The following is a 72,089-nucleotide window of genomic DNA, read 5'->3' as shown; positions in this document are numbered from 1 at the left end:
GAACGGAACACGGCAAAACTCCCGAAAAAATTTCAATAATCTGATTAAATTATATTGAAAAAACATACTTTACGATGATATTGTCACATGTATCAAATAAAATCAAAGCCGGAGATATTAGTCGTCCATAACGACAGCTTATCAGAAGGCAAATCCAGGTCCCTTGACGCGCTCTCCAGAAAACAGGAAACTGGTGACACGTCATACAAAGAGCATTTATTCGAGGCCAGATCAAGTTACACACTCCATTTCTTCTCTCACTGCTTGTTGACATCTAGTGGAAGACGTATGAAGTGCACCTAAACGAATAAATATCAAGGACTTTAATAGGCAGGCCCTAGAAGAGAGCATCGATTTCAGATTTTCCACTTCCTGTCAGGAAGTTTGCTGCAAAAGGAGTTCTGTTTTACTCAGAGATATAATTCAAATGGTTTTAGAAACTAGAGAGTGTTTTCTATCCAATAGTAATAATAATATGCATATTGTACGAGCAAGAATTGAGTACGAGGCAGTTTAATTTGGGAACGAAATTATTACAAAGTGCAAATAGCACCCCCTATTGACAAAAGGTTAACAAGTCCAATACAGCAAATGAAAGGTACACATCTTGTGAATCCAGCCAACATGTCCGATTTTTAAAATGTTTTACAGGGAAAACAGCACGTATATTTATGTTAGCTCACCACCAAATACAAAAAAGGACAGACATTTTTCACAGCACAGGTAGCATGCACAAAGCCAACCTAACTAACCAAGAACCAACCAAACTAACCAACAAACAACTTCATCAGATGACATTCTTATAACATGTTATTCAATAAATCTATGTTTTGTTCGAAAAATGTGCATATTTCAGGTATAAATCATAGTTTACATTGCAGCTACAATCAGAAATTGCACCGAAAGCAGTCAGAATAATTACAGACACCAACGTCAAATACCTAAATACTCATCATAAAACATTTCTGAAAAATACATAGTGTACAGCAAATGAAAGACAGGCATCTTGTGATTCCAGCCAATATTTCCGATTTCTTAAGTGTTTTACAGCGAAAACACAATATAGCGTTATATTAGCTTACCACAATAGCCAGAAACACAAGCCATTCCCCAGCAGTAAAAGTTAGCGATCGTAACAAACCAGCAAAAGATATATATTTTTGACTAACCTTGATAAGCTTCATCAGATGACAGTCCTATAACATCAGGTTATACATACACTTATGTTTTGTTCGAAAATGTGCATATTTAGAGCTGAAATCAGTGGTTATACATTGTGCTAACGTAGCATCTTTTCCCACAACGTCCGGATATTTTTCTGACACTTTTTCTGACACACATATTCTGACCAAATAGCTATTCATAAACATAACTAAAAAATACATGTTGTATAGGAAATGATAGATACACTAGTTCTTAATGCAATCGGCGTGTTAGAATTCTAAAAATAACTTCATTACGACATCCAGCTTAGGTATAGCGAGAGAGTACCCAAAAGCTGGGCGCAAACGACTAGCACAACATGTTCGACAGATATATGAAATAGCATCATAAAATGGGTCCTACTTTTGCTGATCTTTCATCAGAATGTTGTACAAGGGGTCCTTTGTCGGGAACAATCGTTGTTTGGTTTTAGAACGGCCTTTTTCCCTCTCGATTTAGCAAGCACACTTGCCAAGTGGCGCGAATCTCTCCATGTCAACAAACGGAAGAGAACGGAACACGGCAAAACTCCCGAAAAATGTTCAATAATCTGATTAACCTGTTTGGGCTGCAAGGGGCAGTATTGAGTAGCCAGATAAAAGGTGCCCATTTCAAACGGCCTCGTACTCAATTCTTGCTCGTACAATATGCATAGTATTATTACTATTGGATAGAAAACACTCTCTAGTTTCTAAAACCGTTTGAATTTTTTCTCTGAGTGAAACAGAAGTCATTCTGCAGCACACTTCCTGACCAGGAAGTGGAAAGTCTGAAACCGAGGCTCTCTTCTACTTCCTGCCTATAAATGGTCATGAGATCTATTAGTATACATGCACGTCATACACCTTCCCCTGGGTGTCAAGAGGCTGTGAGAGAAGAAATGAGGTGATTATCTTGGTCTGAGATGGAACACATCATCTTGGAATGACGTGTCCACCATTTTCGGTACTCTGAAGAGCGCGAGGTGGACAGTGGGATTGCCTTTTGTTTAGCTGCCGTTATAGGCGACTATTATCTCCGGCTTTGATTTTATTTGATACATGTCACCATATCATCGTAAAGTATGTTTTTTCAATATAGTTTCATCAGATTATTGAAAATTTTTCGGGAGTTTTGCCGTGTTCCGTTCTCTTCCGTTTGTTGACATAGAGAGCGTCGTGCCACTCGGCTAGTGTGCATGCTAAATGAAGAGGGAAAGTTGCCGTTCTAAATCCAAACAACGACTGTTCTGGACAAAGGACACCTTGTCCAACATTCTGATGGAAGATCATGCAAAAGTAAGAAACATTTTATGATGCTATTTCATATATCTGTCGTAGATGTGAACTGGTCGTCGGCGCCCAAGTGTTTCTGGCTATTGTGCTAAGCTAATATAACGCTACATTTTGTTTTCGCTGTAAAACACTTAATAAATCGGAAATATTGGCTGGAATCACAAGATGCCTGTCTTTCATTTGCTGTACACTATGTATTTTTCAGAAATGTTTTATGATGAGTAATTAGGTATTTGACGTTGGTGTCTGTAAGTTTTATGGCTGCTTTCGGTGCAATTTCTGATTGTAGCTGCAATGTAAACTATGATTTATACCTGAAATATGCACATTTTTCTAACAAAACATATGCTATACAATAAATATGTTATCAGACTGTCATCTGATGAAGTTGTTTCTTGGTTAGTGGCTATTTATATCTTTATTTGGTCGAATTTGTGATAGCTACTGATGGAGTAAAAAACTGGTGGAGTAAAAAAAGTGGTGTCTTTTGCTAACGTGGTTAGCTAATAGATTTACATATTGTGTCTTCCCTGTAAAACATTTAAAAAATCGGACATGTTGGCTGGATTCACAAGATGTGTACCTTTCATATGCTGTATTGGACTTGTTAATGTGTGAAAGTTAAATATTTTAAAAAATATATATTTTGAATTTCGCGCCCTGCACTTGAGCTGGCTGTTGTCATAAGTGTACCGGCGTCAGGCTGCAGCCATAAGAAGTTAAACTATATTGAAAAAACATACTTTGCGATGATATTGTCACATGTATCAAATAAAATCAAAGCCGGAGATATTAGTCGTCCATAACGACAGCTTATCAGAAGGCAAATCCAGAACCCTTGACGCGCTCTCCAGAAAACAGGAAACTGGTGACACGTCATACAAAGAGCTATTATACGAGCCCAGATCAAGTTACACACTCCATTTCTTCTCTCACTCCTTGTCGACATCTAGTGGAAGACGTATGAAGTGCATCTAAACGAATAAATATCAAGGACTTTAATAGGCAGCCCCTAGAAGAGAGCATCGATTTCAGATTTTCCACTTCCTGTCAGGAAGTTTGCTGCAAAAGGAGTTCTGTTTTACTCACAGATATAATTCAAATGGTTTTAGAAACTAGAGAGTGTTTTCTATCCAATAGTAATAATAATATGCATATTGTACGAGCAAGAATTGAGTACGAGGCCGTTTGAAATGGGCACCTTTTATCCGGCTACTCAATACTGCCCCTGCAGCCCAAACAGGTTAAATAACTTCTTAGATTTGATCGAGACATTATACATCTTCGGACCTTATCAATTTATGATTTGTATCAATGTGGAAGAGAGACAGGGGAGCAGGAACAGAGTATTTTTGCAGAGCAATTCAACAAAGCTGGATCATCCTGGCAATGATACCTGCACCATCTACACGCTGCAAAGACTCCCTAACTCTTCACCATTGTACACGATGGCCCATTGCTTGGTGACTTCCTTTGACCATTCTAAAGCCCGCATGGGGCATCCTTGCCTTAATGGCCCTGACTTTCTGGTCTAACTCTTCATCTGACCCCAGTCCTAGACAGGTTAATGCTGAGTTTGGGGGACTTGGGGTGCTCAGGAAACTGGGGTGGTTTCAAAAAGGCGCTGTCTCACATGTTCTCGGAAGCTGTTGTCGATCCTGAATGCCAACGTTAATCAGGGACTCTAGGTCCTCTCCCAGTTCCCGAAAGGCAAGTTCATCCTTGATGGAGTTAGAAAAACCTTGGTGGAAAGCGGTGACCAGCTTTTCCGTTTTCCACCCACTCTCGGCGGCAAGGGTGCAGAACTCAATGGCGAAGTCAGTCACTGGTTAGGCCCCTTGGCGGATATTGAACAGCCGGCTGGCCACTTCTCGTCCGCCGACTGGGTGGTCGAAGACTCATTACATCTCGGCAGTGAAGGCCAATATGGAGCAGCAGGATGGTGGCTGCTGTTCCCACACTGCCTTTGCCCACGCCAGGGCCTTGTCCGAGATGATGTAGGCGATCATGGCCCAATCGGTGTGGAACGAGGAGGGTTGTAGATCGAACACCAGAGAACACTGAGTGAGGAACCCCTTGCATCCTCCCCGGTGGCCGTCATACTGCTCTGGTGTGGGGACCTTGGGTTCCCGGTGCAGGTTCCCTGGAGGAACTACGGCGACGCCTGTAGCACTGGGCAAAGAGACTTGGCCATTGGCTCCTCCTGGGTTGGAGACGTGCCATGGTTGGAGGGAATTGGTAAGTGCCCAGAGGGTCTCTAGGATTTGGGAAACTTGTCCTTGCTGCCATTCCAACAGTGCTTATTGGTGGGTTATCACATTCCTTGATCAGGGTAATCTCTGCTGGGTCCATGTTTAGTCAGAAGCCAACATGGCAACCGAAATTATGCTTCTGCGAAGAGAACAGAAAACACACCACTTTTAAAAGGGGAAATCATAATGAAGAAATAGGGCCGTCTCTGCCACCCTCTGGTGACAGGAGGAACCATGACAGCCTCAGCTTTTACATCCAATGAAGTCTTTATCATAATGACATCTCTCACATCAAACGTTTTTTTCTCAGAGGAGTGAAGTTAAACGTGATGCTTGCTCAGACAAGAGGAGGGTAAACAGCTTTCTCAGAGTAAGAACGACATCTAGAAATATGTCTTTGTGGTTGTTGAGCAAACATGGGCAACAAGCAACCATCTGAGAGGCCAGACAAAACAGTACGCCCATGAAACGATCACTTTCTATTGTCGTCTTGTTACAACATCGACGTGACATGAGACATCCACTCTCTAGTTTTGTAATGATATAGATGTGACACATCAAAGGTGTTAATAGTTGTATGTTTGGTCTGTTTGTGTTGTGTTAAGTATCAAATATAATTTTATTTGTCACATGCGCCGAATACAACAGGTGTAGGTAGACCTTATAGTGAAATGCTTACTTCAAATTTTAAAAAAATTGTCACATACACATACACAGCAGATGTTATTGTGGGTGTAGTGAAAGGCTTGTGTTTCTAGCTCCAACAGTGCAGTAATATCTAACAATTCACAACAATGCATACAATACACACAACCTAAAAATAAAATAATGGAATTAAGGAATATATAAATATTAAGATGAGCAATGTCGGAGTGGCATAGACTAAAATATAGTAGAATAGAATACAGTATAAACATATGAGATGAGTAAAGAAAAATATGTAAACATTATTAAAGTGGCCAATGATTTCAAGTCTATTTATATGGGACAGCAACCTCTAAGGTGCAGGGCTACGTAACCGGGTGGAAGCTGCCTAGTGATGGCTATTTAACAGTCTGATGGCTTTGAGAAAGAAGCTGTTTATCAGTCTCTCGGTCCCAGCTTTGATGCACCTGTACTGACCTCACCTTCTGGATGATAGCGGGGTGAACAGTCAGTGGCTCAGGTATTTGTTGTCCTTGATGATCTTTTTGGCCTTCCTGTGATATCGGGTGCTGTAGGTGTCCTGGAGGGCAGGTATTCTTCCCCCGGTGATGCGTGGGGCAGTTGCCATACCAGGGGGTGATACAGCCCCGACAGGATGCTCTCAATTGTGCATCTGTAAAAGTTGGGAGGGTTTACAGGGAGTACAGGAGGGGGCTGAGCACGCACCCTTGTGGTGACAGTGTGTTGAGGATCAGTGAAGTGGAGGCGTTGTTTCCTACCTTCACCACCTGGGGGGCAGCCCGTCAGGAAGTCCAGGACCCAGTTGCACAGGACGGGGTTCAGACCCAGGGCCCTGAGCTTAATGATGAGCTTGGAGGGTACTATGGTCTTGAATGCTGAGCTATAGTCAATGAACAGCATTCTTACATAGGTATTCCTCTTGTCCAGATAGGAAAGGGCAGTGTGCAGTGCAATGGCGATTGCATCTTCTGTGGATCTATTGGGTCGGTGAGCAAATTGAAGTGGCTCTAGGGTGTCAGGTAAGGTAGAGGTGATATGATCCTTAACTAGCATCTCAAGCATTTCATGATGACAGAAGTGAGTGCTAAGGAGCTATAGTCATTAATTTAGTTACCTTTGCTTTCCCGCTAACGGGATCGATATGACAACAGCCAGTGGAAGTGCAGGGCGCCAAATTCAAACAACAGAAATCTCAAAATTAAAATTCTTCAAACATACAAGTATTTTACACCATTTTAAAGATACACTTGTTGTTAATCCCACCACAGTGTCCGATTTCAAAAAGGCTTTACAGCGGAAGCACACCAAACGATTATGTTAGGTCAGCTACAAGTCACAGAAAAACACAGCCAAAGAGAGGAGTCACAAAAAGCAGATATAGAGATCAAATTAATCACTAACCATTGATGATCTTCACCAGATGACACTCATAGGACTTCATGTTACACAATACATGTATGTTTTGTTCGATAAAGTTCATATTTATATCCAAAAATCGCAGTTCACATTGGCGCGTTATGTTCAGTAATGTTTTGTTTCCAAAACATCCGGTGCTTTTGCAGAGAGCCACATCAATTTACAGAAATACTCATTATAAATGTTGATGAAAATGTAAGTGTTATACATGGAATTATATATCCATTACCGCTGTGTCAGATTTCAAACAAACTTTACGGAAAAAGCAAACCATGCAATAATCTGAGTACGGCGCTCAGACACAAACCAAGCCATACAGGTACCCGCCATGTTGTGGAGTCAACACAAGTCAGAAATAGCATTATAAATATTCACATACCTTTGATGATCTTCATCAGAATACACTCCCAGGAATCCCAGTTCCACAATAAATGTTTGTTTTGTTCGATAAAGTCCATAATTTATGTCCAAATACCTCCTTCTTGTTCGCGCGTTTAGTTCACAAATCCAAATTCATGAGGCTAGGTACAGACGAAAAGTCAAAAATGTCTATTACAGTTCGTAGAAACATGTCAAATGATGTATAGAATCAATCTTTCGGATGTTTTTAACATAAATATTCAATAATGTTTCATAAGGAGAATTCCTTTGTCTTTAGAAATGCAATGGAACGCAGCTAACTCTCACGGGCGGCGTGAGACTGAGCTCATGGCACTCTGCCAGACCTCTGGTTGAAACAGCTCTCATTCTCTCCTCCTTCACAGTAGAAGCCTCAAACGGTTCTAAAGACTGTTGACATCTAGTGGAAGTCTTAGGAAGTGCAATCGGACCAAATTTACACCATATCTTGGATAGGCAAAGAGTTGAAAAACTACAAACCTCAGATTTTAGAAACTTCAGGGTGTTTTCTATCCAAAGCTACTAATAATATGCATATCTTAGCTTCTGGGCCTGAGTAGCAGGCAGTTTACTCTGGGCACCTTATTCATCCAAGCTATTAAATACTGCCCCCCAGCCATAAGACGTTAATTGTCTTACGGACTAACTACAGTTTGTATTTGTCCATGTTCCCAGTCACCTTGGGAATATGGCCAAGTCCACTCCGAATACTTCTTCTCTGTCGGCGGTGTTTTGGACCAGCTTCTGGAATCGTTTCAATTGTCCTAATAACTACTTTATTTAGGAATGTTTTACTTGTATTGACTGTGATATGTGGCTGTTTTATGTACCTTAGTTGAATGCACTGACTGTAAGTAGCTCTCGATAAGGGTGTCTGCTAAATTACTAAAATGTAAATATAGCTGTACCAAAAGTGTACATTATATTTTACAGAGCATTCAGTGCTCATGGTTAGTCTTTGAAACCTTTCAAATTGTCTTAAACAACGCTCCATTTAACAACTGAAAAATGCTCATCTGTCTACTTTTCTGTTCTTTTGAGAATATCGAGGTACATTATAGCATTTTGTAGTCAATTGCCCTTTAAAGTAGCCCTTTACTTGTGTATTTGTGTAGTATGTGCATCCACGGTTTGTGTGCGTGTGTGTGTGTGGGTGGGTTGGTTCTGCCTCGACAAAAGTGCAAATCTCTACAGTGCTTGCATCATAATTTACTTACCACAGCCATTCATTATTTACAATAAAGGACCTAAAAATGGATCTCCAGGAAAAAAGTTATTCTGGTTCATTCCAAGACCAAGGCAGAGTGTCTGAACACAGAGAAATGTGTCACGGAAGGCCAGAAAACAATCTCTGCCACAATGCCTCTGCCTCATCATGCACAATGGAGACAGATGCCAAGAGTACAAAAGCACAACAAAATGGTGGAAAGGAATTACATACATTCATTGTTAATCATAAAGCAGGCAAGCGAGACAACACATCGCGTTAGGTCATCCCTGCAGACCGTAAAATAATGTAGCGAGTGAGAAAGAAATGTATTTTCTTCTTAAGATATAAGCTATGAGATCAATATGTGAGGCAATACCTGGCATTAAAATGAATGGACCTCCGTCAAAATAACCTCCAATTGACCATATAATACATGTCAGTTCTGAATAAATGATGGGCATCAGATGCCATGTAATGCCAATGTTGACCTTTCAAATGGGTCCCTCAAGTGTCACCAAGTCCTATAACAATATTGTGTCTTAGCTCTTGTACAGCTCATGTGTATGTGTTTAAATGACTGCATATCCACGACATACCCTGCACATTGAGAGAAACTGTCAGACACACTAGGCTGACCAAACACAAGTTTGACAGCTATACATTGAAAAGATCTTGGATCGATACTCTTTGCACTTTCGGAAGTTTAGTCATTTCATTTTCGTCTGTTTCTCAAACTAGACACTCTAATGTACTGGTTAGAGCCAGTTTGCGCTGTTCTGTGAAGGGAGTAGTACACAGCGTTGTACGAGATCTTTAGTTTCTTGGCAATTTCTCGCATGGAATAGCCTTCATTTCTCAGAACAAGAACAGACTGATGAGTTTCAGAAGAATGTGCTTTGTTTCTGGCCATTTTGAGCCTGTAACCCACAAATGCTGATGCTCCAGATAGTCTAAAGAAGGACAGTTTTATTGCTTAAAGGCTTCTTAGAGTTATGACTCATGAGACTTAAGTACGGTTTAGTATATAATTGTAACTTAGAATTACATTCTCTAATGCACCTGGCTTAAGCTACCTGAAGCTTTCTTAATCATAGTTATATAGGCAGACATAGGAAATAGCTACGGATAGTGGGAAGCAAACCCCCGTCTTGAGTCAATACTGCCATCTATTGGTAAACATAAATATACCAGGTTACTACACAAACATAATTGCAAAAGGGTTTTCTAATGATCAATTAGCCTTTTAAAATTATAAACTTGGATTAGCTAACACAACGTGCCATCGGAACACAGGAGTGATGGTTGCTGATAATGGGTCTCTGTACGCCTATGTAGATATTCCAGCTACAATAGTCATTTACAACATTAACGATGTCTACACTGTATTTCTGATCAATTTAATGTTATTTTAATGGACAAAATAATTAGCTTTTCTTTCAAAAACAAGGACATTTCTAAGTGACCCCAAACATTTGAATGATAGTGTACATTTATTGTTTAAAGCAAAACTACCAAAACTATTGCTGATGGTGAACCTGAACAATCAAAATCAAATTTATTGTAAGCTCAGCTCAGTAGGTATAGCCAGATGAGAGTTGTGTCTCCGGTAGCTTACTTTTATTCCTGTAAAATAACATTTTCAACAGCGCATAGATAAAAAATAACCTAGCAAATTAAATAGGTTGACACTCAACTAATAAAGTGTAAAGTTCTGACAAACAGAGTGAAAAAATAACGGACAACCAGTAAAAACTCAAGTTTATTTCCCCACTGGATCAAACAGCTGCAAAGACAAAGACATGTTTACACAATTACATATATTTATACCCTCCTACTTGGCAGCGTCAACTCCTTGCACATCTAGACAGCCAATACATCTCTGTTAATTGGTTCCTCTCACTGGTGTAGTGGGTGTGGAAACATATGTGTGAAATATATGTGTGACAGGACAGACTGTTCCTCCTCACTTCATCTGACCTGACCTCGGTCCAAATTCCTTACTCCTTCCTACTCCACGGCTGTCCATCCTTATCAGTGACTGAAAACAGACTGTTGCCGTTTGGCCCCCACCTTAGGAGTCATGAGATTTAACAATACCCAGTTTAAAATAACAGAATGTAAGATTTCTGCACTCCTCTTTCCTCACTCAGTAACTCTCCATACACCTAGTTCTTATCCACCCTCCATTGACACCAACATACAGTTGGAAGATTTCATACACCTTAGCCAAATACATTTCAACTCAGTCTTTCACACCTCCTGACATTTAATTCTAGTAATAATTCCCTGTCTTAGGTCAGTTAGGATCACCACTTTATTTTAAGAATGTGAAATGTCAGAATAATAGTGGAGAGCATGATTTACTTCAGCTTTTATTTGTTTCATCACATTCCCAGTGGGTTAGACGTTTACATACAATCAATTAGTATTTGGTAGCATTGACTTGAAATTGTTTAACTTGGGTCAAACGTTTCGGGTGGCCTTTCACAAGCTTCCTACAATAAGTTGGATGAATTTTGTCCCATTCCTCCTGACAGAGCTGGTGTAACTGAGTCAGGTTTGTAGGCCTCCTTGCTCGCACACGCTTTTTCAGTTCTGCCCACAAATGTTCTATGGGATTGAGATCAGGACTTTGTGATGGCCACTCCAATACCTTGACTTTGTTGTCCTTAAGCCATTTTGCCACAACTTTGGAAGTATGCTTGGGGTCATTGTTCATTTGGAAGACCCATTTGCGACCAAGCTTTAACTTCGTGACTGATGTATTGAGATGTTGCTTCAATATATCCACATCATTTTCCTACCTCATGATGCCATATATTTTGTGAAGTGCCTCAGTCCCTCCGGCAGCAAAGCATCCCCACAACATGATGCTGCCACCCCCATGCTTCATGGTTGGGATGGTGTTCTTCGGCTTGCAAGCCTCCCCCTTTTTCCTCCAAACATAACGATAGTCATTTTGGCCAAACAGTTCTATTTTTGTTTCATCAGACGAGAGGACATTTCTCCAAAAAGTACGATCTTTGTCCCCATGTGCAGTTGCAAACCGTAGTCTGGATTTTTCATGGCGGTTTTGGAGCAGTGGCTTCTTCCTTGCTGAGCGGCCTTTCAGGTTACGTCAATATAGGACTCGTTTTACTGTGGATATAGATACTTTTATACCTGTTTCCTCCAGCATCTTCACAAGGTCCTTTGTTGTTGTTCTGGGATTGATTTGCACTTTTCGCACCAAAGTACGTTCATCTCTAGGAGACAGAAAGCGTCTCCTTCCTGAGCGGTATGACGGCTGCGTGGTTCCATGGTGTTTATACTTGCGTACTATTGTTTGTACAGATGAACGTGGTACCTTCAGGCATTTGGAAATTGCTCCTAAGGATGAACCAGACTTGTGGAGGTCTACACATTTTTTTCTCATGTCTTAGCTGATTTATTTAGATTTTCTCATGATGTCAAGCAAAGAGGCACTGAGTTTGAATGTAGGCCTTGAAATACATCCACAGGTACACCTCCAATTGACTCAAATTACATAATTTTCTGGAATTTTCCAAGCTGTTGAAAGGCACAGTCAACTTAGTGCATGTAAACTTCTGACCCACTGGAATTGTGATACAGTGAATTATCTGTGTGTAAACAATTGTTTGAAAAATTACTTGTGTCATGCACAAAGTAGCAGTCCTAACCGACTTGCCAAACTATAGTTTGTTAACAAGAAATTTGTGGAGTGGTTGAAAAACAAGTTTTAATGACTCCAACCTAAGTGTATGTAATCTTCCAACTTCAACTGTATGTAGCAACATTTTAAATGGTGTATTTTACATTGGATAAAAGTAGAGACTCAGAACTAGAATATTATATATCATAACCTACAGTTGAAGAAAAATGGAAAGTAATTTTGCTTTGAAAGTTGATAAACTTGTAACACCTCACTCTGACCATTTCACTCATCCTAGCAGAGCTGGTTAGGCTGTTTTCATGTTATCCAGGGCGTTGGTGACTGTAACTGTGCTGCTGGCAACAATTTAATTACGCTTTTTTGCTGAAGTTTACTGTCACCGACCAAATTCAACAGGTGTTGAGCATTCGTAATTTCATAAGTTATTCTGTGCTCTGGCACACTCAAACGAGAGTGCTCTGAAATTGGAGAACATAGCCAGAGTGAATTTACGAACGCAGGTGGACACTCCTTCAAATTAGTAGATTCTGCTATTTTAGCCACATCTGTTGCTGACAGGTGTATAAAATAGAGCACACAGTCATAAAATCTCCATAGACAAACATTGGCAGTAGAATGGCCCATACTGAAAAGCTCAGTGACCTTCAACGTGGCACCGTCATAGGATGCCACCTTTCCAACAAGTTAGTTTATGAAATGTCTACCCTACTAGAGCTGCCCCAGTCAACTGTTAGTGCGGTTATTGTGAAGTGGAAACATCTAGGTAGTCCACACAAGCTCACAGAACGGGACCTCCAAGTGCTGAAGTGCGTAGCGTGTAAATTGTGTCCGTCCTCGGCTGCAACACTCACTACAGAGTTCCGAATTGCCTCTGGAAGCAACGTCAGCACATAAACTGTTCATCGGGAGCTTCATAAAATGGGTTTCCATGGCCGAGCAGCCGCACACAAGACTAAGATCACCATGCACAATGCCAAGCGTCAGCTGGAGTGGAGTAAAGCTTTCCTCCATTGGACTCTGGAGCAGTGGAAACGCGTTCTCTGGAGTCATGAATCACGCTTCACCATCTGGCAGTCCAACAGACAAATATGGGTTTGGCGGATACCAAGAGAACGCTACCTACCCGAATGCATAGTGCCAACTGTGAAGTTTGGTGGAGGAGGAATAATGGTCTTGGGCTGGTCGCGCTAGGCCCCTTAGTAATAGTGAAGGGAAATCTTAACGATCAGCATGCCAATGACATTCTAGATGATTCTGTACTTCCTACTTTGTGGCAACAGTTTGGGGAATTCCCTTTCTTGTTTCAGCCTGACAACGCCCACGTGCACAAAGCGATGTCCATACAGAAATGGTTTGTAGAGATCGCTGTAGAAGAACTTGACTGGCCTGCACAGAGTCCTGACCTCAACCCCATCAAACACCTTTGGGATGAATTGGAATGCCGACAGCGAGCCCGGCTTGATCGCCCAACATCAGTACACAACCTCACTAATGCTCGTGGATAAATTGAAGCAAGTCCTCGCAGCAATGTTTCAAAATCTCATGGAAAGCCTTCCCAGAAGAGTGGAGGCTGTTATAGAAGCACAGGGGGATCATGGACATTAATATGGACTTGATCCCCGCTGTGCTTCTATAACAGCCTCCACTCTTTTTGATATGATGTTTGACGAGCAGATGTCCAAATACTTTTGGTCATGTAGTGTATCTTAAACATTTGAATCCAAGACCGATGCATATCGGTGAATGTTATATCCCTACATCTCAAAATAGTAAACTAACTAGTATTTGCTCTTAACTCTAACCCCTGACACTTTAGAAACTCTACGTATACATTCACTTCTTATATGGGTCATAGCCATGCTCTGTTTGATGACTAGATAACTAAAGATATCATGGTATGTCTATTCCATAATGTATGCCGTATGCATGGTAAATTATTGCAGTTAAATTCATTTAATTATGGCAGGTATGGTTTTGGGCCTTAGCAACAGCCCAACCATGTGTTATTCAGAAAAGTGGTAGTTAACAGGCAAATGTAATAAAACCAGGTCTCTTTGTGGTCATCATAGATCCTCTCAGTAATGAACATGGTCTTTGTGGCCTTGAAACAGCAAAAAACATAAGTCTCAAACCCTCCATTTCTGAAGCTTAAAGAAATCCAATGAAGTTAGCCCGGGAGCCTTCGTACATCCCATGGATTTGGATTAGATTATTCCGTTCTCTCTCCTCCTCCTCCTTTCACACTCTGAATCAGCAAGTCCCTTCGGTAAACAAGGCAGAGTGATTTTGGATTTGCATATATCCAAAAGCTGATATTGCATTTGCGCGATAAGTGATGCTGATGCCAGTCGTTTTATCCCCATTCATGCATGCTGCCATGCATTTACCCTGATCGGGAGAGACTGGAGCGAGAGTGAATTCATGTTTTCGGGGGAAGAAAAATGCATGCCGGGCCCCTAGTGGGCCCTCGGCTGCCGACTGCGCGGATGGTTAAATTCAGAGCTGATAATGATGAACACTCATGCCCGCCACCAAGGACAAAGAATGTCAGCCGAAAGAAAGAGATCGAGATAGAAAGGGGAGGAAAAAGAGAGATAGAAATGAGAGAGAGAATTAGGGGTAGTAGAGAATAAGAGAGAAGGGGCAGATAGGAAAAAGAGGGGAGGAAGGATGGTAGAGAGAGAAAGGTAGCAAGAGAAGAGGGGAAGACAGTTAGAGAGGATCATAGGTACTGGAGAGGAGAGCTGCCACATGTCCTTCACGGTACAGTATATTTTACATTGCAGTCATTTAGTAGACGCTCTTATCCCGAGTAACTAACAGGAGCAATTAGGGTTAAGTGCCTTGCTCAAGGACACAGACTGTTCACCTAGTCGGCTTAGGGATTTGAACCAGCAACATTTCGATTACTCCTCTCTTAAACGCTAGGCTCCCTGCTGCCCAGTAGCCAGGCTGACCAAAGCCCAGAGGAGGGAGATCCAGTGGTTGAGGTTACATAGGGTGGAGGGCTGGGGAATGCATAACCAGCTGTAAACATTCAAGATTCATCTACAGAGCTGCTCCTTAAAAATGTTGAAATGTGCATGTGAAATTAAGTTACCAGAAAAAAAAGCCTTTCTGTTATGGCCACATATGTAATCCTTTCTGCCCAGTTAAGCTGAGGGCTGCTTTTTTCCTTCTTACCTCCCTTTCGCCTAGTTCCTGAGGAAATTCGGGCTGGTGGTATTTTGAATGTGAAGAGGAAAACCGATGGAGGGCACAGGCATGAATATTCCAAGTGACTATTGTTGCACATGCTTATTTTTGACGAATCTTTGTTCAGTTGGGAAACCACTTCTAATGCAGGGGAACCATCTGTTATCTGTTGCTGGTGTTTCAGAGCACAGGCGTGTGGTGTGCTCTCATTTGCGCACACACACACACGCATGCACGCACGCACGCACGCACGCACATACACACACACACACACACACACACACACACACACACACACACACACACACACACACACACACACACACACACACAGTTCCAACTGGAGCAGGCACAGCAGACAGATACAAAATTCCTATACAAAATTCAAGCTACTTTTAATTCAGTGTGGTTGTCAGATGTGCTGTAAATCTGGGGAGAGGCTGACAGGGAATATAAAAATTGTTATGTTGCCTATAAATATAGCTGGATTCTCACAGGGGAGGGATGGGCTGGAGAGAAATACATGCTGAGAGGAAGAAGAACTCCACACACACACACACACCAGCTCACCTTGAAAACAAAACATGGCCAGCCTTCATTTTCAGGAGCTATGGGAAATAATGCATTCTTGGTTGTGATTTAGTTATTGCTCAGACGCTACTATAGGCATTGTAGTAAACAATAATTTAACAATAACAATCACTTTCATACAAAATGCTGATAGTAGTAACTCCAATGTTGTGGATCTTACGGAAAGAGACTACATCAGTGGTTACTGACAAGCATCTCTCATCTCTCATTCACGTCACTTCCTCTTGAATTTGCAGACGTGTTGCTGTGCGTTTTGTTGCTGTGCGTTTTGTTGCCAACTTTACTTTGCTAGCTGACAACTTTACGTTTTTTTTTTTTTTTTTCTTCTTTTTAATTACCGTTTATATTTTTAGTTTTTCCATCGCAACTTTTTTCCCTCATTCAACTTTTTCACTCCGGACGCTTTATCTGGACATGGTTCGTCAGCACCTTCAACAGCCGAAGCTAAGTAGTAACATTAACATGATGTCTTCTAATTGCAGTCGCTGTACTCATAATATACAGGAGAACGATCGCCTTACGGCGAGGATAGCTGTGCTGCAAGCCCAGCTTCAGACGCAATCGTTAGGCAAGGGTAATTTCAGTGTAGGAAAGGAAGAAACAGCGTCTGTGCCACCAGTAAGTACAGATAGTAACGTTAGTATAAACCCCCCCGCACAGTCCCCGCAGCCAGACAACTTTCTCATGGCTTCTGGAGGGAAATGCTGTTGGAATGCTCAACTGGTGTCGCTCATTCAGCCGACAGAAACTTTCAACCGGTTCTCCCCATTATGTAGCGAGTCGGAGTCTGAGGCTGAGTCTTCTCTTGTCTCTACTCCTCCCGCTACGGGGTCTGAGACGCCGAAGGCTCCAACCATTAGCTCTGACAAATTGAAAACCCTAGTCATTGGAGACTCCATTACCCGCAGTATTAGACTTAAAACGAATCACCCAGCGATCATACACTGTTTACCAGGGGGCAGGGCTACCGACGTTAAGGCTAATCTAAAGATGGTGCTGGCTAAAGCTAAATCTGGCGAGTGTAGAGAGTATAGAGATATTGTTATCCACGTCGGCACCAACGATGTTAGGATGAAACAGTCAGAGGTCACCAAGCGCAACATAGCTTCAGCGTGTAAATCAGCTAGAAAGATGTGTCGGCATCGAGTAATTGTCTCTGGCCCCCTCCCAGTTAGGGGGAGTGACGAGCTCTACAGCAGAGTCTCACAACTCAATCGCTGGTTGAAAACTGTTTTCTGCCCCTCCCAAAAGATAGAATTTGTAGATAATTGGCCCTCTTTCTGGGACTCACCCACAAACAGGACCAAGCCTGACCTGCTGAGGAGTGACGGACTCCATCCTAGCTGGAGGGGTGCTCTCATCTTATCTACCAACATAGACAGGGCTCTAACTCCTCTAGCTCCACAATGAAATAGGGTGCAGGCCAGGCAGCAGGCTGTTAGCCAACCTGCCAGCTTAGTGGAGTCTGCCAATAGCACAGTCAGTGTAGTCAGCTCAGCCATACCCATTGAGACTGTGTCTCTGCCTCGACCTAGGTTGGGCAAAACTAAACATGGCGGTGTTCGCCTTAGCAATCTTATTAGGATAAAGACCTCCTCCATTCCTGCCATTATTGAAAGAGATCGTGATACCTCACATCTCAAAATAGGGTTACTTAATGTTAGATCCCTCACTTCAAAGGCAGTCATAGTCAATTAACTAATCACTGATCATAATCTTGATGTGATTGGCCTGACTGAAACATGGCTTAAGCCTGATGAATTTACTGTGTTAAATGAGGCCTCACCTCCTGGTTACACTAGTGACCATATCCCCCGTGCATCCCGCAAAGGCGGAGGTGTTGCTAACATTTACGATAGCAAATTTCAATTTACAAAAAAAAAAATGACGTTTTCGTCTTTTGAGCTTCTAGTCATGAAATCTATGCAGCCTACTCAATCACTTTTTATAGCTACTGTTTACAGGCCTCCTGGGCCATATACAGCGTTCCTCTCTGAGTTCCCTGAATTCCTATCAGACCTTGTAGTCATAGCAGATCATATTCTAATTTTTGGTGATTTTAATATTCATATGGAGAAGTCCACAGACCCACTCCAAAAGTCTTTCGGAGCCATCATCGACTCAGTGGGTTTTGTCCAACATGTCTCTGGACCTACTCACTGCCACAGTCATACTCTGGACCTAGTTTTGTCCCATGGAATAAATGTTGTAGATCTTAATGTTTTTCCACATAATCCTGGACTATCGGACCACCATTTTATTACGTTTGCAATCGCAACAAATAATCTGCTCAGACCCCAACCAAGGAGCATCAAAAGTCGTGCTATAAATTCTCAGACAACACAAAAATTCCTTGATGCCCTTCCAGACTCCTTCTGCCTACCCAAGGACGTCAGAGGACAAAAATCAGTTAACCACTTAACTGAGGAACTGAATTTAACCTTGCGCAATACCCTAGATGCAGTTGCACCCCTAAAAACGAAAAACATTTGTCATAAGAAACTAGCTCCCTGGTATACAGAAAATACCCGAGCTTTGAAGCAAGCTTCCAGAAAATTGGAACGGAAATGGCGCCACACCAAACTGGAAGTCTTCCGACTAGCTTGGAAAGACAGTACCGTGCAGTACCGAAGAGCCCTCACTGCTGCTCGATCATCCTACTTTTCCAACTTAATCGAGGAAAATAAGAACAATCCAACATTTCTTTTTGATACTGTTGCAAAGCTAACTAAAAAGCAGCATTCCCCAAGAGAGGATGGCTTTCACTTCAGCAGTAATAAATTCATGAACTTCTTTGAGGAAAAGATCATGACCATTAGAAAGCAAATTACGGACTCCTCTTTGAATCTGCGTATTCCTCCAGGGCTTAGCTGTCCTGGATCTGCACAGCTCTGCCAGGGCCTGGGATCGGGAGAGACACTTAAGTGTTTTAGTACTATATCTCTTGACACAATGATGAAAATAATCATGGCCTCTAAACCTTCAAGCTGCATACTGGATCCTATTCCTACTAAACTACTGAAAGAGCTACTTCCTGTGCTTGGCCCTCCTATGTTGAACATAATAAACAGCTCTCTATCCACCGGATGTGTACCAAACTCACTAAAAGTGGCAGTAATAAAGCCTCTCTTGAAAAAGCCAAACCTTGACCCGGAAAATATAAAAAACTATCGGCCTATATCGAATCTTCCATTCCTCTCAAAAATTTTAGAAAAAGCTGTTGCGCAGCAACTCACTGCCTTCCTGAAGACAAACAATGTATACGAAATGCTTCAGTCTGGTTTTAGACCCCATCATAGCACTGAGACTGCACTTGTGAAGGTGGTAAATGACCTTTTAATGGCGTCAGACCGAGGCTCTGAATCTGTCCTCGTGCTACTAGACCTTAGTGCTGCCTTTGACACCATCGATCACCACATTCTTTTGGAGAGACTGGAAACCCAAATTGGTCTACACGGACAAGTTCTGGCCTGGTTTAGATCTTATCTGTCGGAAAGATATCAGTTTGTCTCTGTGAATGGTTTGTCCTCTGACAAATCAACTGTACATTTCGGTGTTCCTCAAGGTTCCGTTTTAGGACCACTATTGTTTTCACTATATATTTTACCTCTTGGGGATGTTATTCGAAAACATAATGTTAACTTTCACTGCTATGCGGATGACACACAGCTGTACATTTCAATGAAACATGGTGAAGCCCCAAAATTGCCCTCGCTAGAAGCCTGTGTTTCAGACATAAGGAAGTGGATGGCTGAAAACGTTCTACTTTTAAACTCGGACAAAACAGAGATGCTTGTTCTAGGTCCCAAGAAACAAAGAGATCTTCTGTTAAATCTGACAATTCATCTTGATGGTTGTAAAGTCGTCTCAAATAAAACTGTGAAGGACCTCAGCGTTACTCTTGACCCTGATCTCTCTTTTGACGAACATATCAAGACTGTTTCAAGGACAGCTTTTTTCCATCTACGTAACATTGCAAAAATCAGAAATGTTCTGTCCAAAAATGATGCAGAAAAATTAATCCATGCATTTGTTACTTCTAGGTTAGACTACTGCAATGCTCTACTTTCCGGCTACCCGGATAAAGCACTAAATAAACTTCAGTTAGTGCTAAATACGGCTGCTAGAATCCTGACTAGAACCAAGAAATTTGATCATATTACTCCAGTGCTAGCTTCCCTACACTGGCTTCCTGTTAAGGCAAGGGCTGATTTCAAGGTTTTACTGTTAACCTATAAAGCGTTACATGGGCTTGCTCCTACCTATCTTTCCGAGTTGGTCCTGCCGTACATACCTATACGTACGCTACGGTCACAAGACGCAGGCCTCCTAATTGTCCCTAGAATTTCTAAGCAAACAGCTGGAGGCAGGGCTTTCTCCTATAGATCTCCATTTTTATGGAACAGTCTGCCTACCCATGTGAGAGACGCAGACTCGGTCTCAACCTTTAAGTCTTTACTGAAGACTTATTTCTTCAGTAGGTCATATGATTGAGTGTAGTCTGGCCCAGGAGTGTGAAGGTGAATGGAAAGGCTCTGGAGCAACGAACCGCCCTTGCTGTCTCTGCCTGGCCGGTTCCCCTCTCTCCACTGGGATTCTCTGCCTCTAACCCTATTACAGGGGCTGAGTCACTGGCTTACTGGTGCTCTTTCATGCCGTCCCTAGGAGGGGTGCGTCACTTGAGTGGGTTGAATTACTGACGTGATCTTCCTGTCTGGGTTGGCGCCCCCCCTTGGTTTGTGCTGTGGTGGAGATCTTTGTGGGCTATACTCGGCCTTGTCTCAGGATTGTAAGTTGGTGGTTGAAGATATCCCTCTAGTGGTGCGGGGCCTGTGCTTTGGCAAAGTGGGTGGGGTTATATCCTTCCTGTTTGGCCCTGTCCGGGGGTATCTTCGGATGGGGCCACAGTGTCTCCTGACCGCTCCTGTCTCAGCCTCCAGTATTTATGCTGCAGTAGTTTATGTGTCGGGGGGCTAGGGTCAGTTGGTTATACCTGGAGTACTTCTCCTGTCTTATCCAGTGTCCTGTGTGAATTTAAGTATGCTCTCTCTAATTCTCTCGTTCTCTCTTTCTTTCTCTCTCTCTGAGAACCTGAGCCCTAGGACCATACGTCAGGACTACCGGGCATGATGACTCCTTGCTGTCCCCAGTCCGCCTGGCCTTGCTGCTATTCCAGTTTCAACTGTTCTGCCTGCGGTTACGGAACCCCTACCTGTCCCAGACCTGCTGTTTTCAACTCTTAATGATCGGCTATGAAAAGCCAACTGACATTTATTCCTGATTATTATTTGACCATGCTTGTCATTTATGAACATTTTGAAAATCTTGGCTCTCTCTAATTTTCTCCTTCTCTCTTTCTTTCTCTCGGAGGACCTGAGCCCTAGGACCATACGTCAGGACTACCGGGCATGATGACTCCTTGCTGTCCCCAGTCCGCCTGGCCTTGCTGCTATTCCAGTTTCAACTGTTCTGCCTGCGGTTATGGAACCGCCACCTGTCCCAGACCTGTTGTTTTTCAACTCTTAATGATCGGCTATGAAAAGCCAACTGAAAATTATTCATGATTATTATTTGACCATGCTTGTCACTTATGAACATTTTTGAACATCTTGGCATAGTTCTGTTATAATCTCCACCCGGCACAGCCAGAAGAGGACTGGCCACCCCTCATAGCCTGGTTCCTCTCTAGGTTTCTTCCTAGGTTTTGGCCTTTCTAGGGAGTTTTTCCTAGCCACCGTGCTTCTACACCTGCATTGCTTGCTGTTTGGGGTTTTAGGCTGGGTTTCTGTACAGCACTTCGAGATATTACCTGATGTACGAAGGGCTATATAAAATAAACTTGATTGATTGATTGGTTACAGGAAATTCAGTGACCAGCAAGAAGCCTTTATTGTGTGTGTCCTGGGTGGTCTCGCAATTAGTGTTGGTGCCTAGAGCACACATTCTTGCTGGTGCCGGAGTGGGTTTGAATATGGCGCACTAACTTTGTCACACAAATTCTATCTACTGGGCTGTGTAGGCGAACCGGGGACACCATTCGTAAGGCTGGTGCCATGTACACCGGCCCGAGGAGACGTACTGGAGGCCAGATATGTAGAGCCGGCTTCATGGCACTTGGCTCAATGCTCAATCTAGCCCGGCTAGTGCGGGGAGGTGGAATAACCCGCACCGGGCTATGAACACGTACAGGAGACACCATACGCTCTACTGCGTAACACGGTGTCTGCCCGTACTCTCGCTCTCCACGGTAAGCCCGGGAAGTTGGCGCAGGTCTCCTACCTGACTTCGTCACACTCCCCTTTAGCCCCCCCCCCCCCCCAAGACATTTTTGGGTGAGCCTCTCAGGCTTCCAGCCGCTCTGCCTTGCTAGCGCCTCATAATGCCGCCTCTCCGCTTTAGATGCCTTCAGCTCCGCTTTTGGGCGGCGACACTCCTCTGGCTCTGCCCAGGGTCCTTCTCCGTCCAGAATCTCCTCCCATGTCCATTCCTCCTTGAACCACTGCTGCTGTCGCTGCTGCCCGTTAACCCGCTGCTTGATCCGGGTTTGGTGGGTGATTCTGTAACGTTCGTCTTGTGGTGAATAAACGGACCAAGGCGCAGCGGGTGATGAATACATACTGAATTTATTAAATGAAAGACGAAACACTAATGAACTCTAGAACAAACTACAAAACAATAAACGAAGGCAACAGACCTGAAACAAACAAACTTACATATAGACGAAGAACGCACGAACAGGAACAGACTACCTAAAACGAACGAACAAACGAAACAGTCCCATGTGGTATACACAGACACAGGAACAATCACCCACAAACAAACAGTGAGAACAACCTACCTTAATATGGTTCTCAATCAGAGGAAACGTCAAACACCTGCCTCTAATTGAGAACCATATCAGGCAACACATTAACCCAACATAGAAACACAATACATAGACTACCCACCCCAACTCACGCCCTGACCAACTAAACACATGCAAAACAACAGAAAACAGGTCAGGAACGTGACACAACCAAAACAGTGTTAAAACCTGTTGAGGATAGAGGGCGCTATTTTCACTTTGGGAAAAAATCGTTCCCAATTTAAACGGCCTCGTACTCTATTCTTGCTCGTACAATATGCATATTATTATTACTATTGGATAGATAACACTCTCAAGTTTCTAAAACCGTTTGAATTATATCTGTGAGTAAAACAGAACTCATTTTGCAGCAAACTTCCTGTCAGAAAGTGAAAAATCTGAAATCGAGGCTCTGTTCCAGGGCCTCCCTATAAATTTGCTTGAAATCTATTAGTATACATGCACTTCATACGCCTTCCACTAGATGTCAATAGGCTGTGAGAGGTGAAATGGGGTGTATAGCTATATCTATGGTCAAAAGAGAGGTCTTGGAATGACATGACCCCAAATTCCTTTGTTCAGGAAGGCGCAGGAAGGTCATCAGTATTGGCTTCTGAAAAGCATTCGTTATAGACGTCTAATATCTCCGGCTTTGATTTTATTTGATAAATGTGATAATATCATCGTAAAGTATGTTTTTTCAATATAGTTTTATCAGATTATTGAAAATTTTTCGGGAGTTTTGGCGTGTTCCGTTCTCTGCGTATGTTCACAATGGACAGCTTCGCGCCACTTGGCTAGTTTTGCTTGCTAATTCGAGAGGGGAAAAGGACATTCTAAAACCAAACAACGATTGTTCTGGACAAAGGACCCCTTGTGCAAGATTCTGATGGAAGCTCAACAAAAGTAGGACCCATTTATGATGATATTTCCTATTTCTGTCGAAAATGTGTAGTTGTGTTTTCCGCCTTGATTTTTGGCGCTGTCTCGCTATAACGTAAACTGTATGTCGTACTGAAGTTATTTTTAGAATTCTAACACGGCGATTGCATTAAGAACTAGTGTATCTATCATTTCCTATACAACATGTATTTTTTAGTAAAGTTTATGAATAGTTATTTGGTCAGAATAGGTGAGTGTCAGAAATATATCCGGAGATTCTGGGAAATAGTTGCTACGTTTTCACAATGTATAACCACGGATTTCAGCTCTAAATATGCACATTTTCGAACAAACCATATATGTATTGTGTAATATGATGTTATAGGACTGTCATCTGATGAAGTTTATGAAGGTTAGTGAAATAATTAATATCTTTTGCTGGTTTTGTCGCTATCGCTACTGTTGCCTTGAATCAATGTAGTTGTGTGGTTGGCTATTGTAGTAAGCTAATATAATGCTATATTGTGTTTTCGCTGTAAAACACTTAAAAAATCGGAAATATTGGCTGGATTCACAAGATGTTTGTCTTTCATTTGCTGTACACCATGTATTTTTCATAAATGTTTTATGATGAGTATTTAGGTATTTCACGTTGGTCTCTATAATTACTCTGGCTGCTTCGGTGCTATTTGTGATGGTAGCTGTGATGGTAGCTGCAATGTAAAACTGATTTATAGCTCAAATATGCACATTTTTCGAACAAAACATAGATTTATTGTATAACATGTTATAAGACTGTCATCTGATGAAGTTGTTTCTTGGTTAGTTTGGTTGGTTCTTGGTTAGTTTGGTTGGTTTTGTGCAAGCTACCTGTGCTGTGAAAGAAATGTCTGTGCTTTTTTGTATTTGGTGGTGAGCTAACATAAATATACGTGGTGTTTTCGCTGTAAAACATTTTAAAAATCGGACATGTTGACTGGTTTCACAAGATGTTTATCTTTCATTTGCTGTATTGGACTTGTTAATGTGTGAAAGTTAAATATTTCTCAAAAATATTTTTTGAATTTCGCGCTCTGCCTTTTCAGTGGAATGTGGGAGGAGTTCCGCTAGCGGAACCCCGGGGCTAGACAGGTTAAACTTTTGATTTTAGATTCTTCAATGTAGCAACCTTTTGCCTTGATGACAGCTTTGCACACTCTTGGCATTCTCTCAACCAACTTCACCTGAAATGCGTTTCCAACAGTCTTGAAGGAGTTCCCACATATGCTGAGCACTTGTTGGCTGCTTTTCCTTCACTCTGTGGTCCAACTCATCCCAAACCATCTCATTTGGGTTGAGGTCAGGTGATTGTGGAGGCCATGTCATCTGATGCAGCACTCCATCACTCTCCTTCTTGGTCAAATAACCCTTACACAGCATGGATTTTTGTTGGATCATTGTCCTATTGAAAAACAAATGATAGTCCCACTATGTGCAAACCAGATGGGATGGCGTATCACTGGAGAATGCTGTGATAGCCATGCTGGTCAAGTATGCCTTGAATTCTAAATAAATCACAGACAGTGTCATCAGCAAAGCACCCCCACACATCACACCTCCTCCTCCATGCTTCACTTTGGGAACCACACATGCAGAGATTATCCGTTCACCTACTCTGCGTCTCACAAAGACACGGCGGTTGGAAACAAAAATATCAAATTTGGACTCATTTGACCAAGAGACAGATTTTCACCGGTCTAATGGCCATTGCTCGTGTTTCTTGGTGCAAGCAAGTCTCTTATTATTATTGGTGTCCTTTTGTAGTGGTTTCTTTGCAGAAATTCGACCATGAAGGCCTGATTCACACAGTCTCCTCTGAACATTTGATGTTGAGATGTGTCTGAGAGGGACCAGCCTTTATTTATTTGTTTGGGCTGCAATTTCTGAGGCTGGTCCCTCTAATGAACTTATCCTCTGAAGCATATGTAACTCTGTCTTCCTTTCTTGTGTCGGTCCTCATGAGAGCCAGTTTCATCATAGCGCTTGATGGTTTTTGCGACTAAACTTGAAGAAAATTTTCAGAATTTGACTGACCTTCATGTCTTAAAGTAATGATGAAATGTCATTTCACTTTGCTTATTTAGCTGTTCTTGCCATAATATGGACTTGGTCTTTTACCAAATTGGGCTATCTTCTGTATACCACCCCTACCTTGTCACAACACAACTGATTGGCTCAAACGCACTAAGATGGAAAAAATTCCACAAATGTACTTTTAACAAGGCACACCTGTTAAGTGAAATGCATTCCTGGTGACTACCTCATGAAGATGGTTGAGAGAATGCCAAGAGTGTGCAAAGCTGTCACCAAGGCACTTTTCTTTTGGTTACTACATGATTCCATATGTGTTATTTCATAGTTTTCATGTCTTGACTATTATTGTACAATATAGAAAATAGTAATAATAAGGAAAAACCTTGAGTAAGTGTGTCCAAGCTTTTGAATGGTGCTTTCGGAAAGTATTCAGACCCCGTGAACGGACTTTTTCCACATTTTGTTACATTACAGTCTAATTCTAAAGTGTATTACATGATTTTCCCCCCTCATCAATCTACACACAATACCCCATAATGACAAAGCGAAAACAGGTCTTCAGAAATTTTTGCAAATGTATAAAGAGAAAAAAACAGAAATACCTTATTCACATATTTATTCAGACCATATGCTATGAGACTCGAAATTGAGCTCAGGTGCATCCTGTTTCCCTTGATTATCATTGAGATGTTTCTACAACTTTATTGGAGTCCACCTGTGGTAAATTCAATTGATAGGACATGATTTCGAAAGGCACACACCTGTCTATATAAGGTCCCACAGTTGACAGTGCATGTCCAAATAAAAACCAAGCCATGACGTCGAAGGAATCGTCCGCAGAGCTCCGAGATAGGATTGTGTTGAGGCAAAGATCTAGGGAAGGGTACCAAAAACATTCTGCAGCCTCGAAGGTCCCCAAGAACACAGTGGCCTCCATCATTCTTAAATGGAAGAAGTTGGGAACCACCAAGACTCTTCCTATAGCTGGCCACCCGGCCAAACTGAGCAATAGGAGAAGAAGGGCGGTGACCAAGAGAGCTCCAGAGGTCCTCTGTGGAGCTGGGAGAACCTTCCAAAAGGACAACCATCTCTGCAGCACTCCAATCAGGCCTTTACAGTAGAATGGCCAGACTGAAGCCACTCCTCAGTAAAAGGCACATCACAGCCCACTTGGAGTTTGCCAAAAGACACCTAACGGACTCTCAGACCATGAGAAACAAGAGTCTCTGTTCTGATGAAACCAAGATTGAACTCTCTGGTCTGAATGCCAGGCACCGCTCATCACCCGGCCAAAACCATCCCTACGGTGAACCATGCTGGTGGCAGCATCATAATGTGGGGATGTTTTTCTGCTCCATGGGAGAATAATGAGAAGATTGAGGAGAATAATCAAGATTGAGGGAAAGATGAATGAAGCAGAGTACAGAGAGATCCTTAATGAAAACCTGCTCCAACACGCTCAGGACCGCAGACTGGGGCAAAGGTTCACCTTCCAAATGGACAACGACCTTACGCACACAGCCAAGACAACGCAGGAGTGGCTTCGGGACAAGTCTCTGAATGTCCTTGAGTGGCCCAGCCAGAGCCTGAACTTGTAGCCGATCGAACATCTCTGGAAAGACATGAAAATAGCTGTGCAGCAATGATCCCCATCCAACCTGACAGAGCTCGAGAGGATCTACAGAGATGAATGGAAGAAACTCAGCAAAACAGGGATGCCAAGCTTGTAGTGTCATACCTAAGAAAACGCGAGGCTGTAATCGCTGCCAAATCGCTGCCAAGTTTCAACAAAATACTGAGAAATGGGTCTGAATACCTATGTAAATATGTTTATATATCTACAGTTGAAGTCGTAAGTTGACATACACTTAGGTTGGAGTCATTAAAACTCGTTTTCAACCACTCCACAAATTTCTATAGTTTTGGCAAGTCAGGTAGGACTGCTACTTTGTGCATGACACAAGTAATTTTTCCAACAATTGTTTACAGACAGATTATTTCACTTAAAATTCACTGTATCACAATTCCACTAAGTTGACTGTGCTTTTCAACAGCTTGGAAAATTCCAGAAAAGGATGTCATGGCTTTAGAAGCTTCTGATAGGCTAATTGACATCATTTGAGTCAATTGGAGGTGTACCTGTGGATGTATTTCAAGGTCTACCTTCAAACTCAGTGCCTCTTTGCATGACATCATGGGAAAATCAAAAGAAATCTGCCAAGACCTCAGAAAAAATAATTGGACCTCCACAAGTCTGGTTCATCCTTGGGAGCAATATCCAAACGCCTGAAGGTACCAAATGATTCTGTACAAACAATAGTATGCAAGTATAAACACCATGGGACCACGCAGTCGTCCTACCGCTCAGGAAGGAGACGCTTTCTGTCTCCTAGAGATGAACATACTTTGGGGCAAAAAGTGCAAATCAATCCCAGGACAACAGCAAAGGACCTTGTGAAGATGCTGGAGGAAACAGGTACAAAAGTATATATATTCACATTAAAACCAGTCCTATATTGACATAACCTGAAAGTTCGCTCAGCAAGGAAGAAGCCCTTGCTCCAAAACCGCAATAAAAAAGCTAGACTACGGTTTGGAACTGCACATTGGGACAAAGATTGTTCTTTTTGGAGAGATGTCCTCTGGTCTGATGAAACAGAAATAGAACTGTTTGGCCATAATGACCATCCTTATGTTTGGAGGAAAAAGGGGGAGGCTTGCAAGCCGAAGAACACCATCCCAACCATGAAGCACGGGGGTGGCAGCATCATGTTGTGGGGGTGCTTTGCTGCAGGAGGGACTGGTGCACTTCACAAAATATATGGCATCATGAGGAAGGGAAATTATGTGGATATATTGAAGTAACATCTCAAGACATCAGTAAGGAAACTAAAGCTTGGTCGCAAATGGACAATGACCCCAAGCACACTTACAAAGTTGTGGCAAAATGGCTTAAGGACAACAAAGTCAAGGTATTGGAGTGGCCATCACAAAGTCCTGACCTCAATCCTATAGAAAATCTGTGGGCAGAACTGAAAAAGCATGTGCGAGCAAGGAGGCCTACAAACCTGACTCAGTTACACCAGTTCTGTCAGGAGGAATGGGCCAAAATTCACCCAACTTATTGTGGGAAGCTTGTGGAAGGCCACTCAAAACGTTTGACCCAAGTTAAACAATTTGAAGGCAATGCTACCAAATACGAAATGAGTGTATGTAAACTTCTGACCCACTGGGAATGTGATGAAAGAAATAAAAGCTTAAATAATTCATTCTCTCTACTTCTATTCTGACATTTCAGATTCTTAAAATAAAGTGGTGATCCTAACTGACCTAAAACAGGGAGTTTTTACTAGAATTAAATGTCAGGAGTTGTGAAAAACTTACAATTTTAAAGAGTTTAAATATATTTGGCTAAGGTGTATGTAAACTTCTGACTTCAACTGTGTATATAAAATTGCAAAAGTGTATAAACGTTTTTAACCTTTCTTATCAATTTTAGTACAAGACTTTACATAACAAAATGTGGAAAAAGTCAAGGGGTCTGAATACTTTACAAATGCACTGTACATCTCCACACTGCCAGTATGGCACTACCATTTGCAGGTGAAACACCAAAGGTTGCTACTTCTAAGATGGAGCTGTCAGAGCAGCAGGCCTGTGGATTGTCAGAGGTAAGAAGCTCATCAGCTTTGTCCTACACAAGTGTTTCACATGCCGGAAGCTCTGTGGGAAACAGGAAGAACAGAAAAGGGCAAACTTGCCACCCGAATGCCTCAGCACATCCCCTCCTTCACAAATATGGGCTTGGATGTCTTTGGCCCTTGGACCGTCACTGCTCGCTGTACCAGAGGAGGTCAAGCTCAAATCAAACGCTGGGCAGTGCTTTTCACCTGCATGGGCAGTGCTTTTCACCCTGCATGAGCACTTGGGCAGTGCACATCGAAGTCATAGACTCCATGGACACCTCTTGCTGCATCAACGCCTTCAGGAGGTTCTTTGCAGTCCGTGGACCAGCAAAACAGCTAAGATCAGATTGTGGAACAAACTTCATAGGAGCCTGTAAGGAGTTGGAACTGGGAAAGGAGCAGCGTCAGAGGCCTAGAGTCCAGAGCTACCTAAGTGAACAAGTTTGCACATGGGAATTCAACCCTCCTCACTCTTCAGACATGGGGGGTGCCTGGGAGTGCATGATTGGAGTGGCACGCAGAATCCTTGACTCCATGCTGCTACAGAACAAGTCTTCTCACCTTTCACATGAAGTTCGGTGCATCCTTATTGCTCAGGTCACTGCCGTAATCAATGCCAGACCTCTAGTTCCTGTCTACACCGATCCAGACTCACCATTCATCATGACTCCCGCTATACTGCTTTCTGAAGAGGTTGGGCCGCATCCTCCTCCCAGAGACTTCACTAACAAAAATATTTTCAAGAGTCTGTGGAGACTGGTCTCGCTGGAGCCGTGGGTAATGACCCACTGTCGTGACGTTGGTATTATTAATGCGATGACTGCTATTCATCGGATAATTAACTATGTTTATAATTACGTGATTAAATTAATCAGGTAACCATTAACTCAGTACCCTAGTGCACCATGGGAAAAGTTTATTTAATGAGTTACCATTTCCCAAATGAACTCAAAGAATATCAGAATATCATATTTCCTAATCAGTCTCATTCTGAATGTCACATAATTCGTAAATCTGCACAAACCCAGGTCTCACTAAATCATTCCGTACCACACCAATTGAGTTTATTATTTATTTACTAACAAGCTAAATGATAATATAAGATACACATACACAAACAGTCTAGGTTATTGGTTAGAACTTCATACAATGGCAACAGGTTCCTAGCGGACCAACACAATATGACACATGTTACACAAAATTAAGATTTAAAGAAAGAGAAAGTGCACGAGAGAAAAGCACACATAGATACATTTGTAAACTATGCTTAGTTTAGCTCTAACACCTTGCCCCGAACTGCCACTCTTATGGGTCAGAATTATAATGAATGTATTTACTTTTTGATGGTCTCCGTTGGGTATCTCATGGACCGAGTTCTGCTCAGTGGGAGAGGTTTGGCTGACAAATTTTCTTTCTCTTACCGGGTGTAAGTCTCTGATTTTCCACACAATATCAGTGTCCTTTCTCTTAGTGGTCTGTTTCCCTGCACTCGTTCTGTGAGAGTGGGCTTCTGGGGAGACTAATCAGCCATGTCGACACTCCCAGCTTGAGTAGGAGGGCCGTGTAGACAACCAATGACTTGTTTGCAGCAAGTGTTTAATTAGCAATATGTGTCACATCAAATTCAACCTTCACTTTGTGTGTCTTTAATTTGTACCAAGACAAGGGTAAGAAATGTAATAATTAGAATCTATTGAATACAGTCTACGAGAGGATAAACATCAGTGTAGCCTGTAGTATATTTAAATACCACTGGATTATCAATATATTGACATACTTATCTCCAGTTTGAGGTCACAATTGTGTCACAAATTTCTTACACTTGTCTTGGTACAAATTATAGACACCCAAAGTGAAGGTTGAATTTGATTTGACACATGCTGCAAACATGTTACATAAATTGCAGCACCTCCGCATGGGGCCCCTTGTGACCAAAACAGCCACAGAACCCAGGCATGGTGGCTTGCGTCACAAAATTAGTTTTCAATCACACACTGGGGTCCCAAGGCTAGAGAACATTAAAGCAACACTGAAATAACATCAGGTACTGACTATTGAGAGCTACCAGACACAGACCCACAGCTATTATAGATATAATTTATTTTGTGGATTCTTAATTAAGGGGATTCCCAGAGCACCACTGACGCTAAACTCCCAAAGCACCATTGATGCTAAACTAGATTAAATATGGGATGACTATACACTAGGGACAATGGAATATATGTCTGGTTTGATGATCTGACGCAAATCAAACGCTGTTGGGTTCCTACCATGGAGAGCTTGTGTATTATATTGCTGTTTGAGGCAGAAACTTTCTCCAAAGAGACTGAACACCTATTAAAGATCACACTGACACTAGTTTCATTGCATAAATTGTCTAACTGTCAAGGGGTGAGTGTAGCTGGTGCATGGAAGTCAGGTGCATGAGAGCAGAGATGAGTGGACAAAGCACTATACTGAGGCAATCATAATACAGAACGCAACCGCGTCATAAAAACGAATGCCCAAAGAACAAGTGAGGCAGCACAAAGTACAAATAACAAAGTACAAAGTTTCGGCTGCCACAAAGCACGGGTGTAAATCAAACCCGGCGCAAACCAGCCGGAAACGTGCCCACCTGACAATAAACAATTTCACACACAGACATGGGGGGAACAGAGGGTTAAATACACGACACGTAATGAGGGAAATGTAAACCAGTTGTGTGGGAAAACAAGACAAAACAAATGGAAAATTAAAGGTGTATTGGCGATGGCTAGAGGACCAGTGACGTCGACCGCCTAACCCCGCCCGAACAAGGAGAGGAACCGACTTCAGCGGAAGTCGTGACACTGCCAATAGAAACAGAGGGTTCTTGAGACATAGAGGAAAAAGCCACTTGAAAATTCTTTGGAGACATAAATGAGCATCATGTCAAATTCTAAGAGCAACATGATTATTGACTTAAAAAGGTGCACTATTAATATCTATGTGGACATGCCTTCAAATTAGTGGATTCGGGCTATTTCAGCCACACCTGTTGCTGACAGGCATATAAAATTGAGCATACAACTATGCAACCTCTATAGACAAACATTGGCAGTAGAATGGCCTTACTGAAAAGCTTAGTGACTTTCATCATGGCACCGTCATAGTATTCCACCTTTCCAACAGGTTAGTTCGGCAAATTTCTGCCCTGCTATAGCTGCCCCAGTCAACTGTAAGTGCTGTTATTGTGAAGTGGAAACATCTAGGAGCAACAACGGCTCAGCCAAGAAGTGGTAAGCTACACAACCTCACAGAACAGGATCCCCCGAGCACTGAATAGCGTAGTGTGTAAAAATCGTCTGTCCTCGGTTATAACACTCACTACAGAGTTCCAAACTGCCTCTGGTAGCAACGTCAGCACAATAACTGTTCGTCAGGAGCTTCATGACATGGATTTCCATGGCCGAGCAGCCACACATAAGCCTAAGGTCACAATGTGCAATGCCAAGCGTCGGCTGGAGTGGTGTAAAGCTCGCTGCCATTGGAAACGCGTTCTCTGGAGTGATGAATCATGGTTCACCATCTGGGGCAGTCTGCCCGACTAATCTGGGTAAAGTTTGGTGGAGGAGGAATAATGGTCTGGGCCTGTTTTTCATGGTTCTTGCTAGGCCGCTTTGTTCTAGTGAAGGGAAATATTAATGCTATATCATACGATCACATTCTAAACAATTTTGTGCTTCAAACTTTGTGGCAAAAGTTTGGGGAAGGCCCTTTAATGTTTCAGCATGACAAAGCCTCAGTGCACAAAGTGAGGTCCATACAGAAATGGTTTGTAGAGATCAGTGTAGAAGAACTTGACTGGCCTGCACAGAGCCCTGACTTCAACCCCATCAAACATCTTTGGGATTAATTGGAACGTCGACTGCTAACCAGGCCTAATCAGTGGGGACCAACGGCATATTAATGCCCATGATTTTGGAATGAGATGTTCGACCAGCATGTGTCCACAAAATTTTGTTACTGGAGTAAACTGTATTGTAAGCCTAAAGAGAACATCCTCCATGAAAAAAGATTACATTGAATTTTGACCACAAGCTTCTTCTTTGTTGTCACACTAACTAACTCCATTACATTCAGCTATCACATGGTCAGTACAAAGATCAACCGACTAGCTTTACAAAAGTTATTCAGGCCCTTGTGGCGAATACAAACTCAGAGACACTATTTGATTTGAACCAGAGATCCTTCCTCAAATCAACCAGCACATGAATGTACAGTAGGGGCTGCACTAGAAAGCCAGTGCCTTTGAAGGGTCTGTCTGTTCCCATACTGCTTGGATATACAATAGGGCACCTGGCGTATTTGTCCATCGTGAGACAGCCAGGCCCCAATAAATGAAAAGGGAACATAAACTGGGAACCACTAATGAATTGACAAGCAGATATATCAAACAGACTTAATTTTGTTGCTTACCCAAGCTCTGACTTGGGGGACTTATCTTAGAAATACAGCCCTAATCAAAATAAATGTCTAAAAGCTGGATAGGAGTTGAGGGCTATACATATTTACATCAGAGGTAACTGGTGCCATTTAAATAGACACCCGCATGCACTGACTGAGTTCCAAATTGACTGAGAATCCCGACTTATGTAAAGTTTTCCCCCACATATTGTGAATTTCTTTGTTTTTCCTATTTGGCAGACCTATGTGACAACCAACTGTAACATAGGCTTCCTTCTGTGAGCAAGATGTACTGAATTCCCTCAGCAGTAGATTGTTTGTATCCTACTCCTCATTCTCCTCGTCATCTGTTGTTCTTGCTGTTCTGATGAGTTGTTCCATCGTAATGGGGTCGTGATTTCAGGCATGTGGCTTTCGGGCTCTTGATTGCAGGTCAGTGAGAGTGGCGAGAGAAGGGTTGTCATGGTTATGTTAGTGCAATGTAAACATTCTGTATAGTTCTGTTACAAACCCCAAAAATGTAGGACCGGCTGTGGTAATTGATGTGGAATGCACGTGAGGCCTTTCTAATTTATGCATAATTGCGACGCCTTCAAGGAGTGGGACTCTAACCCGGAAGCTTATAAGAAATCCCACTATGCCCTCCGATGAACCGTCAAACAAGCAAAGCGTCAATACATGACTAAGATTGAAACGCTACACCGGCTCCGATGCGCATCGGATGTGGCAGGGCTTGCAAACTTTTACAGACTACAAAAGGGAAGCACAGCCGAGAGCTGCCCAGTGACACAAGCCTACCAGATGAGCTAAATTACTTCTATGCTCGCTTCGAGGCAAGTAACACTGAAACATGCATGAGAGCATCAGGTTTTCCGGACGACTGTGTGATCATGCTCTCCGCAGCAGATGTGAGTAAGACATCTGTAGCCATGAAGTGCCTTGAAAGGCTGGTCATGGCTCACATCAGCACCATTATCCCAGAAACCCTAGACCCACTCCAGTTTGCATACCACCCTAACAGATCCACAGATGATTCAATCTCTATTGCACTCCAGACTGCCCTTTCCCACCTAGACAAAAGGAACACCAATGTGAGAATAATGGTCATTGACTTCAGCTCAGCGTTCAACACCATAGTGCCCTCAAAGCTCATCACTAAGCTAAGGACCCTGGGACTAAACACCTCCCTCTGCAACTGGATCCTGGACTTCCTGACGGGCCGACCCCAGGTGGTAAGGGTAGGTAACAACACATCCGCCACGCTGATCCTCAACACAGGGGCCCATCAGGGGTGCGTGCTCAGTCCCCTCCTGTACTCCCTGTTCACTCATGACGGCACGGCCAGGCACAACTCCAACACCATCATTAAGTTTGCCGATGACATAAGTGGTAGGCCTGATCACTGACAACAATGAGACAGCCTATAGGGAGGAGGTTAGAGACCTGGCCATGTGGTGCAAGGACAACAACATCTCCCTCAACGTGATCAAGAAAAAGGAGATTGTGGACTACAGGAAAAAGAGGACCGAGCACGCCCCATTATCATTGACGGGGCTGTAGTGGAGCAAGTTGAGAGCTTCAAGTTCCTTGGTGTCCACATCACCAACAAACTAACATGGTCCAAGCACACCAAGACAGTCTTGAAGCGGGCACGACAAAACCTATTCCCCCTCAGGAGACTGAAAAGATTTGGCATGGGTCCTCAGATTCTTTAAAGGTTATACAGCTACAGACTCCTGAACATCTAATCAAATGGCTACCCAGACTATTTGCATTGCTCCCTCCCCCCCTCTTTTACATTGCTGCTACTCTGTTATTATCTATGCATAGTCACTTTAATAACTTTACCCACATGTACATATTACCTCAATTACCTCGACTAACCGGTGCCTCCACACATTGACTCTGTACCGGTACCCCCTGTGTATACCCTCACTATTGTTATTTTAATGCTGCTCTTTAAGTATTTGTTACTTTTATTTCTATAATTTTGGGGGTTATTTTTTTAAACTGCATTGTTGGTTAAGGGCTTGTAAGTAAGCATTTTCACTGTAAGGTCTACACCTGTTGTATTCGGCACACGTTATAAATACAATTTGATTTGATTTGATATGAACATCCAAAGACATTGCTAAGCATCGTCTGATGTTCTTTTTAAAAATGAGAACAGCCATTTAACACTGTTTCCAAAACCACACCGGGTCATCTCTCGCCGTGTGATTCACCCTGTAGGAGAAAGTGAGATTGTGCTGCTGAACATGTTTGACCTCTTTCTTTAAAATGACCCAAAGTGAAAGTTAACTGGATGTTTGTGATGGTTTTCTATTGTGATTTAAAAATGTCCTATCCATTGTTTTAAGGCTAGGGTGCAACAAAACCGTGTAATACGCCATTAACATGAAATGGCCTGTCCTGTGCTTTGTCTCTTGCAACAAAAGCTGTGAATGTCACATGTATTTGTATTTGTATTTGTATGTATTATGGATTCCCATGGGCTGCTGCCTTCGGGTCCACCAGAATTAAGGCAGTTATACAATTTTAAAAGCATTACAATACAGGCCTCTACTCCACTACCACATATCTACAACACAAAATCCAGGTGTCTATAGTGCGTATGTTTTCATGTGTGTGTATGCATGTGTCTGCGCACATGAAACACTTCTTCTGTACAGTACAGCCCCCTACCTGGTGTCAGAGATTGTAATTCCTGCCTGCCATGCATTTTAGTGATTTGATGATGCTGGCAGCAGTGGAGGGGAGTGGATGGATGAATAACAGGAACGAGTTGTATTTTACATTTACATTTAAGTCATTTAGCAGACGCTCTTATCCAGAGCGACTTACATTTTTAACTAGGCAAGTCAGTTAAGAACAAACTCTTATTTTCAATGACGGCCTAGGAACAGTGGGTTAACTGCCTTGTTCAGGGGCAGAATGACAGATTTGTACCTTGTCAGCTCGGGGATTTGAACTTGCAACCTTTCGGTTACTAGCCCAACGCTCTAACCACTAGGCTACCCTGCCACCCCATTGTATGAAGTCTGTGTGTCCTTTGAGAGGTGAAATTAATGACAGGCGAGGGCTGCTGACGGTCACAATGTCGCCCTGAGAGCTTTCAGAATCCGTACATGCAAGCGAAGGCTGGTGACGGTGACAGCCACAGATCTCCGGCCCGGGCAGCTGTGATATTCTTTCCTGCCCTCTTCCTCTCCCTTCGCAACACTGTTCAATCAGAGGACAAAGTCGCCCTGAGAGCTTCCCGATTCCTTACATGCAGCCTGCCAATTTCTTCTCTCTCCAGCTCCGAGCCACAGTCAGTCAGAGTGGTTTAACTATTGGATCTTTTGATTAATTTTAATGACACTAGCCTCTCCCCCAAAACGTCTCTACACTACACTGTGCCGAGGAGTTGGCTGTTTCGTCTCAGAAACCCAAATAGCATGTTTTACTTAAAGACCAGTTAGAAAAAGGTTGTCAATTATATGAATACATTTTTCAACTATTATAACTTTCTTTGCATTCTAAGGAGTTTTAATGGGGCTTTCTGTTTTCTGATTGTTTTATACTGTTCAATCAAACTTCAACCAAAGATAATAGGAGGACAAAAATACAATTTTGGCACAAACTCTGGTACGGCACATTCGTTTATAAATTCCAGCATTCATTTGTATTCCTTCAATTTCTCATCATTTTCAAAAATGTGTTCATTTCCTGCATGCATTTGTTATCATCTCCAACTGTCACTTTGTTTTGTCTTTGCATGCCTCCATTTCGTCAAACTGTAACTTTTCCTCTATCAGAATAATAATATTCTCCTCTGTGAACATGCATTTTAAATGAATTCAATAGCAGTTTCAGGGCAAAAAAATCCCATGTACGTACAGCTACCCTGAGAACAAAGTTCAGGAAAGAAGAGACCATAAGCAATTCTCAGCTGTTAGCAGTCTCCTAATGACGGTAAACACTGACAATTGCAACCATGTTTTTGAGCTTCATTACTCCACTATTACATTTAAGAAACCTAACATTAAAATACCGTCACAGAAGGTAAAGTAAAAATCCAAACCGGTTTGTGCATCAATACCGGTATAAAGTAAAAAAACGATATACTGCCCAGCTCTAGCATTTATGATATGAAAACAGCTAATTTCATTTCTATTCATCAATTCTCAAGTGAGATATTGTATGCCTTTTAAAGTGTGTGTGGGTGTGTGTCTGTGAGTGAGTGCATTTGTGTGCATGCTCACCTGTGTGTGTGAGAAATAACAAGAATAGCAGTGTCAGCAATGTCCTTCCTTAGCATCCTAAAGTGCATAGGCATGGGAATAGGTGGTAAACCCTCTTCTTAATTAGTTTGATCGTTTTTAATGGATGTGAAACGCAGTGAAGAGAGATGCAAACACTGCATTGGCACCCTCTGCTGCTGAGGGAGGGAGGGTTTGCTGGGAAACCAGCTTGCAAAATATTGTATTAGAGGAGAGAGCCAACACAGTAATTCATGTATTGTCTTCCTATGTGACCCGAAGAGGAACTTGTCGAAGGAAAACCGTCCTTCTACTATGATTGCTCTTGCCCCTTTAAGAACAAGTTAGTCAGTCACTTCAAATTCTGCCTCTAATGTCAGCCATTTAGGTCGCAGACGGTGTCGAAATGCTCAAACTCAAAGTGTTAAGTAAGTTAATGTAAGCAACACACAGAAACACATCTGGTAAAAAAAAGGACAGAGCCATATTTAAGACGTCAGAAAGTACCAAACATACAGTGTCAGATAGTAACAAATGAATCAATGTGTATACAATTCAAATCAAATGTTATTTGTTACATGCGGCGAATACAACAGGTGTAGACCTTGCTGTGAAATTCTTACTTACAAGCCCCTAACCAACAATGCAGTTCAAGAAATATAGTTATATTTACTAAATAAATAACGTAAACAATTCAATAAAAATAACATTAACAAAGCTATATACAGTGGGTACCGGTACCGGGTCAATGTGCAGGGGTACAGGTTAGTCGAGGTAATTTGTACATGTAGGTAGGGGTAAAAGATAAACAGTGAGTAGCAGCAGTGTAAAAACAAAGAGGGGGGGGGTCAATGTAAATAGTCCGGGTGGCCATTTCATTAACTGTTTAGCAGTCTTATGGCTTGGGGGTAGAAGCTGTTAAGGAGCCTTTTGGACCCATGACTTGGGTGACTGGAGTCTGACAATTTTTTGGGCCTTCCTCTGACTCCGCCTAGTATATTGGTCAGGGATGGCAAGAAGCTTGGCCCCAGTGATGTACTGGGCCGTACACACTACCCTCTGTAGTGCCTTACGGTGATGCCGAGCAGTTGCCATACCAGGCGGTGATGAAACCCGCCAGGATGCTCTCGATGGTGCAGCTGTATAACCTGAGGGGGAAAAGGTGTTGTCCTGCCCTCTTCACGACTGTCTTCATGTGTTTTGACCATGATAGTGTATTGGTGATGTTTGGCCCTCCTTTTCCTGTAGTCCACAATCAGCTCCTTTGTCTTGCTCACATAGTGGGAGAGGTTGTTGTCCTAGCACCACACTGACAGGTCTCTGACCTCCTCCCTATAGGCTGTCTCATTGTTGTCAGTGATCAGGCCTAACACTGTTGTGTCATCAGCAAAATTAATGATGTTGTTGGAGTTGTGCTTGGCCACGCAGTCGTGGGTGACCAAGGAGTACAAGGAAGGGACTAAGCACGCATCCCTGAGGGGCCCCAGTGTTGTTGCACTTCCCTTACCACCTGGGTGGCGGCCCGTCAGGAATTCCAGGATCCAGTTGCAGAGGGAGGTGTTTAGTCCCAGGGTCCTTAGCTTAGTGATGAGCTTTGTGGGCACTATGGTGGGCACAACAAACAGCATTCTCACATTGGTGCGGAGTGCGATTGACATTGCGTAATCTGTGGATCTGTTGGGGCTGTATGCGAATTGGAGGGGTTTCCAGGATGATGGTGTTGTGGTGAGCCATGTCAGACCTTTCAAAGCACTTCATGGCTACCGATGTGAGTGCTACGGGTGGTAGTCATTTAGGCAGGTTACCTTCCCTTTCTTGGGCACAGGGACAATGGTGGTCTGCTTGAAACATGTAGGTATTACAGACTTGGTCAGGGAGAGGTTGAAAATGTCAGTGAAGACATTTGCCAGTTGGTCCGCACATGCTCTGAGTGTACATCCTCATAATCCATCTTGCCCCGCAGCCTTCTGAATGTTGACATATTTAAAGATCTTGCTCACATCGACTAACGGAGAGCGTGATCACACATTCATCCGGAACAGCTGGTGCTCTCATGCATGCTTCACTGTTGCTTGCCTCGAAGTAAGCATAAAAGGCATTTAGCTTGTCTGGTAGGCTTGCACTCATCTGGTAGATTGCACTTGCAACTGCGTGCATTCTTACATTGGAGGGGTTTTGGAAGGGGGGTTGTTTTGGACCCCTCATCATTCCTTCTCCTCTTCATCCTCCTTTTGCCGTTTTCTCGACCGTGTGTTTGCCCAGCCCACCACAGGAGTCGCTAGAGCGCGATGGGACAAGGACATCCCTGCCGGCCAAATCTTCCCCGGACGACGCTGGGCCAATTATGCACCGACCCCATGGGTCTCCCGGTCCAGGCCGGCTGCGACAGAGCCTGGACTCGAACCAGGATCTCTAGGGGCACAGCTAGCAACTGCCACTCAGGAGGCCCCACGACAACACTTTTGATTGCGAAAGTGGCGGGCATCGTCTGCCTTGCGTTCTCACTCTCTCTCCCCCCCTCTCTGTTTGGTACAGTGCTGTGTCATATGTGGGGGGGGGGGGGGTGCCTGGCGTGACAGCTCGTGTCACTTTCTCATTTTCAGGTGGGTGGAATGAATGATCCCACTTGAAAATGACAAAGAGACACGAGCTGTCATGCCATGCATCTCCCCCAACATATGACAGTGCACAGTACCTAACAGAGGGAGAAAAATAGAAAGAGAGAATACAGGGCAGATGATACCTGTCACTTCCACATAAATGAGTCCCTACATGTACCTACATGCCAACACAGCAACCCTAACAAAAGCATTGACCAGTTTTGTGTGCAATACGTGCTTTTTGTGGAGTAGATCTATCTGCTGCCTTCGACATGTTGAACCATCAGATTCTTCTCTCCACCCTCTGAGGGCTGGGCGTCTCAGGCTCTGCACACTCTTGGATTCCATCCAAACTGGCAGGCCGCTCCTAACAGGTGACGTGGAGAGAATCTGTCTGGACCACGTACTCTCACTACTGGTGTCCCCCAGGGCTCGGTTCTAGGCCCTCTCCTCTTCTTTCTATACACCAAGTCACTCAGCTCTGTCATATCCTCCCATGTTATCTCCTATAATTGCTATGAGGATGACGTTCAACTACTATTCTCCTTCCCCCCTTCTGACACCCAGGTGGGGACAGGCATCTATGCGCGCCTGGCATCAACTTGGATGTTGGCCCACCACCTCAAGCTCAACCTCGACAAGATAGAACTGTTCTTCCTCCTGGGGAAGGCCTTCCAACTCAAAGTCCTCTCCATCACAGTTGACAACTCCACAGTGTCATCCTCCCAGAGTGCAAAGAACCTTTGCGTGACCCTGGACAACACCCTGTCGTTCTCTGCAAACATCAAAGCAATGACCCACTCCTGTAGGTTCATGCTCTACAACATCCGTAGAGTACGACCCTCCCTCACACAGAAAGCGGCGCAGGTCCTATCTATGCACTTGTCCTCTCCCATCTAGACTACTGCAACTTGATCCTGCGCTCGAGGAATATGACATTTAGAAGATAGCTATGTCGTGTTCTGGTAGAGTAAGGAGATACATAAGACAAGAGGGGTGATGCTGGTATTATTGCATTGTTTATATAGTGGGTTTTCTCATTGTTGTGCAATTCTTAAGAAAGTGGAGCAGGGAAGAGGAGAGAGAGAGGGTAGAAGAGTAAATAATACATTTAAAATATTTTGTGCATCCATAGGTGCTGTTCAAACAAGAAACAGACTTTACTGGGCAGTTTCCTGGACACAAATTAAGCCTACTACTGGATTTAAAAGCATTTTCAATTGAAATTCTCCATTGAGTTTGCTTTTTAGTCCAGAACTAGACTTAATCTGTGTCTGGGAAATCGCCTCAAAAAGACTAAGTACTCAGTACTATCCCTTTTCTGTCACAGTGTACGAAAGTCAGGATGGAGTGCTTCTTACGAAAGAAAGAATGGAGTGCCTTTTATGTGTGACACAGTCAAATTGGTCCTACTGGGTCCCCGGAGGCCATTTTCTGCTAGTCTGTTCCAGTACCAAACTTTACACCCAAACTCTCCAACTGTCACGCCCTGGCCTTAGTATTCTTTGTTTTCTTTATTATTTTAGTTAGGTCAGGGTGTGACATGGGGAATGTATGTGTTTTTGTATTGTCTAGGGGTTTTGTATGGTATATGGGTCAGTGTCTTGTCTAGGTGTTTGTATGTCTATGGCTGCCTAGATTGGTTCTCAATTAGAGGCAGCTGTGGTTCATTGTCTCTAATTGGGAGCCATATTTAAGGCAGTCATAGGCATTGGGGTTTTGTGGGTAATTGTCTATGTTGAACGTTTGTTGCTTGTCTGTGCACTTACGTCATTTAGCTTCACGGTCGTTTTGTTTCGTTTTGGTATAGTGTTCGTTGCGTGTTTTTCCCTTCTCTCAATAAAAGAGATGTATTTTGCACACGCTGCGCCTTGGTCCTCTCTCTCACAGATAGACGATCGTGACAGAATTACCCACCTGAATCGGACCAAGCGGCGTGTGAAACAGCAACAGGACCCACCTACACAGGATTCATGGACATGGGAGGAGATATTGGATGGAAAGGGACCTTGGGCACAACCGGGAGAATATCGCCTCCCTCGTGAAGAGCTGGAGGCAGCTAAAGCCGAGAGGAGGCGATATGAGGAGGCAGCACGGAAGCAAGGCTGGAAGCCCGCGAGTACAACCCAAAAATGTCTTGGGGGGGGGGGGGGGGGGGGGGGGGGGGGGGGCTTAAAGGGAGTGTGGCGAAGTCAGGTAGGAGACCTGCGCCTACTCCCTGTACTTACCGTGGAGAGCGAGAGTACGGGCAGACACCGTGTTACGCAGTAGAGCGCATGGTGTCTCCTGTACGCGTGCATAGCCCGGTTCGGTACATTCCAGCGCCACGTATCGGCCGGGCTAGATTGAGCATTGAGCCAGGTGCCATGAAGCCGGCTCAACGCGTCTGGTCTCCAGTGCGTCTCCTCGGGCCGGCTTACATGGCACCAGCCTTACGCATGGTGTCCCCGGTTCGCCTACATAGCCCGGTGCGGGTTATTCCACCTCCCCGCACTGGTCGGGAGACGGGGAGCATACAACCAGGTAAGGTTGGACAGGCTCAGTGCTCAAGGGAGCCAGTACGCCTGCACGGTCCGGTATTTCCGGCGCCACCTCCCCGCCCCAGCCCAGTACCACCAGTGCCTACACCACGCACCAGGCTTCCTGTGCGTCTCCAGAGCCCCGTTCCTCCTCCACGCACTAGCCCTATGGTGCGTGTCTCCAGCCCATTACCACCAGTGCCTACACCACGCACCAAGCCTCCTGTGTGTCCCCAGAGTCCTGCGTGTCCTGTTGCTGCTCCCCGCACTAGCCCTGAGATGCGTGTCCCCAGCCCGGTACCACCAGTGCCGGCACCACGCACTAGGCCTAATGTGCGTCTCCAGGGTCCAGTATGCCCTGTTCCTTCTCCCCGCACTAGCCCTGAGATGCGTGTCCCCGGCCCGGTACCACCAGTGCCGGCACCACGCACTAGGCCTAATGTGCGTCTCCAGGGTCCAGTATGCCCTGTTCCTTCTCCCCGCACTAGCCTGAAGGTGCGTGTCCTTAGCCCGGTACCTCCAGTTCCGGCACCACGCACCAGGCATACAGTGTGCCTCAGCCGGCCAGAGCTGCCCGTCTGCCAAGCACCGTCAGAGCTGCCCGTCTGCCAAGCACCGTCAGAGCTGCCCGTCTGCCAAGCACCGTCTGAGCTGCCCGTCTGCCAAGCACCGTCTGAGCTGCCCGTCTGCCAAGCACCGTCTGAGCTGCCCGTCTGCCAAGCACCGTCTGAGCTGCCCGTCTGCCAAGCACCGTCTGAGCTGCCCGTCTGCCAAGCACCGTCTGAGCTGCCCGTCTGCCAAGCACCGTCAGAGCTGCCCGTCTGTCCCGAGCCGTCCGCCAGACAGGATCAGCCAGAGCCGTCCGCCAGACAGGATCAGCCAGAGCCGTCCGCCAGACAGGATCAGCCAGAGCCGTCCGCCAGACAGGATCAGCCAGAGCCGTCCGCCAGACAGGATCAGCCAGAGCCGTCCGCCAGACAGGATCAGCCAGAGCCGTCCGCCAGCCATGAGCAGCCAGATCCGTTAGCCAGCCATGAGCAGCCAGATCCGTCAGCCAGCCATGAGCAGCCAGATCCGTCAGCCAGCCATGAGCAGCCAGATCCGTCAGCCAGCCATGAGCAGCCAGATCCGTCAGCCAGCCATGAGCTGCAGTCCCTCAGTCCGGAGCTGCCGTCCCTCAGTCCGGAGCTGCCCCTCAGTCCGGAGCTGCCCCTCAGTCCGGAGCTACCCCTCAGTCCGGAGCTACCCCTCAGTCCGGAGCTACCCCTCAGTCCGGAGCTACCCATCCGTCCGGTGGCGCCCTCTGGGATGGTCTTCAGTCCGGGACTTGCTACAAGGGTCGCCGCTCCAGAGGCGCCACCAAAGCGGGTATTGACAATGGTGGAGTGGGGGCCACGTCCCGCACCCGAGCCGCCGCCATAATATGGCCCACCCCGGACCCTCTCCTTCAATGTCAGGTTGTGCGGCCGGAGTCCGCACCTTTGGGGGGGGGGTACTGTCACGCCCTGGCCTTAGTATTCTTTGTTTTCTTTATTATTTTAGTTAGGTCAGGGTATGACATGGGGAATGTATGTGTTTTTGTATTGTCTAGGGGTTTTGTATGGTATATGGGTCAGTGTCTTGTCTAGGTGTTTGTATGTCTATGGCTGCCTAGATTGGTTCTCAATTAGAGGCAGCTGTGGTTCATTGTCTCTAATTGGGAGCCATATTTAAGGCAGTCATAGGCATTGGGGTTTTGTGGGTAATTGTCTATGTTGAACGTTTGTTGCTTGTCTGTGCACTTACGTCATTTAGCTTCACGGTTGTTTTGTTTCGTTTTGGTATAGTGTTCGTTGCGTGTTTTTCCCTTCTCTCAATAAAAGAGATGTATTTTGCACACGCTGCGCCTTGGTCCTCTCTCTCACACATAGACGATCGTGACACCAACATTTCAACAAATATATGTCTGTTTCAAATAAATGCCGGGTCTAAATGAATTGTTTACGAGATTACCATGATTTATTTTTTAAGAAATATATATTTTTAAATATATGAATACTAAGACAAAATAAACGACCCAGTGTGTAAATGATAACACATTAGTGCAGAAAATGAAGAAATGTATTAAAATACTGGAAGTGAATGTTGGAATTAAATAATTAACTATCTAAATGAGCAAAAGCTGAGTGCATTAATAAACACCTGTTGTGTTCAGTGATTTAAGCAAATAAACACCTGAGCTATTAATTTAAGTTTTACTGTATGCCATTTAGCAGACCCACTATCCTGGCATTGTAAGTACCCTGTTCTATCAACTAAGCTACAGAGGACTTAATAAACATAACAGAATACAATAGTGATAATTAATTGCATTAGATATTGCTACCAAATACTTCTGTCACGTTCCTGACCTGTTTTCCTTTGTCATGTATTTGTTTTAGTTGGTCAGGGCGTGAGTTGGGTGGGTTGGTCTAGGTTTGATTTTCTATGTTGGGATTTTGTGTTCGGCCTGGTATGATTCTCAATCAGAGACAGGTGTCAATCGTTGTCCCTGATTGAGAATCATACTAAGGCAGCCTGGGTTTCACTTGTGTTTTGTGGGTGTTTGTTCCTGTGGAGGTTTTGTTGCCACACAGGACGGTTTCGGTTTTTGTCACGTTGGTTGTTTTTGTATTGTGAAGTGTTTTGTTGATTTTCATTAAAAGAATGAACACTAACCACTCTGCGTTTTGGTCCCCACCTTCTGTCAGCGAGGACAGCCGTAACAGAAACACCCACCACAAGAGGACCAAGCGGAGTGGAGAAGGGCAGCGACAGCAGCAGAGACAGACAGAGGAATGGACATGGGAAGACATCTTGAACGGCAAGGGTTGCTACACATGGGAGGAGATCCTGGCTGGAAAGGATCGCCTCCCATGGGAACAGCTGGAGGCAGCGAGGAGAGCAGAGGCAACCGGAGAGAGGAACCGGAGGTATGAGGGTACGCGGCTAGCACGGAAGCCCGAGAGGCTCACCCAAAAATTTCTTGGGGGGGGGGCTAAAGGGGAGTGTGGCGAAGCCGGGTTGGATACCTGAGCCAACTCCCCGGGCTTACCGTGGAGTGAGAGGGCGTCGTACTGGTCAGACACCGTGTTATGCGGTGGAGCGCACGGTGTCCCCAGTACGCGTGCTTAGCCCAGTGCGGGCTATTCCACCTTGCCGCACTGGGAGGGCTAGGTTGGGCATCGAGCCGGGTGCCATGAAGCCGGCCCAACATATCTGGCCTCCAGTACGTCTCCTCGGGCCGGCGTACATGGCACCAGCCTTACAGGTGGTGTCCCCGGTTCGCCTGCATAGCCCAGTGCGGGCTATTCCACCTCGCCGCACTGGCAGGGCTACGGGGACCATTCAACCTGGTAGGGTTGGGGAGGCTCGGTGCTCAAGAGCGCGTGTCCTCCTTCACGGTCCGGTATATCCGGCGCCACCTTCCCACCCCAGCCCAGTACCATCAGTGCCAACACCACGCACCAGGCTTCCAGTGCGTTTCCAGAGCCCTGTTCCTCCTCCACGCACTCTCCCTGTGGTGCGTGTCTCCAGCCCAGTGCCTCCAGTTCCGGCACCACGCACCAGGCCTACTGTGCGCCTCAGCAGGTCAGAGTCGGCCGTCTGCCCAACGCCGCCTGCGCTGCTTGCCTGCTCAGCGCTGCCTGAACTGTCTGCCTGCCCAGCGTGGTCTGAACTGTCTGCCTGCCCAGCGCTGCCCGTCTGTCCCGAGCCTTCAGAGCCGTCCAGCCAGGACCAGCCAGAGCCGTCCAGCCAGGACCAGCCAGAGCCGTCCAGCCAGGACCAGCCAGAGCCGTCCAGCCAGGACCAGCCAGAGCCGTCCAGCCAGGAGCTGCCAGCCAGCCAGGATCCGCCAGAACCGTCCAGCCAGGAGCTGCCAGCCAGCCAGGATCCGCCAGAGCCTTCCGCCAGCCAGGATCCGCCAGAGCCTTCCGCCAGCCAGGATCCGCCAGAGCCTTCCGCCAGCCAGGATCCGCCAGAGCCTTCCGCCAGCCAGGATCCGCCAGAGCCTTCCGCCAGCCAGGATCCGCCAGAGCCTTCCGCCAGCCAGGATCCGCCAGAGCCTTCCGCCAGCCAGGATCCGCCAGAGCCAGCCAGCCAGGATCCGCCCCTCAGTCAGGTGCTACCCCTCAGTCAGGTGCTACCCCTCAGTCAGGTGCTACCCCTCAGTCAGGTGCTACCCCTCAGTCAGGTGCTACCCCTCAGTCAGGTGCTACCCCTCAGTCTGTTACTGCCCTTTGAAATAGTGGGATTGACATGGAGGGTGAATATTGGGAGGAGGCCACGGAAGCGGGGGTTGACTATGGTGGGGTGGGGACCACGACCAGCGCCAGAGCCGCCACCGTGGACAGACGCCCACCCAGACCCTCCCCTAGACTTTGTGCTGGTGCGCCCGGAGTTTGCACCTTAAGGGGGGGGTTCTGTCACGTTCCTGACCTGTTTTCCTTTGTCATGTATTTGTTTTAGTTGGTCAGGGCGTGAGTTGGGTGGGTTGGTCTAGGTTTGATTTTCTATGTTGGGATTTTGTGTTCGGCCTGGTATGATTCTCAATCAGAGACAGGTGTCAATCGTTGTCCCTGATTGAGAATCATACTAAGGCAGCCTGGGTTTCACTTGTGTTTTGTGGGTGTTTGTTCCTGTGGAGGTTTTGTTGCCACACAGGACGGTTTCGGTTTTTGTCACGTTGGTTGTTTTTGTATTGTGAAGTGTTTTGTTGATTTTCATTAAAAGAATGAACACTAACCACTCTGCGTTTTGGTCCCCACCTTCTGTCAGCGAGGACAGCCGTAACAACTTCTATACTTCTATCCAGCGCATGGCATCCTTGTGAGCCTAAAGTACAGTGAGCTGTACTCAATATGTTATCAGGGGAGCCGGTGTTGAAATGCAAACAGTCTCTGACCTAACACCTGAATTATGTAACATTGTGTTACTAATGTAGAGGGGGAAAACAGAGGAAAGGAGGATGAGGAGGAAGATGGATGGTAGGGGTAATGCCGACAGTCAGCCAAAACTTGTTAGTGGCTGGCTGTTGCCCAGTATTATTTTTGTTCAAGCTATTAGCAACAGGAATGGAGGATAAGGAGGAGAGGGGTGGAGGGAAGAACTGTTGGATGACAGACGCACAAAAAGCTGTCTCCCTGTGGATGGTAGAGTATATGTCTGTCAGGAAGTCATCTCGTGCCACTGTCACTGCTCGGCATAGTGTAACTGAGGCAATGTACCCCATAAAATATTCACTAAAGTTGTCTTTGTTAAAAGTAAAATTAAAAGGGGACGGGAAAAAAACAATGAAAAAAAAACAACAGCCTACAGTGAGGAGGTGAGGGCCCTGGCGGAATGGTGTCAGGAAAAATAACGGCTCCCTCAACGTCAACAGAACACATCGACGGGGCCACAGTGAAGAAGGAGAAAAGCCTCAAGTTCCTCGGCTTACACATCACTGACAATCTGAAATGTGCAACAACAACTGCAACGTCCACAACCGCAGGGCTCTCCAGGAAAGCTGTCACAGAAAGGCCAAGAAGATCAACAAGGATCTCAGCCACCCGAGCCACGGCCTGTTCACACCGCTACCATCCAGAAGGCGAGGTCAGTACAGGTGCTTCGAAGCTGTGACCGAAAGACTGAAAAACCGCTTCTATCTCAAGGCCATCAGACTGTTAAACGGTCACCACTACCCGGCCTCCACCCAGTACCCTGACCTGAACTTAGTAACTGTCACTAGCCAGCTACCACCTGGTTACTCTACCATGCACCTTAGAGGCTGCTGCCCTATGTACATAATCATGGAACACTGGTCACTGAGATGGGTGTCCCTAAACTGGGACGGTTGTTGCTAACGTGCGCTAATGTGACTAGAATGATGTTGTATACAACAGCCAACTTTCCAAGACAAAGACATGTCTTATAGGGGCAGAAAGCTTAAATTCTTGTTAATCTATCTGCAGTGTCCAAATAACAGTAGCTATTTCAGTGAACAAACACCATGCTATTATTTGAGGAGAGTGCACAACAACAAAATACTTTTATCAGGGCAACTGGTCTGATACATTCACATCTGAAGGTAAATAATGTACTTACATTCAGTAATCTTGCTAAGATTTGTCATCCTGAGGGTCCCAGAGATAAAATGTTGCATGGTTTTGTTTGATTTTTATATAGGAACTGGGGTCTACAGTTTGACCACACTGCTGTCTATGGCTCCACATCCACCCTGCCCGGCCATCTGTGTGAAAGGTAGTGTATAAGCTAATGATCCATCATGTATGACATTCCTGGGAGTGTGTAAACATTTTATTACCATAGCATTTTTGTATTTTCTCTATGGTTATGTACTTGAAAATGTATAAATTGACCAATTTGGTAATATTATTCTTCACTGGATCAGTCTAAAACTTTGCACACACACACACACTCCAGCCATCTGGTGGCCAAAATCTAAATTACACCTAGACTCCTATCTGAAAGTATGGCCTTTCTCCTGCATTTCAAAATAGACGCATGATTTTTGGTTTGTATTATCTTTTACCAGATCTAATGTTTTATATTCTCCTACATTAATTTCACATTTCCACAAACTTCTAAGTGTTTTCTTTCAAATGGCATCAAGAAAATGCATATCCTTGCTTCAGGTCCTGAGCTACAGGCAGTTAGATTTGGGTATGTAATTTTAGGCAAAAATGGGTACAATCCTTAAGAGGTTTTAATTGTGTTTACATATTGTTTTAACCACTTCATATGTATATACTGTATTACTGTCAGGGCCTACCTTATACATCCCATCACATATACAGTACCTGTCAACTGTTTTGCGACTGCACTTGAAGAAACCTCTGATTCATGTCTTAAAGTAATGATGGACTGTTGTTTCTCTTTGTTTATTTGATCTGTTCTTGCAATAATGTGGACTTTGTCTTTTACCAAATTGGGCTATCTTCTGTATACCACCTCTACCTTGTCACAACACAACTGATTGGCTCAAACACATTAAGAAGGAAAGAAATTTCGCAAATTAACTTTCAACAAGGCACACCTGTTAATTGAAATGCCTTCCAAGTGACTACCTCATGAAACTGGTTGAGAGAATGACAAGAGTGTGCAAAGCTGTCAAGGCAAAGGGTGTCAACTTTGAAGAATCTAAAATCAAAAATAAATTTGTTTAGCACTTTTTTGGTTGCTACATGATTCCATATGTGTTATTTCATAGTTTTGATGGCTTCACTATTATTCTACAATGTAGAAAATAGTAAAAATAAAGAAAAACCCTTGAATGAGTAGGTGTGTCCAAACTTTTGACTGGTACTGTATATATATATACACACTATATACACAAATGTATGTGGACACGCCATCAAATGAGTGGATTCTGCTATTTCAGCCACACCTGTTGCTGACAGGTGTATAAAATCGAGCAGCCAGCCATGTAATCTCCATTGACAAACATTGTCAGTAGAATGGGCTTACTAAAGAGCTCAGTGACTTTCAACTTGGTACCTTCATAGGATGCCACCTTTCCAAAAAGTCAGTTAGTAAAATTTCTGCCCTGCTAATGCTGCCTCGGTCAACTGTAAGTGCTGTTATTGTGAAATGTAAATGTCTAGGGTCAACAGCAGCTCAGCTGCGAAGTGGTAGGCCACACAAGCTCACAGAATGGAACCGGCGAGTGCTGAAGCACGTAGAGTGTAAAAATCATCTGTCCTGGGTTGGAACACTAACTACCGAGTTCCAAACTGCCTCTGAAAGCAACGTCAGCACAAGAACTTCATAAAATGGGTTCCATGGCCGAGCAGCCACACACAAGCCAAAGATCATGATGCACAATGCTAAGCGTCGGCTGGAGTGCTGTAAAGCTCGCCGCCATTGGACTCTGTAGTGATGAATCTCGCTTCACCATCTGGCAGTCCGACTAAATAATCAGGGTTTGGCGGATGCCAGGAGAATGCTACCTGCCCCAATACATAGTGCCAACTGTAAAGATTGGTGTGAGGATGAATAATGTTATGGGGCTGTTATTCATGGTTCAGGCCCCTTAGTTCCAGTGAAGGGAAATCTTAACACTCCTGCATACAATGACAAAGGGGGGACAAACTCCCTATTAATGCCCATGATTTTGGAATGAGATGTTCGATGAGCAGGTGTCCAAATACTTTTGGTAATGTATTGTATATAAACAGTGCATTTGGAAAGTATTCAGACACTTTGGAAAAACACATTTTGTTACGTTACGGCATTATTCAAAAATGTATTAAATCAGTTTTGCAGAGTTATTACAAATATAAACTGAAATATCACATAAGCATTCAGATCCTTTACTCAGTACTTTTCTGAAGCACAGCTGGCAGCGATTACAGCCTCGAGTCTTCTTTGGGTATGACGCTACAAGCTTGGCACAGCTGTATTTGGGGAGTTATTCCCATTCTTCTCTGCAGATCCTCTAAAGCTCTGTCAGGTTGGATGGGAAGCGTCGCTGAACAGCTATTTTCAGGTCTCTCAGAGATGTTCGATTGGGTTCAATTCCGGGCTCTGGCTGGGCCACTCAAGGACAATCAGAGACTTGTCCCGAAGGTTTTCATCAAGGTTCTCTCTGTGCTCTGATTCGTTCATCTTTCCCTTTATTCAGACTAGTCTCCCATCCCCACAGCATGATGCTGCCACCACCATGCTTCACCGTAGGGATGGGCCAAGGTTTACTCCAGATGTGACGCTTGGCATTCAGGCCAAAGAGTTCAATCTTGGTTTCATCAGATCAGAGAATCTTGGTTCATGGTCTGAGAGTCTTTAGGTGCCAAGCGGTTGGTCATGTACATTTTAATGAGTAGTAGCTTCCGCCTGGCCACTCTACCATAAAGGACTGATTGGTGGAATACTGCAGAGATGGTTGTCCTTCTGGAAGGTAATCCCATCTCCACAGAGGAACTCTGGAGCTCTGTCAGAGTGACCATCGGGTTCTTGGTCCCCTCCCTGACCAAAGCCCTTCTCCCCCGATTGCTCAGTTTGGCCGGTCGGCCAGCTCTAGGCAGAGTCTTGATGGTTAAAAACTTCTTCCATTTAAGAATGATGGAGGCCAATATGCTCTTGGGGACCTTCAATGCTGCAAAAAATGTTGGTACCCTTCCCAAGATCTGTGCTTCGAAACAATCCAGTCTCGAAGCTCTACGGATAATTCCTTCGACCTCATGCCTGTGGCACTTTATATAGACAGGTGTGTGCCTTTCCAAATCATGTCCAATTAATATAGTTTATCACAGGTGGACTCAAATCAAGTTGTAGAAACATTTCAAGCACGAACAATGGAAACAGGATGTTTCTGAGATCAATTTTGAGTCTCATACCAAAGGGTCTGAATACTTATGTAAATTAGGTATTTCTGTTTTGTTTTTTTAAACCTGTTTTCGCTTGGGGCAGTATGTGTAGATTGATAAGGAAAAATTTATATTTAATCCATTTTAGAACAAGGCTGTAACGTAACAAAATGTGGAAAAATGGGGGTCTGAATATTTTCCAAATGCACTGTACATGATCCCGAAATCTCCCTTGTGACTTACGCGACAGGTCGTGACCTTTTGAAATGTCTGTTTGTAAATAGAAACCCCTCGAGAGGCTGGGAGCATTTTGGCAAAGATCAGCATTGGGCCAGATTACACTTCACTTGCAGGCCACATGTCCTCCTAACCACAAACACTGAATGCGCCTTTACTAAAGCACACATACTGAAATGCACTCAATGAAATTAACTCAAATGAAAACGTAGATCTGCCTTCCTTACCATACCAACTTTGTCCCTGAAAATATGGCTCCTGTTCTGCCATTACACAATAGAATAATTTCAGTCCTTTCTGTCTCCTTGCTTAGCTTACTGTCTGGAAGTCTGCATGCAGCAGGGCTGCTTGTCACAAAGGAAGAAATCTCCAGTGATGCCCCTCCACACCACTCCACCCCCCCCCCCCCCTTTCCTTCCCATCCCCGGTGTGCCTGCTTCAGACAGGGCTACACCTGGGACCCCCTTGCCTCTGTGTCATTTCTGTCATTGGATCAACGGCTCTTTCCTGGGAATCCCTGGCTCTCATTATTTCCCAATGTGTTAACCTTGAGCCAGATGAAAGGGAGAGGAAACGGGGGAAAAGCTGAAAGGAAGAAATTAAAAGGAAAATAGATCAAGCTCCGAGACAACAAAAATAGAAGATGAGATCTAAATGTTCCTTATGTAATCGGTCCTCTGTTGCGTGAGTCTTCCGAGGGCGACACTCCATGGCAAGACGGCATTGTTTTTAGACATTTCTATGGGGTTTCTGAGGCGTCTCACGGTTGTATACCGCAAGCAGCTTTCTCGCCAATCAACGTAACAGCTATACCTACACAATTGACTTCATCAATCGAAAATTACATGGCATTTCTGGTGCGGTTCTTTCACTTACTCGCAAGACGAGAAGACTGCAAAGGTCAATACTGAAGTACTGGTGCACCTAGCCTTGCTCACTAACAGAGTGAGGCAGGGGGATGGAAATGTTTGTGGAAGTAAAAGGCTAATAACATAAAAGTAAAGGTCATAGATGAAGCGGCATGAACCAAGGCGTTCTTATGGAACACACTGATAGAGTGTGATGTGGGTGTACACTCTGATCTCCCCCCACAATTATACCCATAAATATTTACATTTTGAGCAGGGTGCAAACGTCTCGATTCAGGAGCTTTCCCTTAAATCTTGAGCTCAACAGAATTCCAAGGAAAATACATCCCTGGCTCTCACGAGCTTGGCTATACCTGATCCAGCAAATGTCAGTCGGATAAAAATCGAGTTTGACAGACAGACCTGGGAGTTTTGTAATCTGCTCCCTCACCAGCGAGCCAAATCCGAACACTCTCGAATGGTAGCAAAGAGAGGGAAACGTTATTTTGGCTTACACTACATTTTGGTCCGACTACTTCAAGCCAAAATAGCAATGGCCTTGACAGTGGTCCTGTGTTCTTGGATAGCTTGTTGTTATGGTTTTATTTGTCATACACTGGGGTAGTCATGGAGACCACACAAAACACATTTCCTGTTCTACACAAAGGATTCAGGGTTATTCACCTAGCCTCCTGTCTGTCTGTCTGTCTGTCTGTCTGTCTGTCTGTCTGTCTGTCTGTCTGTCTGTCTGTCTGTCTGTCTGTCTGTCTGTCTGTCTGTCTGTCTACCTTTTGATGCTGTTGTGATCTGATTTGATTTGAGCTTAAATGTAAATACAAACCTTTGTCAACTCAGCTTCTCCTTTGACACAAGTCTATCAACTGGAAGTGTCAAGTTATTGTTTTCTCCTTTAGCCAAGACATACTTCATACAAAACAGCATCAAATAAACACACATAAAAAGCAAAACTAATTTGCTGGTAGATAGGTACTAAACAAATTGAGGTAATAGCTTAAGGGGCATTTTATTTTCAATTTAAGCAAGTATGCAGAATGTGTAATGAAAAAAAGTATACAAATATGCAACAAACACGTTTATGGTCAACTATCATATCAATGTGGTTCCTGAGATGAGGAACAAGTATCCAGGCATTGTGAGATCTGATCATCTTTGCAGTGTGACTGCAATAACTACGACCTGGAACGCTCCCATTATATGACTCTGATGCTACCTACTTGTCTCATTCCTGCCCATTCAGTGACCCCCTGACCCTTACCCATGATGCAAAGCAGGAGGATTACAGAACATTTGGGCTCTAAAACCCTCTTATATCAGCCATGTTAATGCCCTGTTTTCACAGCATAGTCACCCGGGTGATTAAGCCAAGTATGCGGTGCTGTGTGAGACGCGTTGTAATGCTCGTCTTCCTCCTCTTCTGAGGAGGAGTAGTAGGAAGGATCGGAGGACCAATGCGCAGCGTGGTAAGTTTCCATATTTTAATAAAGCAAATAGAACACTAAACAAAAACAACAAGTGAACGAACGAAAACGAAACAGTCCCGTATGGTAACAACACAGACACAGGAACAATCACCCACAACCCACAATGACAAACAGGCTACCTAAATATGGTTCCCAATCAGAGACAACGACTGACACCTGCCTTTGATTGAGAACCATATTAGGCCAAACACATAGAAACAAACAAACTAGACAAACAACATAGAATGCCCATCCACATCACACCCTGACCAAACAAAACATAGAAACATACAAAGCAAACTATGGTCAGGGCGTGACAGTACCCCCACCCCCCCCAAAGGTGCGGACTCCGGCCGCAAATCTGAACCTATAGGGTAGGGTCTGATTGGGCATCTGTCCGCGGTGGCGGTTCTGGCACGGGACGTGGACCCCACTCTACCATAGTCTTAGCCCGCTTAAGAACCAGTGTATCTTTCATTTGCCATACAACAAGTATTTTTTAGTAAAGTTTATGATGAGTTCTTTGGTCAGATTAGGTGAGTGTCCAAAATAGCTCCTGACATTCTGGGGAAATGTTGCTACATTTTCACAATGTATAACCACGGTTTGCAGCTCTAAATATGCACATTTTCGAACAAAACATAAGTGTATTGTATAACCTAATGTTATAAGACTGTCATCTGATGAAGTTGTTCAAGGTTAGTGATTAATTTTATATATTTAGCTGGTTTTTGCGAATGCTATCTATGCGGTGAATAAATGCTGTCACGAATTCCGCCGAAGTCGGCCCTTCTCCTTGTTCGGGTGGTGTTCGGCGGTCGACGTCACCGGCTTTCTAGTCACCACCGATCCATTTTTCAGTTTCGTTTTGTTTTGTCTGTATTACACACACACCTGGTTTCAATTCCACTATCATGTTCCCTATTTAACCCTCTGGCATTCATTTCTGTTCTGTCCGTGATTGTTTGTTTCGTTAGTGGTTGTTGTTAGTGCTTGTGTGTTTGTTATATTCCCATTGAGGAATTTTTGCTTATATTTTGAGTAAACGCCATTGTTTTGCTCAACACCTGTGTCCTGCGCTTGACTCCGCTACATCTCTGCACACAACCCTGACAAATGCGTTTGTGTGTTTGGCTATTGTGGCAAGCTAATATAATGCTATATTGTGTTTTCGCTGTAAAACACTTAAAAAATCGGAAATATTGTCTGGATTCACAAGATGTTTATCTTTCATTTGCTGTACACCATGTATTTTTCATAAATGTTTTATGATGAGTATTTAGGTATTTCACGTTGCTCTCTGTAATTATTCTGTCTGCTTTGGTGATATTTTTGATGGTAGCTGCAATGTAAAACTGTGATTTATACCTCAAATATGCACATTTTCGAACAAAACATAAATTTATTGTATAACATGTTATAAGACTGTCATCTGATGAAGTTGTTTCTTGGTTAGTGACTAATTATATCTCTATTTGGTCGGTTTTGTGATAGCTACCTATGCGGTAGAAACATGGTGAAAATATGCGGTTGAGTCTTTGGCTATTGTGGTTAGCTAATAGAAATACATAGTGTTTTTTAAATTAAAAAAATCGGAAATGAAGGCTGGATTCACAAGATGTTTATCTTTCATTTGCTGTATTGGACTTGTGATTTCATGAAAATTATATTATATGATATCCCTGTCCCGTTAGGCTAGGCTATGCTAGTCAGCTTTTTTGATGAGGATGCTCCCGGATCCGGGATGGATATTAAGTAAAGGTTAAGTGGCGTCTTTGGAGCGGCGACCCTCGCCACCGACCTTGGACTGGGGACCCTAATAAAGGGCGCCTCTGGACTGAGGGGCGCCTCTGGACTGAGGGGCAGCTCCGGACTGAGGGGCAGCTCCGGACTGAGGGGCAGCTCCGGACTGAGTGGCAGCTCCGGACTGAGTGGCAGCTCCGGACTGAGGGGCGGATCCGGACTGGAGGGCGGATCCGGACCGGAGGGAGACTCTGGCGGATCCGGACCGGAGGGAGACTCTGGCGGATCCGGACCGGAGGGAGACTCTGGCACCCGTCAGTCAGGCTCCTGACTGACGAGCGGCTCGGGCGGCTCAGGACAGACGGGCGGCTCGGGCGGCTCAGGACAGACGGGCGGCTCGGGCGGCTCAGGACAGACGGGCGGCTCGGGCGGTGCTGGACAGGAGGGCGGCTCAGGTGGCGCTGGACAGGAGGGCGGCTCAGGTGGCGCTGGACAGGAGGGCGGCTCAGGACAGACGGGCGGCTCAGGCGGCTCAGGACAGACGGGCGGCTCAGGCGGCTCTGGACAGGCGGGTGGCTCAGGCGGCGCTGGACAGGAGGGCGGCTCAGGCGGCGCTGGACAGGAGGGCGGCTCAGGCGGCGCTGGACAGGAGGGCGGCTCAGGCGGCGATGGACAGGAGGGCGGCTCAGGCGGCGCTGGACAGGCGGGAGCACCTGTAGGGAGGAGACGGAGAGACAGCCTGGTGCGTGGGGCTGCAACAGGACCCACCAGGCTGGGGAGACCTACAGGAGGCCTGGTGCTTGGAGAAGGCACCGGAAGGACCGGGCTGTGGGGGAGCACTGGAGCTCTGGTGCGCAGCCTTGGCACCATTCCCCCAGGCTGGATGACTACTCTAGCCCGGACCCTCCAGAGTGCAGGCACAGGTTGAACCGGGCTGTGGGTGAGCACTGGAGATCTAGTGCATACTACGCGCACCTCTCCCTTAGGCTCAAATCCCACATTCGCCCGGCATGAGCGGAGCGCAGGCATAGGACGCACTGCACCCGCCCCGGAGACACAGCACGCAAAGCCGGCGCAGGATACCCTGGACCGAGACGGCGTACCGGAGAACAGACACGCTGAGCAGGCACAATACGCCCTGGCTGGATGCCCACACTCGCATGACACTTACGGGGGGCTGCCCTATAGTGCACCGGGCTATGGGCGCGTACTGGCGACACCGTGCTCTTAACCGCATAACACGGTGCCTGAACAGTAACGTGCTGCTTATAATAAGCAGGTCTCCAACCTGACTCTGCCACACACCCAAAAATGTGGGGGCTGCCTCTTGTTCCTGTCGCGCTGCCATGCTGCCTCCTCATATCGCCGCCGCTCAGCTTTCGCTGCCTCCAGCTTTGCCTTGGGGCGGCGATATTCCCCAGCCTGTGCCCAGGGTCCTTTACCGTCCAAAATCTCCTCCCATGTCCAGGACAAACAACATAGAATGCCCATCCACATCACACCCTGACCAAACAAAACATAGAAATATACAAAGCAAACTATGGTCAGGGCGTGACATGCGTCTTGAATATTCAATCAGACGCTCGTGGAAATTGGCTTTGTCGGCGCATGTTGCCTCGCTGGGGTGTCACGATGGTGGCAGTGATTACATCTTTACATTATGAAGCACCATTATTAGACGTCCTTTACATGTACAAATAAGCTTCCAAAGTGCCACTGGAAAATTGGAAGGGGGACTAGGCTACCGCTGAAGGGGTGGTAGGGAGCGAAGGTAAGATGGTTGTTATTTGTTGGGGTTTATTTTGAATGCTGACAGAGCATCATGATGTTCAAGGCCATCATGTTCTGTTGACATTGTAGAAGGTCTTTCTCTCTCTGTGTGTGTGTGTGTGTGTGTGTGTGTGTGTGTGTGTGTGTGTGTGTGTGTGTGTGTGTGTGTGTGTGTGTGTGTGTGTGTGTGTGTGTGTGTGTGTGTGTGTGTGTGTGTGTGTCCACCTCCATCAGGTTCAAGGACCACACAAAATGCCCCATCTTTCACCTGTCCTCTTCCCCCCTCTTGCCCTTTGACCTCACCCTAGCTCCATTACCTTGGTAACCTTTCGACCCCAATCTCATCCAATCTACACAGTTAAATAGCAATGACAAGAGGAGGCAGAGGATGAGAGGCGCAAGAAAACAGATTGAGGCCGACAGAATCTTCACATTTCCTGACACATTTAACCCCAAAAACGTAAATCCTCCACTCCTATCCCCAGCCCACCCCCTTACCCATAAAGGACACGACACAATACAATACAGGGTTTGAGCCGGTGGGTCACTGTTCATTACTTCGATAATACAAACCACATATCACCCACCTCTGGTTGGGGCCTGTCATTTCAAATTATATAACTTGAAAGTACTCTAACCAGGCATGAAAAAACATGCCATGATTTGATGGGATGTGAGGAACGGTTCTGACAGGGGAGCTCAGACTACAGACTCCATTTTCCCTTAACATCCAGACCATAAAATGGTTTACATAGACTCTATCCATATACAACCGCGAATGTATACTACACTGCTATGATACTGCAACCCTATACCGTATATGCTATTCAAGTATATTCCCTGTGGGATCAATACTACTTCCCTGGAACACTGCAGAACAATGCCCATACTAAGCAAACACTACTACCATAATATAGCAATGGTATACTGTAACAGTAATAGTAAGTATATGAATATCGCAAGCCAACACAACTATGCACGCCAAAGACAGGGCAGCCATTTAAAGAAAGCCTATATACTATGCCCCTGCACTAGTCCAGTATCAAAATCCCAGGCAACACATTAGGTATTAAATCCTAGAAATTGTGTGAACTCGCACACAGCCCCCATGCAATTGAAAGACATTTATTTGAGGGAGAACAGAAAGAGAGTTAAAAAAAACAGTACCTCAGGCCCATGAAGACAAAGAGATTAAATGACCTGTTAATGTGACTTTAAATTAGTGTCTCTTCCACAAGTAGCCTGCTGCCTCCTGGTGGCTGGTGGAAAAGTAGTCGACATCTGCCCAAGAATGAGGGTTTTTCTTTCCCCAGCAGTCGTGCAGCTATTATTTGCATGGCAAACATAGACTGACACTAAACAGTCCTATTGGTTTGATGATATGTCATGACATTATATCTCACAAACTTAGTCAAATATAAGAGTTTGCTCTGACAATGACCTCTAGTGAAAATCTAACTGGCATTGTGAACTATCTTGTTTCTGGTTAACCCCCTAGAGTCGATTGAAGCACCGGTGAGTCAATCTAAGTAACACAATTAAAAATCCCCCATCAAAATCCATTGGTTAAAGCTAGAGATATATTTTTGTTGCGTTGGATGCGTCTCAATCCACTACATCCGCTGATGTCGCGTTTCCGTATCTGCGGTGAAAGGTCGCAGAGCTAGAGCGCTGTTTATCAGACCATGAGACATCCCGATAATCTAGTCTTCTTACAAAAATGTCTGTAGCGTCCGAATGGTTTGACCTACCACTCTTTGAAAAGGGGAGACTCTCACAAACACAATGGTGTCAGGGGACTCGTCTGAAGTCGGTACCGTCGATGTGCCAGCTTCTGTTTGTAGCCTCCGAAGCATTTGAGCTACAAACTAATGTTTGTAGCTTTCCACTGTGGAAAGGGGAGATTCTCTTGGACCCGATAGTGTTCTTCGTTTTGATCTTTGACACCCGCAAGTGTCGCGGGAAATCTTCTTAAGGTAACTGGTACCGGGTTAAGTATGTGTAAATATATACAATGGGGCAAAAAAGTATTTAGTCAGCCACCAATTGTGCAAGTTCTCCCACTTAAAAAGATGAGAGAGGCCTGTAATTTTCATTATAGGTACACTTCAACTATGACAGACAAAATGAGAAAAAAAATCCAGAAAATCACATTGTAGAATTTTTTATGAATTTATTTGCAAATTATGGTGGAAAATAAGTATTTGGTCAATAACAAAAGTTTATCTCAATACTTTGTTATATACCCTTTGTTGGCAATGACAGAGGTCAAACGTTTTCTGTAAGTCTTCACAAGGTTTTCACACACTGTTGCTGGTATTTTGGCCCATTCCTCCATGCAGATCTCCTCTAGAGCAGTGATGTTTTGGGGCTGTTGCTGGGCAACACGGACTTTCAATTCCCTCCAAAGATTTTCTATGGGGTTGAGATCTGGAGACTGGCTAAGCCACTCCAGGACCTTGAAATGCTTCTTACGAAGCCACTCCTTCGTTGTCCGGGCGGTGTGTTTGGGATCATTGTCATGCTGAACGACCCAGCCACGTTTCATCTTCAATGCCCTTGCTGATGGAAGGAGGTTTTCACTCAAAATCTCACGATACATGGCCCCATTCATTCTTTCCTTTACACGGATCAGTCGTCCTGGTCCCTTTGCAGAAAAACAGCCCCAAAGCATGATGTTTCCACCCCCATGCTTCACAGTAGGTATGGTGTTCTTTGGATGCAACTCAGCATTCTTTGTCCTCCAAACACGACGAGTTGAGTTTTTACCAAAAAGTTCTATTTTGGTTTCATCTGACCATATGACATTCTCCCAATCTTCTTCTGGATCATCCAAATGCTCTCTAGCAAACTTCAGACGGGCCTGGACATGTACTGGCTTAAGCAGGGGGACACGTCTGGCACTGCAGGATTTGAATCCCTGGCGGCGTAGTGTGTTACTGATGGTAGGCTTTGTTACTTTGGTCCCAGCTCTCTGCAGGTCATTCACTAGGTCCCCCCGTGTGGTTCTGGGATTTTTGCTCATCGTTCTTGTGATCATTTTGACCCCACGGGGTGAGATCTTGCGTGGAGCCCCAGATCGAGGGAGATTATCAGTGGTCTTGTATGTCTTCCATTTCCTAATAATTGCTCCCACAGTTGATTTCTTCAAACCAAGCTGCTTACCTATTGCAGATTCAGTCTTCCCAGCCTGGTGCAGGTCTACAATTTTGTTTCTGGTGTCCTTTGACAGCTCTTTGGTCTTGGCCATAGTGGAGTTTGGAGTGTGACTGTTTGAGGTTGTGGACAGGTGTCTTTTATACTGATAACAAGTTCAAACAGGTGCCATTAATACAGGTAACGAGTGGAGGACAGAGGAGCCTCTTAAAGAATAAGTTACAGGTCTGTGAGAGCCAGAAATCTTGCTTGTTTGTAGGTGACCAAATACTTATTTTCCACCATAATTTGCAAATAAATTCATTAAAAATCCTACAATGTGATTTTCTGGATTTTTTTTCTCATTTTGTCTGTCATAGTTGAAGTGTACCTATGATGAAAATTACAGGCCTCTCTCATCTTTTTAAGTGGGAGAACTTGCACAATTGGTGGCTGACTAAATACTTTTTTGCCCCACTGTATATACACTACTGGTCAAAAGTTTTTCTTCATTTTTACTGTTTTCTACATTGTATAATAATAGTGAAGACGTCAAAACTATGAAATAACACATATGGAAACATGTGGTAACCAAAAAACTGTTAAACAAATCAAAATATATTTGATGTTATAGATTCTTCCAACAGCCACCCTTTGCCTTGAAGACAGCTTTGCACAATCTTGGCATTCTCTCAACCAGCTTCATGAGGTAGTCTGTATTTTTTGCCATTTATGAATGTGTTGTTAAAAGCTAGGCTGAGTGTGTGACCTTGAGGGACGAGGGGGCGATGCCAAGCCATGGAGTGTGTGGCGTTGGGTCGAGGGATCGACAGTGGTATGAGAGAGAGCTGACACATCACATTGAAACTAGGACGTGCCGTGCCGTTGCTATAACGTTAGGTGTTCACAGGTGCAGGTTGCGGCTTTGTTTCCTTGGACGTTAAAAACGACATGATGGGATGGGAATGTAGCTAATAAGCTACAAGCTTGCGTTCAGCATGTCTCCAATACAAACGTCTATCTACTGACTTTTTACTCATTAAGGATTGGTGAGAACGAGCACAACGGGTGCAACAGTGTTCATTACGGGGAGTCCTTGCAATTAAGGTGCTTATCCTTAGTCCATGATACCACTGATTGTCTACCTTATAACAGAACAGTGATTCCCTGTATATAATTCTGTGGCATTGTCATGTTAGCCACTGATCCCATAACAGTGAGTGGCATTACCTTAGCTTGCTACAGGAAATGAGGCGAGAAGAGGGATGGCTTTTTCCTTACCTCTCTCTCACCTAAATTGGGCACCTGAACCATCAAAAGAAGGGCTAGCATGGCATGTTTTCTTCTTTGTGTTGTTCATGTTTGATTTCTTATGGAGGCAACCAAGAGGTTTCCAATAGCAGATAAATGTGTATTTTAAAATGATATGTAGCTTTTTGATGAGGTACTGAGACCTTATGTACATGAGCGTGTATGATATGCACATCAGTGTTGTTCGTGTTCATTGAATTTTATTTAGATAGTTTTGCATATATAGCGTTTGTGGACACCCCTTCAAATTTGTGGATTTGGCTATTTCAGCCACACCCGTTGGTGACAGGTGTATAAAAATGAGCAATCAATAATGCAATCTCCATAGTGTCAGGTTTTGGCCAGGACTATTCAGGTTTTGGTCACTAGATGTCCCCATTGCGCCTTTTTGAACCTTTTGTTTTTTTCCCTTCTAGTTATTGTTTTCACCTGTGCCTCATTTCCTTGTAGGTATTTAAACCATTAGTGTCCCTCAGTTCTTTGCTCTGTGTTTGTATGTTAGCACCCAGCCCCAGCCATGCTGTGAACATATATTTCTCTTGTTGGATTTTCCAGAGGTACTCTGGTTTTGTTCTTGTTTATTTTTGATTAGTCTTTTGAGGTTTGTTTTTCCCTGCTGTTCTTACCACTTTGTGGATTTTCTTTGTATTTTGGAGGATATCCATTTTTTCTCTTGGCTTTACTTTTGACGTTGTGGATTTATATTTTTTGCCTGAAGATCTTTTACCTTGATTAATCTTCTCAATAGGGGGTGCTATTTGCACTTTGTAATAATTTCGTTCCCAAATTAAACTGCCTCGTACTCAATTATTGCTCGTACAATATGCATAGTATTATTACTATTGGATAGAAAACATTCTCTAGTTTCTAAAACCGTTTGAATTATATCTGTGAGTGAAACAGAACAGGAGTTGGAGCACTTTTCCTATGAGGATGTGAGAATGCTGAAATCTGCAAGGTGTTTCCAGGTCAGTTTATTAATTTGCCTGTCTTCTATTGGTTGAGATGCACTGCATACGTCTTCCCCTGGGTGTCAGCGAATAGTGAGAGTTGAAATGGGGTTGCTAGGCAGAACTGAGAGGTTATAAATGGCCTGGGAAAAAAGTGTCCGGCCTCTGTTCACTTCGCTCTGACGCAGGAAGGACATCTGGCTGTGGCTCTAGAACGCTCCGGTTATAGGCCTTAGATATATCCGGTCATGTTTTTATTCGTTATAGGTGTTAAAGACATCATAAGGTAGTTCATTTAAACCGACTTATAGCAGTTTATATCAGTTTATTGCGATTTTCTGGAATTTCTTTGTCACGCGCTATCACGAGTTGGACACCTCTCCGGCACATAGCTAGCGTTAGCTGCTAATTCTACAGGAGAAGAGGACATCTTTCAACCAAAAGACGATTGTTCTGGAGAAAGAACACCTTGCCCAAGATTCTGATGGAAGCTCGTCAAATAGTAAGAAGTCTTTATGCTGTTAATTCGTATTTATGTTGAAAAATGTTAAACAATAATTCCGCCATGAATTTCGGTGCGGTCTCGCTTTAGCGCACGCTGTATGTAGTAGTAACGTTAATTTTAAAAATCTAACACAGCGGTTGCATTAAGAACTAATGTATCTTTCATTTGCTGTCCAACCTGTATTTTTTAGTCAAGTTTATGATTAGTTATCGATTAGATTAGGTGCCTCTCCAAGATGGCGCCGGACAGATTGCTTGAAGTTTGCCTACTAATCACATTGTATAACCACGATTTGTGCCACTACATATGCACATTTTCGAACAAACCCTATTTGCATTGTGTAATATGATGTTACAGGACTGTCATCTGAAGAAGTTTATGAAGGTTAGTCAAAAATTATATCTTTTGCTTGTTTGTTACGATCGCTAACCTTTGCTGCTGGTAAATGGCTTGTGTTTCTGGCTATTGTGGTAAGCTAATATAATGCTATATTGTGTTTTCGCTGTAAAACACTTAAAAAATCTGAAATATTGTCTGGATTCACAAGATCTTGGTCTTTCATTTGCTGTACGCTGTGTATTTTTCAGAAATGTGAGTATTTCGGTAATTCACGTTGCTCTCTGTAGTTATTCTAGTCGCTTTGGTGAGAGTTGTGATGGTGGCTGCAATGGTAAACTATGATTTATACCTGAAATATGCACATTTTTCTAACAAAACATATGCTATACAATAAATATGTTATCAGACTGTCATCTGATGAAGTTGTTTCTTGGTTAGTGGCTATTTATATCTTTATTTGGTCGAATTTGTGATAGCTACCTATGCAGGAAAAAAATGGTGGAGTAAAAAAAGTGGTGTCTTTTGCTAACGTGGTTAGCTAATAGATTTACATATTGTGTCTTCCCTGTAAAACATTTTAAAAATCAGAAATGATGGCTGGATTCACAAGATGTGTATCTTTCATCTGGTGTCTTACACTTGTGATTTAATGATATTTAGATGCTAGTATTTACTTGTGACGCTATGCTAGGCTATGCTAGTCAGCTTTTTTACTGATGGGGGTGCTCCCGGATCCGGGATTGGGAGGAATTAGAGGTTAAACCACCGTCTCTAGTACTGCTCTGTCTGCCTCATCTTCTGGGTTCTGCCGACTATTAGTGACTGTTTCTCACAACGGGTCCTGACAGAAACACAGAGCCATTAAAATGAACCCAGAGGCAGCCAGTACCCAGGATTTTTTTCCCATGCTGTCCCACCACGAGGGGACTGTCCAACGTCACGAAGCTGCTCTGGTTCAGCAAGAGGCCTTAATGGCTAGACATTCTCAACTTCTGTCGGAGATGCTGACTTCCATAAAGCAGATTTCTGATCGACTTTCCCCGGCAACCGCGTCTGCTCCAGTACATCAGATTCAAGTGCCCGTGGCAGTTAACCCCCTGGCTGAACCTCGTCTGCCACCTCCCCAACGGTTCTCAGGTGATCCGAGTGTTTGTAAGGGGTTTTTCACCCAATGTTCTCTCTCCTTCGAGCTGCAACCCTCGTCGTTTCCCACCGACCGGTCCAAGATAGCATATATCATCACCCTGTTGTCGGAAAAAGCCCTAGCCTGGGCTACTGCTGTGTGGGATGCCCAAAGTCCCTGCTGTGCCAGCTACTCTACCTTTGCTGAAGAATTCAAGCGAGTGTTTCAAGGTCCTACCAGCGGCCCTGACTCAGCCAAACAGCTCCTGACTCTCCGCCAAGGTCGGCGCAGCGTGACGGACTATGCCATCCAGTTCCGCACGGTGGCAGCAGCGAGTGGCTGGAACGACGAGGCGCTCACAGTGTGCTTTTTGAAGGGTCTTTCCGACACCATCCAAGATGAACTGGCCACTCGGGAACCACCGGACAACCTCGAGTCCCTGATCAAGTTGGCCTCGCGCATAGACCAGCGTCTGAGAGAGAGAGAGAGAACTCAACCGTAGACCTCTCACCCTAGCTCCTATCGGTTCCAGCTCCGAGTCTCCACCTTTATCCTCGCTGGCTCCACCAGAACCCATGCAGGTTGGACGCATCTCCCAGGCTGAGAGAGACCGCCGGATGAGGGAGCGATGCTGTCTATATTGCGGCAAACCGGGCCATTTCCGCTCCACGTGTCCCGGGCTCCAGGGAAACGCACTCTCCCGTGCAGGCCTGGGAGGACTGTAACGGGAAACATAACCTCCTCCCATCCATCCAACTCCCGCCTGCTCATTCCAGTTACCCTTTCCTGGGACAACCACGAGCTTCCCCTTCAAGCCTTGGTAGACTCTGGAGCCGCAGGTAACTTCATGGATGGTGTCTGGGCGAAGGAGAATGGCGTTCCCTCTGAACCTCTAAGTGACCCCATAAGGGTTACTACGTTGGATGGAAGCCCTTTGGGATCTGGACTTGTCACTCGTGTCACCACCCCCTTGCGACTTTCAGTTTCCCAACACCAGGAAGTGATGAACATTCATCTGATCTCCTGTTCCGAGTTCCCTCTCGTCCTTGGATACCCCTGGCTTCACAGCCATAACCCTCATCGACTGGTCTGTGGGCACTATCAAGCAGTGGGGTCCTACGTGCCAAGCCACTTGTATCTTCCCGAGTTCCCCGAGTTCCCCTCCCGAGTCTCTAGAATCCATCGACCTGTCCCGAGTTCCCGAGTGTTACCATGACCTCAAACCGGTATTTAGCAAACAGAGGGCCACCAGACTACCACCCCATAGACCTTACGATTGCCCCATCGACCTGTTTCCGGGCACCTGCCCTCCCAGGGGTCGGATCTTTTCCCTATCTCCTCCCGAACGAGCTGCTATGGATACCTACATCAAGGACGCTCTGGCAGCAGGCCTCATGCATCCATCCACCTCGCCGGCGGGAGCAGGGTTTTTCTTTGTGGCCAAAAAAGACGGTGGATTACGTCCTTGCATCGACTACCGGGGACTCAATGCCATAACCGTCCGTAACCGCTACCCGCTACCCCTTATGGCCACAGCCTTTGAGCTGCTCCAGGAAGCAGTTGTCTTCACTAAGCTTGACCTGCGGAACGCATACCATCTTGTGCGGATCAGACCCGGTGACGAGTGGAAGACCGCTTTCAACACGCCTACTGGTCACTACGAATATTTGGTGATGCCCTTCGGCCTGACCAACGCCCCGGCTGTGTTCCAAGCGCTCATAAACGATGTGCTTAGGGATATGCTTAACATCTTCGTGTTTGTTTACTTGGATGACATCCTCATCTTTTCGAGCTCCCTTCAAGAACACACTAAGCATGTCAGACAAGTACTCAAACGCCTCCTTGACAGCCATTTGTACGTTAAGCCGGAAAAATTTGAATTCCATTCCTCCCGAGTACAATTCCTGGGATTTGTAGTGGAACCCGGTCGAGTCCAGATGGACCCCAGGAAGGTAGGGGCGGTAGCGGATTGGCCCACCCCCAAGTCCGTTAAGGAAGTTCAGCGTTTCCTGGGCTTCACTAACTTTTACCGCAAGTTCATCAAGAACTTCAGCTTGCTGGCAGCCCCTCTCTCATCTTTAACCAAGGGTGGCAACGCAAGGTTTCTGTGGGGAGAAGAAGCTGAGACGGCCTTCCAAGGACTCAAGCAGCGCATCCTCTCTGCTCCCATCCTGATACTACCGACGGCGGAGGAACCTTTTGTGGTGGAGGTAGACGCATCAGAGGTTGGTGTTGGAGCTGTCCTGTCTCAGAGGGGTGAAGACAAGAGGCTTCACCCTTGCGCCTTCTTCTCTCACCGGCTTACCCCGGCCGAGAGGAACTACGATGTGGGGGATCGTGAACTCCTAGCGGTTAAGATGGCATTGAAGGAATGGAGACACTGGCTCGAGGGGGCTTCTCAACCGTTTCAAGTGCTTACGGACCACAAAAATCTGGAGTATATCCAGCAGGCGAAGCGGTTGAACTCCAGACAAGCTCGATGGTCTCTTTTCTTCAATCGATTCCAGTTTATCCTCACCTATAGACCCGGGTCGAAGAATCTCAAACCGGACGCCTTGTCACGAGTCTACGCTCCTGCCATTCGAGAAGATACTGACATGCCTGTCCTTCCTGCCGCTAAGATCGTGGCTCCGATCTCGTGGCAAGTTGAGGATACCGTGAAACGAGCTCAAGCCATCGAACCGGGTCCTAAAGGAGTTCCTGCCAATCGGTTGTTTGTTCCCAGGGCAGCGAGGACCCAGGTCCTTCTGTGGGGGCACTCCTCTCGCCTCACCTGTCACCCGGGCGTAGGTCGCACCTTGGAGTTTATCCAGCGTAAGTTCTGGTGGCCCACCATAAAAGAAGACGTTGCCACTTTCGTCAAGGCCTGTCCCGTGTGCTGCCAGGGCAAATCTTCTCACCTCCGCCCTCAAGGACTCCTTCACCCTTTATCTATTCCCCACCGACCCTGGTCCCATATCTCATTGGACTTTATTACTGGCCTTCCTCCGTCCCATGGTAATACTACTATCCTAGTCATCATCGACAGGTTTTCTAAGGCGGCCAGGTTCGTCCCCTTGACTAAATTACCTTCTGCCAAGGAAACGGCTGAGTTGGTGATTAACCATGTGTTCCGAGTCTTCGGCATTCCGCAAGATATGGTTTCCGACAGAGGTCCCCAGTTCGCCTCAAGGCTTTGGAAGGCCTTCTGCCAACTCATAGGGGCCACTGCCAGTCTATCTTCAGGGTACCATCCGGAGTCCAACAGCCAAACCGAGAGGATGAATCAAGAGCTGGAAACCACCCTCAGATGTATGGTCTCCAACAACCCGTCCACATGGTCGTCCTTCATGGTTTGGGCCGAGTACGCGCACAACACCTTGTGCTCCTCCTCCACTGGTATGTCCCCGCACGAGTGTCAGTTTGGCTATGCTCCTCCATTGTTCCCGGACCAGGAGGCAGAAGTCAGAGTGCCTTCAGCCTTGAGGTTCATCAGACGCTGTCGGCTTACGTGGAAGAAGGCCCGTCTTAATCTTCTGCGTTCCTCACAGCGGTACCAACAACAAGCCAACAGACGTCGCCGTCCCGGGCCTACCCTGCGCCTCGGCCAGAGAGTATGGCTCTCAACTAAGAATTTACCGCTACGGGTGGAGTCTCGCAAGCTGTCCCAGAAATTCATCGGTCCCTTTAAGGTTGCCAGGAGAGTGAACCCCGTTACTTTTCGCCTGCACTTACCCAGATCCCTTAAGATTAATCCCACGTTTCACATTTCTTTATTAAAACCTGTTTTTTCTCCCCTTATCCCGGCAGGCAGACCTCCCCCTCCGCCCCGTGTCATCGGAGGCCAGTCGGCTTATACCGTCCATCGGATACTGGATTCCCGCCGGGTGCAGCGGTCCTGGCAGTATCTGGTGGACTGGGAAGGCTACGGTCCCGAGGAGCGCTCCTGGGTTCCTGCCAAAGACATACTGGACCCTGACCTCATTCGTCAGTTCAGGGCCCTCCACCCTGAGAAGGCTGGTAGGAACGTCAGGAGCCGTTCCTAGGAGGGGGATTCTGTCAGGTTTTGGCCAGGACTATTCAGGTTTTGGTCACTAGATGTCCCCATTGCGCCTTTTTGAACCTTTTGTTTTTTTCCCTTCTAGTTATTGTTTTCACCTGTGCCTCATTTCCTTGTAGGTATTTAAACCATTAGTGTCCCTCAGTTCTTTGCTCTGTGTTTGTATGTTAGCACCCAGCCCCAGTCATGCTGTGAACATATATTTCTCTTGTTGGATTTTCCAGAGGTACTCTGGTTTTGTTCTTGTTTATTTTTTATTAGTCTTTTGAGGTTTGTTTTTCCCTGCTGTTCTTACCACTTTGTGGATTTTCTTTGTATTTTGGAGGATATCCATTTTTTCTCTTGGCTTTACTTTTGACGTTGTGGATTTATATTTTTTGCCTGAAGATCTTTTACCTTGATTAAACCACCGTCTCTAGTACTGCTGTGTCTGCCTCATCTTCTGGGTTCTGCCGACTATTAGTGACTGTTTCTCACACCGGGTCCTGACACATAGACAAACATTGGAAGTAGAATATCACATACTGAAGACTTTGAAAATGGGACTGTGAGACTTTCAACGTCGCACCGTCATAGGATGCCACCTTTCCAACAAGTCCGTTAGTCAAATGTCTGCCCTGCTAGAGCTGTCCCGGCCAACTGTAAGTGCTGCTATTGTGAAGTGGAAATATCTAGGAGCTACAACGGTTCAGCCGCGAAGTGGTAGGCCACACAAGCTCACAGAACACAACCACTGGGTGCTGAAGTGCGTAATGCGTAAAATCGTCTGTCCCAAAACTCACTACCGAGTTCCAAACTCACCTCCTCCCTGTAGGCTGTCTCATCATTGTTGGTAATCAAGCCTACTACTGTTGTGCCGCCTGCAAACGTGATTGAGTTGGACGCGTGCTTGGCCATGCAGTCATGGGGAACAGGGGGTACAGGAGGGGGCTGAGCCCGCACCCTTGTGTGGCCCCAGTGTTGAGGATCAGTGAAGAGGAGGTGTTGTTTCCTACCTTCACCACCTGGGGGCGACCCGTCAGGAAGTCCAGGACCCAGTTGCACAGGGCGGGGTTCAGATCCTTGGGCCTCGACCTTGATGATGAGTTTGGAGGATACAATGGTGTTGAAGGCTGAGCTACAGTCAATGAACAGCATTCTTGTATAGGTATTCCTCTTGTCCAGATGGGATAGGGCACTGTGCAGTGTGATGGCGATTGCATCATCTATGGACCTATTGAAGTGGGTCAAGGGTGGCAGGTAAGCTGGAGGTGATATGAACCTTGACTAGTCTCTCAAAGCGAGCGATGAAGGTGTTCAGCATGTCCGGAAGCAAGACATCGGTGTCCGTGACGTGGCTGGTTTTCCTTTTATTTTCCATATATGTCAAATAAACAAACTAGAACTTAGAAGGGAAGGGGGAGGGCAGCTAGAAAGAGAAGGGATAGATAGCCAGCTTTGTGGTTAGATTGTAGGTGACTAAAACATTGAAAATACATAGGCCCTTAAATTATGTGTCCTCCAACGTTATGTAATCGAAAATCTCACATTAGCTGGTAGAATTAAAAATATTAAATGAATCATAGAGGTCTTAAAAGTTATTCCATTCTACAGGTCAAATGTTTTTGGCTCATGTCTCTTTATATTCATATTGCCTAACTTCTAGTTCCTCCCAAACCCGGATCCGGGAGCACCCCCCACCAGTAAAAAAGCTGACTAGCATAGCCTAGCATAGCGTCACAAGTAAATACTAGCATCTAAATATCATTAAATCACAAGTCCAAGATGAAAGATACACTTCTTGTGAATCCAGCAATCATTTCTGATTTTTAAAATGTTTTACAGGGAAGACACAATATGTAAATCTATTAGCTAACCACGTTAGCAAAAGACACCATTTTTCTTAGTCCACCATTTTTTCTCTCCACCAGTAGCTATCACCAATTCGACCAAATAAAGATATTGATAGCCACTAACCAAGAAAAAACCTCATCAGATGACAGTCTGATAACATATTTATTGTATAGCATAGGTTTTGTTAGAAAAATGTGCATATTTCAGGTATAAATCATAGTTTGCCATTGCAGCCACCATCACAAATCTCCCCAAAGCGACTAGAATTACTACAGAGAGCAACGTGTATTACCA

The sequence above is a fragment of the Salvelinus namaycush genome, chromosome 36 (assembly GCF_016432855.1).
Source record: "Salvelinus namaycush isolate Seneca chromosome 36, SaNama_1.0, whole genome shotgun sequence".
Classification (NCBI taxonomy): domain Eukaryota; kingdom Metazoa; phylum Chordata; class Actinopteri; order Salmoniformes; family Salmonidae; genus Salvelinus; species Salvelinus namaycush.
This window is presented reverse-complemented; position numbering follows the sequence as displayed.